Source organism: Amia ocellicauda, chromosome 23 (genome assembly GCF_036373705.1).
Source record: "Amia ocellicauda isolate fAmiCal2 chromosome 23, fAmiCal2.hap1, whole genome shotgun sequence".
Taxonomy (NCBI): domain Eukaryota; kingdom Metazoa; phylum Chordata; class Actinopteri; order Amiiformes; family Amiidae; genus Amia; species Amia ocellicauda.
The window spans coordinates 13,941,085-14,013,173 of record NC_089872.1 but is presented as its reverse complement, the minus strand read 5'-3'; positions in this window follow the sequence as shown (position 1 = coordinate 14,013,173).

Here is a 72,089-nt window from a genome sequence, read left to right as displayed (position 1 = left end):
ATGTCTGCCTGGGAGAGACCTTGCTGATGCAGTAGAACTACCTTGTGTCTTGTTGCTGGGCTAAGTCTTGCCATGGTGTTTGACTTTTGACAGTAAACTGTCTTCAGCAACCTCACCTTGTTAGCTAAGTTTGGCTGTTCCTCACCCAGTTGTATTCCTCCTACACAGCTGTTTCTGTTTCAGTTAATGATTGTGTTTCAACCTATATGTTGAATTGATGATCATTAGCGCCTGTTTGGTATAATTGTTTAATCATACACCTGACTATATGCCTACAAAATCCCTGACTTTGTGCAAGTGTACCTAGAAGAATTGATGCGGTTTTGAAGGCAAAGGGTGATCACACCAAATATTGATTTGATGTAGATTTTTCTTCTGTTCACTCACTTTGCATTTTCTTAATTGATAAATATAATCTATTAACATGTCTATTTTTGAAAGCATTCTTACTTTACAGCATTTTTTCATACCTGCCTAAAACTTTTGCATAGTACTGTATGTATATACCCCCGCCCCCCCCCACACATGCATGCACACACACACGTTGTATACAACATTCAATACACCAAACACTACAGATGGTTTTCTTTCTCTTCATTTTTTCTGCAAAGTTTACAAGCAAATAGGCAGAAAACATATTAGTGCAACATCACAAGCATTTGCACCTCATAGCTTATAGGGAGCATCAGGGGAGGTAAATAAAGGAATGTTAAATGCTATGGAAACCAACCTCTGGAGACTTAATATTCTGATCACCTCACCTCCGAACATCTGGCTCTTAAATGTTCAAGCACAAAAAAACAAGAGAACTAATGAAAGCAGTGCATTTTATCTTTCCCATCAATGTACCTCGCAAACACCTGCTAAAATTAAAACAAATTGAATCTTGATTGCTGATTAAGTACCCTTTCTTTAGTTAGATATTCTGTCTTTATTTGCCCTGGCACACAATGTGTAAATTGATGGAAAGCCAGTAGTGGGATGTTGTTGTGGCAGAGGTCGACATGAGGTGATTATCTAAGAGTAAATGATCATTGTGAATTGAAAAAGATTAACTTTGTACATTTCTGCAACAAAAAGGCTTATAGAAATACATTTCAATTTCTGTATGTCCCTGATACCAGGTTGCATTAGATAATTTTGAATCAAATTAGTATAAAATGTGACATATAATGCATTTAACATGAAATGATTCAATATGAGAAATAAAATAATCTGCAACAGCCAAGACTACAGCAGGCTAAATGGACATGTATATGATTTGACAAAGTGACCAGATATTCAAGCTATAAATGTATATTTTATTCACACATGGCAAAGCAAAGCTATGGTTCAGATATTTTTTTAAACGCTCTCCTAGTTTCTAAGACAATCACATTATATAGCACATAATGCAATAAAATGTATTGTCCTGAAGAAGCCGTTAATGTTAAATAGGTAACCTGCCAATCTATACCTTCTATTATTTGTAATTATTCCTTAGCTGATGCCCTTACTCACATTACTTGCAATCTAGAAATACATATGACTAATATTATATTTTGCAGTCAAAAGATTATATATATATATATATATATATATATACACACACACACACACACACACCGATCAGCCATAACATTATGACCACCTGCCTAATATTGTGTAGGTCCCCCTTTTGCCGCCAAAACAGCCCTGACCCGTCGAGGCATGGACTCCACTAGACCTCTGAAGGTGTGCTGTGGTATCTGGCACCAAGACGTTAGCAGCAGATCCTTTAAGTCCTGTAAGTTGCGAGGTGAGGCCTCCATGGATCGGACTTGTTTGTCCAGCACATCCCACAGATGCTCGATTGGATTGAGATCTGGGGATTTTGGAGGCCAAGTCAACACCTTGAACTCGTTGTTGTGTTCCTCAAACCATTCCTGGACCATTTTTGCTTTGTGGCAGGGCACATTATCCTGCTGAAAGAGGCCAATGCCATCAGGGAATACCGTGTCCATGAAAGGGTGTACATGGTCTGCAACACTGCTTAGGTAGGTGGTACGTGTCAAAGTAACATCCACATGAATGGCAGGACCCAAGGTTTCCCAGCAGAACATTGCCCAAAGCATCACACTGCCTCCGCCGGCTTGCCTTCTTCCCATAGTGCATCCTGGTGCCATGTGTTCTCCAGGTAAATGACGCACACGCACCTGGCCATCCATGTGATGTAAAAGAAAACGTGATTCATCAGACCAGGCCAGCTTCTTCCATTGCTCCGTGGTCCAGTTCTGATGCTCACGTGCCCATTGTAGGTGCTTTCGGCAGTGGACAGGGGTCAGCATGGGCACCATGACTGGTCTGTGCCTGACACCTTTCTATCAGAACCAGCATTAACTTTTTCAGCAATTTGAACTACAGTAGTTCGTCTGTTGGATCGGACCACACGGGCCAGCCTTCGCTCCCCACGTGCATCAATGAGCCTTGGCCGCCCATGATCCTGTCACCGGTTCACCGATTTTCCTTCCTTGGACACTTTTGATAGGTACTGACCACTGCAGACCGGGAACAACCCACAAGAGCTGCAGTTTTGGAGATGCTGTGACCCAGTTGTCTAGCCATCACAATTTGGCCCTGGTCAAAGTCGCTCAGATCCTTACACTGCCCATTTTACCAGCTTCTAACACATCAACATTGAGGACAAAATATTCACTTGCTGCCTAATATATCCCACCCATTGACAGGTGCCATGATAACGAGATTATCAGTGTTATTCACTTCACCTGTCAGTGGTCATAATGTTATGGCTGATCGGTATATATATACAGTACTGTGCAGAAGTTTTAGGCAGGTGTGAAAAAATGCTGTAAAGTTAGAATGCTTTCAAAAATACACATTAATAGATTATATTTATCAATTAACAAAATGCAAAGTGAGTGAACAGAAGACAAATCTACATCAAATCAATATTTGGTGTGACCACCCTTTGCCTTCAAAACAGCATCAATTCTTCTAGGTACACTTGCACAAAGTCAAGGATTTTGTAGGCATATAGTCAGGTGTATGATTAAACAATTATACCAAACAGGTGCTAATGATCATCAATTCAGCTGTACACGAATGAGTGTCTGCAGGCAACAGTGAAGCATGGTGGAGGTTCCTTGCAAGTTTTGGGGCTGCATTTCTGCAAATGAAGTTGGGGATTTGGTCAGAATTAATGGCCTCCTCAATGCTGAGAAGTACAGGCAGATACTTATCCATCATGCAATGCCATCAGGGTGGCATCTGATGGGCCCCAAATTTATTGTGCAGCATGACAACAACCCCAAACATACAGCAAAAGTCATTAAGAACTATCTTCAGCATAAGAAAGAACAAGGACTCCTGGAAGTGATGGTGTGGCCCCCACAGAGCCCTGATCTCAACATCATCGAGTCTGTCTGGGATTACATGAAGAGAGAGAAGCAACTGAGGCTGCCTAAATCCACAGAAGAACTGCGGTTAGTTCTCCAAGATGTTTGGAAAACATTCTTATTTTACAGCATTTTTTCACACCTGCCTAAAACTTTTGCACAGTACTGTATGTGTTTTTGATATTTTTCCAAACTCATTATTTCTTTAATTGTCTTTTTTAGAATGTGTATTTATATCATGTACAATGCATCCAGGGAGACTTATGAGAAAGGAGTTATTTTGTAACATTCATAAAAGATACGTGTATCACAGTGTAGTACCCTTAAAACCTTTTTTTGTTGAAAATGCACAAACACAGGCTTGACAGCTTTATTTACAAAAACATACAGTATTCCCTTAAGAGAACAGCTTACCACGACTTGTGCTTAAACAATGCTTGTGTTTTCATAGTGTGTGCAGGTTTGGCACTGTGGGCTTTGCTTCCCTCTGTCTTGCCTTTAAACAAGACAAATGCAGGTAACCTGGGCTCTTTCTGAGGCTACAAAGAGCTGACTAACTTATTGAGGTAACACAAACTGTGTGTGGATTGTATTTTGATGGTGGTTTACGATAAGCAGTATTTTGTGTCCACCTGTGTCTAAGCGACAAATAAAGCCTCCTTGATACAATTAATATTTCTTTAGAGAAGTCATAAATCCGACCAAAAACTGTGGGATAAACGTGCTCATAACTCATCAGTTAGTTAACTATTCTGACTCATCTTTCCTCTTTTTTGTTTTGTAGTATAAACACTGGGCTTCACTAAAGGTGTAGGATATTTCCATGCACTATTTTAATGTGGACAATGTTTATTTGCATTTCCATAATTCCATGGTACAGCAAAATTAATCTATTCACTTATATATAAGCATAATAACATGTACTGCATTGGTAAGCATTCTGGTAAAGCTGGTTCTTTATAGGTTTGAGAAATAACCACAATGATATTTTCTATTGTTCAAAATAATCAAGATAAAGTATATAATCTGAGGACCATACTACATTTGCTTGAAATTACACTAAACAGAAGGATCCTGATCAGTATTATTAATTTGTGTTAGCTTAGCCCTTGGCTTTTACTGCAAGCTATGCATTTGTGATTAAACTAATATTTAACAAACAAGATGGGGGAAAAGTATCTCTCCAAAGCTGTTAATACGCAATGGAAGCGACAGTGATAAAGAGTTCATCGTATTACAATTGGTAATTCCTGTTGCATTTCATTGCGGTATTAATTCCTCCCTGTTTACCTTGATGTTGTGGGATTACCCCTGCGTTACAACTCAAGCAAATGTTTCTTAATTGTGCCACTATGTAGTGTAAGTGTGTCAGAGGGGAGACATTTGCAAGTGATTAGGAAGGGACCCCTCTGCCACTATATGTATTAGATACATACCATTATAGAATATAATTGTGATCTTTTAATTTGCGGCTATTGACCCAGGCTTGTTATTATCTATTGTCATTTTTAATAATGTATCTCTTTACGATTAAATGATGATGCCCAGCAGAACAGTATGATTACCATTTCAGTTATTTATAGATTATGTCAGAGCAGTAATAAACATAAAACGTTGTTAATGTGTAGCTAATGAAATCTGGACATGAGCAAGTTTATGAATTGATATAATTCATTTGAGTGTTTTAACAGAGCTGCTGGTTCTAGTCATAATTCAAAAGCTTAGCAGGGTTCACCGATTAGGTGGTAGACTAATTTGCTACAAAAAGTCAATGGGTTTTCATCGTCTTGAGCTATCATACTCAGCATGGCTGATTGCATTAGAGCTATACAAAGCAGTGCTCATAAATATATTTATTAAGCTTAATATTCTTTGAGATGACGGGACAGATGTTATCTCCACAGCAAATGTAGATAATATTAATCTTTTTATATCTCTTGAATTTGTAAAAAATAAAGATAACAGATCTTTAGTGAGAAATACAGCACAGAAGTCAGAAAGGAGGAATTTTCGGCTTATTTTGGTGTAAAGTGACATACAGTATCATCTCAAATATATTGGATTGAGAGCTGAAATTGTGTAACCCTGTGAGAAATACTGTAAATAGTGTAACATATTCCTGTTTATTAATACGTTTTCATTAACTAATATTTCTGTAGTATCCGCTTGTGTTAAACATGTTGGTCAGGAAGCCCAGTAATCATGCTGCATCCATTCCAGAAAGCTTGTTCAGAATCCCAGCACACCCAGGTTTCATTTTGTCCTGCCTAATATATACTGCAATACATGTTTATCTGTTTTGTGATGTTGTTTTTTGAAGGGTGGTGACACAGCTATATTTCTCATGAAGCTCCTGTACAAACTGTATTTATATTTGTAAAGCTCGTGGAGATGTGACTCGTTATTGCTTTCTCAAGCTCTGGTGGCAAAATCCTCCTGATTCCTTCTAGTAAATCCCTGAGGCTACATTCCAATATAAAGCAGATGTTCTCAAGAAAGTCATATAAATGTTTAATAATTTCTGTTATTGATGCTTTTTTTTTTTCATTGAATGTGTTACAATGTTATACTTTTATAACGACAAGTATCCCTCCATCCACCCCTACTTCTATTACGTTATACCAATGGGCTGAGGCCGTTATGATCCTGAATCACGCATGACTATCGTTGTCAATATCCATCCATCCATTTTCAATAACCACTTAATCTGGTACTGTGTCACCGTGAAAATCAATATAATGTCTGTTACATACTATATATTTCATAGATATACTATACATGGTGCTATCTGTCGCCATATAACACGGTCAGGAACTTCTCAGGAAGGATTTGTAACTACCGCTCCTTGCACCACTGTTTCTGGCTCTCTGTGTGGCCTGTGCTTTTGAACGGCAGTTCACACTGTTTGGTTGAAGTCTGCAGATGCATGAACACTGATTTCATGTTTCTTTAATCATTTGGACTTGCTTCGGATCGTTTTCCTATGGAAAAGTCAATTTGCTAAAATAGATTTTTCGTCTTGTTGTTAATTAACCACAATTTTTATTTATTTAACACCCGTCTTCTTTAGTCTTCTCATATCACTTTGTAAACATCTCTATATACACTCACCTAAAGGATTATTAGGAACACCATACTAATACTGTGTTTGACCCCCTTTCGCCTTCAGAACTGCCTTAATTCTACGTGGCATTGATTCAACAAGGTGCTGAAAGCATTCTTTAGAAATGTTGGCCCATATTGATAGGATAGCATCTTGCAGTTGATGGAGATTTGTGGGATGCACATCCAGGGCACGAAGCTCCCGTTCCACCACATCCCAAAGATGTTCTATTGGGTTGAGATCTGGTGACTGTGGGGGCCAGTTTAGTACAGTGAACTCATTGTCATGTTCAAGAAACCAATTTGAAATGATTCGACCTTTGTGACATGGTGCATTATCCTGCTGGAAGTAGCCATCAGAGGATGGGTACATGGTGGTCATAAAGGGATGGACATGGTCAGAAACAATGCTCAGGTAGGCCGTGGCATTTAAACGATGCCCAATTGGCACTAAGGGGCTAAAGTGTGCCAAGAAAACATCCCCCACACCATTACACCACCACCACCAGCCTGCACAGTGGTAACAAGGCATGATGGATCCATGTTCTCATTCTGTTTACGCCAAATTCTGACTCTACCATCTGAATGTCTCAACAGAAATCGAGAATCATCAGACCAGGCAACATTTTTCCAGTCTTCATCTGTCCAATTTTGGTGAGCTTGTGCAAATTGTAGCCTCTTTTTCCTATTTGTAGTGGAGATGAGTGGTACCCGGTGGGGTCTTCTGCTGTTGTAGCCCATCCGCCTCAAGGTTGTACGTGTTGTGGCTTCACAAATGCTTTGCTGCATACCTCGGTTGTAACGAGTGGTTATTTCAGTCAAAGTTGCTCTTCTATCAGCTTGAATCAGTCGGCCCATTCTCCTCTGACCTCTAGCATCAACAAGGCATTTTCGCCCACAGGACTGCCGCATACTGGATGTTTTTCCCTTTTCACACCATTCTTTGTAAACCCTAGAAATGGTTGTGCGTGAAAATCCCAGTAACTGAGCAGATTGTGAAATACTCAGACCGGCCCGTCTGGCACCAACAACCATGCCACGCTCAAAATTGCTTAAATTACCTTTCTTTCCCATTCAGATATTCAGTTTGGAGTTCAGGAGATTGTCTTGACCAGGACCACACCCCTAAATGCATTGAAGCAACTGCCATGTGATTGGTTGGTTAGATAATTGCATTAATGAGAAATTGAACTGGTGTTCCTAATAATCCTTTAGGTGAGTGTAGTGTAGACAAATGCACTGAGTAAGTAAGGACATTTTCATAGGTTTCAGTTACACCTTTTTGAAGGGCAGTAGAACTGGGGCTATAAGTTTCGCAGTGCCCCTGCATTATCAGCCAGGGGGAAGCCAAACACGTGGCCACAGCTGCAGATTAAATATCTGCAGTTTTCTGATTAGTTAAATTACTTGTGACTTTCGAATTCACTTAAGATACTTAATAAAATCCCTGCTAAATCCAGTTGTGGTCATTTAAAATAAAATAAATTAAAAATGCTGAAGCAAATTTTCAATATAATGCTTTCTTTTAAAGTCAAAATTAAGCCTTTAACTGTCTTTTCTTGTTTATTACCCCCCACACATGCACAGGTTACGTTACCAAAATGAAACCTGTACAAGCTATCATTTCTAATGTGTGCTCAGAGAGTTCAGCATGAAGCTACATTATAAATCAAGAATGGTCCCCCCCCACCAAAAAAGAAAAAAGTCCCTGTCCATTATACTAATAGGCTTATCTGGATCAATACCACAATGCTTAATCCCCTAGTCTGAATATAAAGTGACTACTTCTTTGCTTCTTATTATTTAGAATTATTTCCAGTGGTTGTGAAAAATATCAGATTCTGGGAGCAGCTTTAACATTTTTTAATATTGGATTGATTTTATTACACGGGAAACAAGTAAGACTGCTCTTTCATTCTCAATAAATCACAGAAGAAGACCCTTTTCTAAATTAAATTTTTATTTAAATAAAACTGTTATGTTTGTATTTGAACTGACAGCTAAATCTGATAATTAGAGTGCATGAAGTTGGCTTTGATTGGCATTGTAATTGGATTGTCATTGGGCTGAAAACCTATTATCTTTGGATCATGCCCCATGAAATTTGTTGGAGAAACTTTGCTGCCAGTCATTAAAGTCGCCATCTTGGCTTGCAAATTAGGTTTCACTGAGAGAATTCTTACCACTGGGACCTTAATTTCAGTGAATCGCAAAATGCAATTCCATTCTTATTGATTAATAATATTAACATTGCAGGTATCTTTTACAGCGTGCTGTTTTATTGCCCATTCTGCTTGCTTTGTCCCCGTTTGAGAAAATGTGTGTGATTGTTCAATGCAATTGTCTCTGAAAAAGAGTGTTGTGAATGCTTTAAAAAAAAAAAAAATGTTTGTCTTAAACACCTACTTAAGACTATTGAGATCTTGGAAACACAGGGGTTTGCATAATTGATCTTGCTGTTTAACATGTTAAAGTGATACTCTGCTTGGTGCTTTCTATCCTTAATATACAAAATGTACCTTTTAATAACTTCACTCATTGTTGTGTTCTGCTTCGGAGAAAAGCACGAACCATAGCTAGGTTTTCAGGATAACTCTCAGTAAACATTTGTAATTTTAAGCTTGGTTTCTTTACTAAAGTACTTAATCTTATGTTTGCAAGTTACATTAAACAGATTTTGATTAAATCTATTTTAAGGAGCCTATAACCTTATTTTCATCCACTGTATCAATTATAACACAGTGTGCACTTAAACACATATTGATTATACTATACTACCAGATGCATTGTTGCAACAGGGGGCCTGTATCAAAAAGATTATTACTCACATTACCTCCATCAAGAGATGCTTTCAGGGGAACAAAGGTGGAATTAAGGTAAGCCTTCCCTGAAAACAAAACTATGCACATCATGAGCCAAAAACAGATCTATGTGACAGAACATAGATTCAACTTGTATTTTCTGTATCTAAATTAATGTTGCTCTCTTCATATATGTGACTTGAGAGTTATGTCAGTTTAGCCCATTTGCTAGCCTCACTGATGATAGTATGTAATTCACACATGCTTCTGGCAAATATCATCTCTTAGAATCGTCATGAGAATTTGATCACTTTACACTGTAAATCAACAAATTGAATTCCCAGGTGTTTTTTATGCTGTGATGGATGCTGTGTTGTCATTTAAGTCATTGTAAAATATAAATTTACACCAATAACTAGAACCCTCACAAGAAATACCCTGTGGATGATAGGTGATGAATTGACAGTGCCATCTAATAAGATGAAATAGAGTAAAAGATATCCCACAGTGAAAATTATTATTTTCATAAACTTATCAAATTGTTGCAGTCTGAAGCCATTTTTAAGTAACCTTAAAGAGGTCATTCAGGTGAGTTTGTTGCTGTGGTCCTGGCAATATATATATATATATATATATATATATATATATATATATATATATATATATATATATATATTTATTAAATTCATATTTGTTATGTGTAATTTATAGAAAGGGAGTGTAAAGGCCAATAAACCCTTACAATCAAATGTAATACTCATTATGCATTATAACAACACAAGCCAAATCTGGAGAATAGTGGCATTAATTACAGGGAGGGTAAAAAAAAAAAAACATCAGCACAGATGCCAAGTGGCTCAACATGTAAAGGTATTACAGCGAGGTGTCCGGGATTAGTCATTCAATGCGGAGCTAGCTTGTTACAAAATTTGATTGTGCCAAGTTGTAGATCCAGCAGAGCCACAAGTTGTACTAGTCTATATCAAATGTATTGCAGAAATGTTGGAATTCAACTTGCATGTGCCTCACAATGCAAGTGATCTAAGAATACATTATTCCTTATACTTAGTTCTTTTTTTGATCCTCCCATTCCATTGTGGAAAAAACATGTAAATATTTCAAAACTAAGGTAAAACTCTGAGGCACCCTGAAATAGCCATAAAGCTGTAGGGTACTACAGCAATACCCCTTCATGCATATTTATCCCCTAGTCTCTTTAAAGCACTTTGAAATAAATGTTCTTTTGATTTTTACAAATTAATAATAACTTGTTTATTATTATTATAAACATACGCAAAGCTATACACAAGACTGATGCAATGGAAAACTTTATTTTGGTGAACCAAATGACAGTAAGTAAAATTGAATTATTTTGATGATATGTTACTATTAATAAGCATATTTAGGTTTGTTTTAATCAATTCAGAAAAATGTGCTTAATGTCCTATTTGTGAATTCTGCATACTATAGTTAATTATGTATCTGTAGTATTTTGTATTAATTTATTTTCTCAGAGCGATTTGTTTGTCTACAGGAAGTCGCTGCATCCACACTTTCATGTGCTTTACAATAGCAAACATTCAGTATTGAAAACAATAATGCTGGTTGAAAGGGTTATGATTTACATGATAAAATAAAACAACTCCCTTTATACATGTACTAACTGTTTTAATGTTAATAAGTATAATATTGGAGTAAAAATGTTAACTTTTTCCTTTGCTATATAAAAAGCATTCTCTTGCAGTAGACTCAATGTATTATTTTTAAGCTCCACACAATTCAATTGAGTCTCAAACCTCTTATACAAGGACTGTTGATCACAGCATATGAACTGTCATCTTATTTGCATTCTCTGGATGCATCATTATTCACAACATTTGATGTCCATAAAACACATTAAAACTATTTCCTTGAGCAAAATATTATTGGCCTGGCATTGTATACATCATTTGTATACTCAAATTGTAAAATGTAAATTGATATATAAGAAAATGGCCCATTAACTTTTTCATTAATGGTAATAATGCATTTTGTGTGTCAGCTGTAGCAGGATCCTGTATTCATTTGGAGTCGAGTGGAAGGCTAAACAGAACCATCTAAGACCTCCTTGTAATGTGCTTTTATCAAAATAAAAAATAAATGAAAACAAAGATTCATCTCAGTTAAGTCACCAAATATGTTATTTATAATATGTTACATTTTTATCATTACAAAAAAACTAAAAATATAAATATAAAAGAGCTGCAATGGTCAAAGTGGAATAATCATGACAGTATATATTAGGCCCTGTTTGCGAATGGAAGCTTCTGGAATATGTTAAATTAAATATTCTATTTTTGGCATCTTCCTCTTTGGAAATACTGGCTCTGAAACTCTCCATGTTGCATTCTTAACTCGAGCATTACAGAAACGTAATGTTTCAATGGTTTAAAAAAGCCAACAAACAAACATAATTTTTATTTAACATTTAAAATGTGTAAAAACAAATATAAATATACAGGAATAACATTGACATCTTACCTATGCAAATGTATTTTCTCAGCATTATATAGCATTATTACTCCTTTTTCTATTCAGGTTATTTATTGTACAGTAAAGTTTGATTTATTTCTTCTTTTATTCACAACGTAAACTGCACATAGAAATAATAATAATAATGAGCTTTATAATATCAGTATTATAAGTTGCAATGCTTTTCCAACACTTTCTTTTCAAGGTGTGTGTGGCATTAAAATAAATTGAAAGCATCATTGCTTTTCTACCTGCTTTTGAAATCCTGCTACAGCCTCTCTTAAATTATACTTTTCAACAGAGCTTTGCATAACATTAATACCATTTGTGATGTTTCTTTTAATGTACTTAACAAAAGCCCTTAATATCGTAGCCCATGTAAATTTGGATCTAAAGTGGTGCTATTCCCAGTTTTCACTTTCAAACATTTGCTCGTATTCGCTCACGGACATGAAATTGCTATTCTTAGTCCCATACATATAACAATTAACACAGAGTGCAATGAGTGACATGCTGTAATCCTATTTGGCAGTGCTCTTTAGAAGTCACATGTGCTGAGTTTCAAGTGCTAATGCATAGTGTTATTTAAAGGTATGTTGGTTTGAATTAGAACATACATTACCTGCTAGATCCTGAAGTAAGGGTGATCACCCTAATTCTCCCTGCCGATGGGCTCTAATGTAACAGGATTAGTTGTTAATATTCCAATATAGTGGTCATCCTTTTATTGATATTAAATTGTCTGAGATTAAGTTTTTGTCAGTAAAGCATAGACATTTGCTATATACTTGATATATCCGATTCTGATCTAGATAAATTATGTTTTCCATCACAATTTCTTGACAATGATTGAATCTTTGGATTTGTACATCACCTCACACTTTTCATTAAATAGCAACTAAACTATTATAAATCATTAGAGATATTTGATTAATTCCAAGGTGATGTGGCATTTTTGTGCCGTATATTCTTTGTGGGGAGCGTTTTGTGTTTTTCTTTCAGTTGGGCCTCAAATTACAATGAAGGTTTTTAAAAAGTGAAATATATATAAGACTATATGAGAATGCGTTCCTTCATGACAGAGTGAAGTATTTGTTTATGAAAATGAACCCTGAATAATGAATCTATTAAATGGATGCATCATATTCTAGATGATTAATAAAAAAGAGCTAAATCTGATGAGTATCTGAGTAAATGACAAAAAGGCTTCCCTGAAGTAGAGCGGGTGAGAGAGCTACAGTACATTTGAATTACCGTTTGCTTAGCAATGGAGCTTTTTATTCATTCCAGTGGCGCTGTACAGTGATCGATTTACTTTAATTTTCTACTGGATCCTGAAAAAAATGGCTGTCTGTAACCTATCCTTTCATCCTGGCATGGCTATTCACTCTGTGTATTAAATTTACTGGTGAGGAGCAAGACATTAACAAAAAGTAACAGATAATGTGGACATTTCATGCATAATCTGTAATATGAGATATGTATTAATAGGGAAATTATGATGCATTCAATTATTTTGAAATGCCTTCCAGAGATGTTTTGATTTGGCTGCGCTCTGATAGTGCCAGCACAGCAGGGAGCATCTTGAGTGATGAATAACCTAATCTCCTAATCTCAAAATGGGCACCATTCACAGCTAGGATATGAGAGAGTGGCCAATAAAATTAAAGCGGCAGTATATATATATATATATATATATATAGAATGGAAGAGAAGGGAGGGTGGGGAGCAGACGGTTTTAAAAATACTATAATACCATTGAATTACTTTCACAGGAATTGAAAAACAAAATAATGCACATACAGGATATACCCTTTACATTTAAGTCATGTATTTTGCGAGATCCCATATAATTAAGATTTTAACACTAAACTGATAGAAATTATGAAGCTCCATGTAGCACATTTGTACCCGAGGTATCGGCTGATAAAATAATGCAAGTGTGTTGGCCAACAAGGTTTATTTTGTGTTGCTCGTGTGTTCTGTTCATCGAGCTTTAGCCTGAGCTGTTTTTCATGAAGCCGTGCTGCAGTTTCCAGGCAGCTGTAGTCTCTCCATCACCCAGGGAACAATAGGCTCGTTCCACAGAGAGGTCAAGCTGGATTTATTATATTGTGTGCATATTCAAAGAGGAAAAAAGAGAAAAAGGCTGTCAGACAGTGCCACCGCTTGTCTGTTCTCAGTGTGATGTGTTCTGGGTTGTTGTTAAAGAATGTGAAGAACACAGGAACAGGCAACCCTCTCCCAACTGTTGTCAACCTAACGTCTTACAAAACATCAGCTATGATGCATCTCATTCCTGCTCTTGCACAAATGATGGGTACATTAGTTGCCTTCTTCTCTAGACTGACTTAAATGCATTCAGTGTCTGCTTATGCAATAAACATTTATTTTCTTTACGGGGTCTCGTCAGAGTTTCATTTTCTGTAAGTTGTATTATTTTTCCATTCCCTGCTGTGCATGTTTTTTTTTTATTATTATTTAATTTTATGCAGAAAATCCATAACCTTATTTTACAATGAAGCTACAGAGACAGAAGCATATCTCCCTTTTTACTGGTATCACCGTACTTACTGTAATCAACACCATTATGTTTCTATCAATTAATAACTAATATGTTAATAGCTGTTATTTATCTCGAAAAAAATCTGTTTGTGTTTTTTTTAATGCAAAAGACAGACAGTTTGAGGATCTTGTCAGCAAGGCATTGACATGAACTGAAGTTAGAAATGAATCAGGGTACATCCGAACCATATTTCCACTACTTAAACAGGACCATGTATAATGGTAGACTCGGCCTTAACAGGATCAGTGACATAATGCAGCTGTTACCTGATTGAGACATCTGCAAGTACCAGATGGAGTTGAGAAAGAACAGTGTTTGATATGTACCAGTGACATTAAAGCAAAACGCTGCAGTTAGTTTAGCATGTGTATGGAAGAGAGTGGCTTTTACTGCTTTAGCCCCAAATTTGGCTTTCAGTAAGTACATACAGAGTTACATACAAATTGCTGTTTGACATATACATTCAATTGAAGTAAAAATGAATTACATTACTGCCTTTCAACAGCAATTTGGATGGTTGCAGGTCGCAGTGTTCTTGGGAGTAGGGCTTGTGCTTGCCTAAAAACATGTTTTTATTATAGTGGCTTATGTAATATCTTGGTGTCTCTAAACAGGTCAGTATATCCTGCATTTAGAAGTGCTGCTAGAGAAGGTGAACATCTGTTTCTTAATTTGCCTTAGTTGTGTTATGTGCCTCAGAATTTGCAAGATACTTAATTTAATGTCAAATGTAATTTGACTGATGATAATTAACTGAAATGTTAAAAAAGTCTAAACTTTTAATTCTGTGTTGAGAGCATAATATGCATTATTAGTATTACAGTATTGATTTAATTTCCAGAATATGACAAGAATTGGACATTGTTTTCTTGGATAGTGTAAGTATCCGCATTAATTAAAGGGAAAGTATTTGGTAAATGTGAAACTTGTGAGGTTATTTTCTTGCACATGCTATTTATTTATTCAAAATGAAGATATTTATCTATCTGGGATTTCCAAGATGTTAGGAGCTTAAGTAATTGTTTGAGGGGGAAAAAAAGGATGATATTACACCATCATTTAGTTCTCTGCAATACTGGTTGTCTGTAAACTTCTTGCAGTCTGTATTTTAGATATTTCAATATCTGTTTTATATGTCTCAGGAGAGTGTGATTGAAAGAAAACATCTGCCTTAACTTCACCAATTTAAGTGGTTTCTTATTACAACCCTGTATAAACTGTACAGTTTTTAATAAGGTATCTAATCCAATCCATTGCAAGTCAGTGAGTGTCTAAAACCGTTACAGTAAATCATCCATGCTTCTAGTGAGAGCAGTGTACTTCACAGTAAACAAACTCCTAAGGGGGTAGATACAGTTGGGGAGTTGGGAGGGAATCAAAGAGATAACAGCTTTTGGACTATGCAAAATACAAAAAGAGAAAATATTTACAGTATATACATAGTTTTATTTCTCATTTGATGTGATACAGTGCTTATAGCTTTCACTATAGCAGCAACCTTCATTATGAGGTGACACTTAAGAAGTTTTTTGGCTGAAAAAAAACAAAAAAAACACAAGTCTCATAAAGGTAGCATATTCATTAGGCCTTCCATCAGGACTTAGCTCAGCTAGCATCCTGTCGTGTACTGGTGTGTGTAGGAATGTCTTTTCTTGGCAACGGTAGCATATGCTGTTTGATTCTTTAATGTTTAGTTCAGCGTATATAAAACTTTCAGATGCACTGAGTTCTTGGCTTCCTCCTGCCTCACTACACTGGAAAGTGCAGTTGCACTGAAGATAAATAAAAGATCCGGCTAGATGCCGCTGAAGAACTGAGCAGCATGTTTCTGCCACAGCTCGAGTCTTATCTGATTTGGATTTGTGTATCCCATGGGGAACAGCAAAATATTGAAACAGACGGCTTGATATTTCCAAAGAATATAGTGGGCTTTATTAGCGCCAGTTGCGGTCCCTGACTGACGGCTCTTTCAATTTTTTATTTTTTTTCCCCTTTATCTTATTAATCCAAGCTACCGTATGTAAATGTTATTTTTCCCTGCATAAGGGAGGTAACCAATGATTTGTAATGAATGCTTATGAGTGCCTGAGGCAGCACTTAAACTTTAAAACATCTATTATTAAGTTGCAAAAAACATTGTAATGGCCAATGTTGACCTCACAGGAATTTTAAACTGTGGTTGTCTTTTTTTCTGCATTAAAAAACAAAAAAGAAATTGCCTCCAGTTAGAATTATGAGCAATGCTGTTGTAACCACAGTGTTTTTGGTTATTAAGATATGGTTCTCAACTGGCTTGCTTCTCTTTTATGGCTTTCTGTGAATACACATTTTAAAAGGCCATTAAATACCAACAGTCCCACCACACTGGGTGTCAATCCATGCATTGGGAAGTCAAATATCTTATTTTTTACATTAGGGAAAAAAAAAAAAAGAAGTTAGTCCTGTGAAGTCAGCATTTTAGGCAATTTTAATTACCCTCGTTCTGACCCTGGCACATTCTGTCCCTTAGTCACGTTTCTTATGTCCTTGTCTTAAACACCATATTCCAACCTATGCATATGGATATGAAAGGTGGAAGGCAAAGGTCTCCATTTTGGCAATACATTGAATAGTGGCAGTACAGTACGGTGTGAAAATGTGACCAATCTACATCCTCACAAGTGGTAGCCTGTATCTAATTATGACATTCATTACTAATGTACCTAAGTGATGAACACAGCGCTGCATTAAACCAGCGGTTGAATATTTAAAGACCTGTGAGACAGCACTGCCTTGCTCTATATCAATAAACAATGTTTTTACTTCTTAGAAAAGTCTTGTTTCTTTCTTAAAGGATGTGTCCACCAACCTTGTGTACTATTTCACCTTGGCAGCAAAAAAAAAAAAATGAAGTGATAGCTGCCTTAAAAAGGGGATATAGAACAGTACCTTGTGGACTTTACCAGCCGTTGTGACTGACATACTAGAAAGAAATAACATGTGGAAGAGAATGTAGGGACTTTCACATAGCAGATGGTGAGTGACTGATAAATATTGAATTACAAAATATTGCATTGAAAAGTATGAAAATTATTTCAACTGGTATTCTGAGAGCAGTGGAAAAAAATAGATTAGTTACAACTTCCTTTCTCCTTTGTAATCCCTCTGTGAGCTGTTTCTGTGACCCCCCCCCCCCCGGGAGTGGCAGCAGATTTTGAGAAAAGCTGAGCTAAACAAAAGCAACTCTGCTAAATAATACAATAAAACTTTGTGTATGCTGGTACTTTATAGACTGTATTTAAGAAATACACTTATCAAAACTAATACTAAGACAAAGGGATAGTATATTGTGTTCAGCAAAACCTAGTTTTGATGCTTGGCAATTATTTATTTCTTCATTTTTTTAGGTTTTGTAAATCGCTGTGTCATGCTAGCAGGAACTTGTTTGTTTTTCGTTTTCTATCACAATATTTTGTTCTAATTGATGGATTGTTATTTAAAACAAAAGCATTATAATGATGTTTTGATTGCTTGGTGGAAGAGAGAACATTTTTCTGTGTCACAACTGCATGTGTTTTAAGAGAAATATTTCCCAACTCTTGCGTAGTGTTTTGATAATGTTTTCTGAAATTACATATTCTTAGTCAACTTCTTTTTAGAACTGCTACAGTTAACTAAAATGTATTACATTTGGCATGGTAATTCCATTGACTAAGGGCCCAATTTAGTATTGTGGTGCCCACTTCGAAGTTGTCTAAAACAAGTGGAGCTGCGAGTGCGTTTGCAGGTTGTTTTCTTTCAGGTATTTTCTTACTCTACTACACCTCTAGAATGTGACCACTCCCATAGCATGGTTGTGCAAAACATGGTCAGCAGCTCATTTGGCACCACAAATCTCTTTAGATTTGATACCATGAAAGTTTAGCAGTGTGAAATCCATTTGCAAGCAATGCCGCTAATGCTCTTCGCGAACGATTCGCAGTGCAAACATTTTTTATTTAATCAGGCCTTAAGTCATAGTGTCTGTAGTAGGCCAGCCAGCCTAAAGTACAACTTTGATCTGTAATGTGAATACTTTAATGAAAAACTACAATTAGTCTTTGACAGGTTGTAGAACACAGATATAATTCTGTTATTTTTTTAGCATTTTCCTTGAGATGATAGCCTATGTTGGTGTTTATCATGATGAAAACATTTTCTCTAAAATGTGTCTGCCATTAGTTTGAGAGAGGAAATAGATTTTTTTGTTGTTGCTTTAGGCTACAATCTTAGCACAGAAGACCTTTTTTACAGATCATTTCAAGACTCTATCTTCAGGTGAATCACAGATATGTTAACTACTAAACAGGGTTAGTTTGTCCCTGATACATGTGTAATTGCTGGTGCACCTTGTGTCTAATAACTGATTGAAATAGCATTGGCATGTTCCTGACCATGGCTCTTCATTTATGCATTCCAATATTGAGAAATATGAACACAATATGTTAAAAAATTTTTTTTTAAAATAATATGAATGAAAACAACACTTTAGTTATTTTTACCAATACACAATGACATCTATCATAATAAATGTATACAAAAAGAAACTGTATATATAAATAATGAAAAGGATTGGGTTCAGAAAAAGACAGTCCAAAACAGAAGTGTGGGAAAAGACATGTATGTATTGGCTTGCTCTTTTGTAACTCAGTTTAGTTTTTCAGATAAGACTGTGAATGTTTTTTCCTTCACTCAATAGTTTGCTTGTCCCTTCTAAATACCTGCTTTATATTGTTTGTGCTAATGGAAGGCGATCAGAAGTTTATAGCCCTATAACTCTGTGTATTTATCCCCAGAGTAGAAAAGGAACAAGGAACATCAGGTGCTTTCCTCACTCCAGACCATGATTTCATCAAATCATTGTCATATCTTATATACAGATATAGATGTAGATATAGATTTATAGGTGTTCTTAACCAGAGTGGAAATAGTAATAAAAAAAATGACTTGACAGGTGTGCTTGTTGCCTCATAAACTGGCTTACGGTGCACACATTTTTATTTTTCTATCGTTTGTACCAATTTTGTTTGAAGAAGGCAATTTTATAGAACACATGGTTCTATAAAAAAACATTCATGGTTTAGGTCTTCAGACGTGTCTTCCTCCATGTACTGTTAAATAGAAAGGTCCCCTATAATCGAATGGTCACACATTCAAATTAACCTGCTCTGTAAATAAATAAAATACAAGGATTTGTAATGAAAAAGTTCCAAGCATGGTTGCAATAAGTATATTTAAAAATAAATCTTACTATTGATTAAGACTAACTGAGAAAAAGATCCATGTGATTGAGAAAATCAGAGCCATAATCACATTAAATGTGACGTGATTATGTGTTCATTCTCATGGCTTCCCTCACTAAAGTGAAAATACATATAAAACTATAGATTTAAGGTTATAGTTGATTGTGTGGCAGTAGGCAAAATTCATAATACAATTCCCCATAAAATCAAACTCTTTGTTGTATATGATATCATTAAATACACTTTATTGAAGATGCTAGAATGAGGTGACTGAAGTTTTTTTGTTTTGTTTTTTATCAGAGAACGCACCCATATAGCCTACAGATTTACATGGTTGCTGTTGTTATTATAGGCCGTTGCATATGAATGTTTGTTAAACTACTGCATTGACTGCATTTGATTGGAGATTCATATTCCAGGTTGAAGCCCATCCCATGCAACATGCAACAGCATACCATAAACATGTTTAGTGTACAGAAAATCCCTTTCGTTTCACTTTCATCTGATATTTTTCTAGTGCCACTAAATATACAAATTGTATGCTTTACTTTGTCTTCAATGCTTTTTTTTTTTTTTTTTTTTTTTTTTTTTTTTTTATAAATCTGCTCTTATGGTAGTTAACCATATTCTTCAATGGCTTAATAGACTTCATTTTAGCATGAAATACATTGGATGGGGTTTCTGTCTGTTTGGCCATGAAGGATTTAATTGTTTCACATATAGTTCGCATTTAATTAATTTAATTAATTTATCTCCCCCCTTGCAGGACCTAGCTTTTGCTTCCTTTGACAACAATGCATACATTGCATATGTGAGACCCTCACCTCTCTGCAGGTATGATCGTGAAATAGAAAGGGGTGGGGGGGGAATACCGGTAATGAGTGAAGCATGCTAATCATTTCTGTCACAAGGGAGTTACTGTTTGCCTGTTGGCTAATTATATCTGTCCCAATTTTCTTTTTTTTTTTTCTTTTCTTTTTTTTAATAAAATGTTTTATTTATATTTTTTAAAGAGAGATTTTCAAGCATGCCATCTTGTGATCAAGATGTAGAACTACTGCCAGGCAGAAGCTCCTAAAGCTCCATTATTTCTAAGAAAATATGCATCTTTTATGTACAAATCTGATGTGGAGAAATATATATATTATTTTAAATAGCTCTTAAAATAAAAAATCATCAAAAATCTGTAGTTATTAAAAACTGAAACTGACTCCACAGTGTAAATCTTTTTCAACAGAAATAAAGCTTGCTGATCTATGTCATTCTAATTGTCTTGTGCATTACATGTAGTGGTGCCTTTTTCCCCATTTATTGTACTTGCCTCAATGTATTTGTAAGGCTCTACTTGACCATGGAATCAGACCTATCTCTTCCTCCTTGGCTCTAATGAATAGCACACTGCTTCAGTATCTGCTACTGGAGTGTTGCCAATAGCATAATTATAAGTGATGAAACTATTGTACTTTGACTAAAATACTCTCACCAGGCTGTCTTTTAAACTGTGTGTCCTATATCTTGTTTGAGTAATTTTACATCATGCCTTTAAAGTACAGTAATGGCCCCTCACATTGACAGAAACCTCGTAAAAGCAGAAGACCGAGACCTTGCTCATGGAGAGCTATTGATTTTCCTGGTTCCTGCTAGAGTTGCCAAAGACTATGCTGTTGTCAGGCAGAGGAGATACTGTAGCCTTCAATATCGCAGAAGGGTTCCTGAGACATCAGTGATAAATTATGTATTTTGGTGATAACTATCTATATTATGTTAAGGTTTTGTATAACTGTACGTGTCCTCCTGCCAGATCGAGCACTTTCTTTGTTTGTCATTTAAAATGTGAAGGAAAAATGTTTTTCAATCGCTTCTTACATTTAAAGCTAGAATTCTTTAATGTTGTATGTCTATACGAATCAGCTGCTGTCTTACTGCTTGACCTACTAAAGTCATAAGCCATGGACACAGTGTTCAAATGTAATGTGGAGAAACACAGTATATCTGAAAAATACTTTATATTGATGTTGCCAAATACATCCGTTATAGTCTACTGTGTTGAAATTTTTCATTTGTTTGAGTGTTTCATTCTCTTTCCATGTTTTCCTTTACTAAAAGACACACACATTCTAATTGCCATACCCATTTATATACTCAAACAGCTTCAGCTCTTTAATATACTTCCTCTGCTGGAAATTAGTAGAGAAATTAGAATAACTATGCAACTTGAATAGATCCGTTATATCCACTAACTTGGCGACATCTGAGAATTCAGTATGCTTCATCCATTTAGAGAAAAAATACTCTGCTACCAATACTGAGATCTTTACTGAGTATTTTAAACTTTGTATTATTTTTATGTTTTATTGTAATGCATGGTTAAAACAAACCAAGACCTGACTCACTGTGTTGAGCTACAAGGCTGTAGGCTGAGCTATGAATACAACTGCACTGAGTGTTGAAACACCCAATGAAAGAGAAACAGTTATATGTTAAGTTTTGATTTTAAAAATGTTGCTCTATGATCAAACTGTCCTGTCGACACACATCTAAGTTATAGTTATAATTGAGTATGACATTAGTTCATTGTCTGTAAAGGTACTGCTGCATAAAGATGTGTTTTGGAATTACATAGTTTTATTAATGTCTTGTAGCTTATGAAATTGATTTAAAAGTAGAAAATCCCTTTTTATGTCACGGCATTGAAAGCAATTGAGAGAATTCTGACCATGTGACTGATCTGCATTTTATTACTTACATACCAGCATTGCTCTATGTATACCCAGTATATATTAACACCCTTGTACCTGCAAAGAGGCACATTTTATTCAGTAATGGATGATATTATTTAGATTAAAAGGATTGCATATATGCTTCTGCAGTGGCACATATATAAAGATACTACAAGAATAGACAGGCTTGCATTTCTCTGATATATTTTCTGTGGATAGGGGATGGTGGTAGTGGTTGTGGCATTTGTATTTATGTGCACATTTGGTACAGGGTACATTAGTCTTATAAGTGTTTAGAGGTTTTCAGAGGATTAGACTGGCCTTAAGCTCTGTGCCCTTTCATCAACCTCAGCTACCGAATGTTTAGTTTAATACAATACAAATTCGTTATCTAGGCCACTAACACATTTTAGTCACTGTATCGCTATCTGATATTGCTTTCAGTTCTTTCTCGCTATTTCACTAATTAAGCTTCAAGTACAGCCCCAAGTTCTTCTATAAGCTATCATCATTTTAAATTTATTTTGATTGATTTGTGTCAGCTTTAACTATGCTTTCTGCGAGATCAATAAATAAAGATCAATACTTTAATGTTTTCTTCAGGACCTTTATTAAAAAATAGATTGGTTATAAACAGTAGTGAATTACTGATAGTTCTGCCTACTTCCAATGCATGTCAACTTGAATCTAATTGAACAACATTGAACCATTTCAGATTAGTTGTGGGAGCAGTGCCCAGGAGCAGGGTAAGTGGCGAATTTTTGCTCTTACTTAGCCAGGGAAAAAAGAAAAAGAAGAATGGCTTTGCAGTTTCAGCTGTTTTTTTTATTTATTTTTTAAACATGGGTAATGCAGTGAAAATCGTACTCCTTTGGTGCCGGAGAATAGTATGTATTTTTTATTTATGTTTCGACAATTCATGTATAAGTTGCTAAATGTTTTTATATCTTTTTAAGTTGCATAAGAAAAAATGCTCTAAAGCATTAGAAAAAACATTATAAAACAAGTATTTTCTTCATAATAACATGCTATTGTTACTTTGTGCACCACATTGGCTGTTTGTTTTCAAGTCATGGATGAAGTTATATTTTGATTGTTTTTGTCTTAACATTGATAGTTATGTTGTCATGTTAAGCATTACTAATAATTTTAATGTTATTAACAATTTATTGTAACTGCCATCAATAATTTATACAACAAAAAGTAACAACATAAACGACATTCATGGTGAATCTTGTTGCTTTATGTTTTATAAGTCTTTAAAGTACGCTTAGGTAGGTGTGATTATACTTCAATATTTATGTATTTCTACTGTCACTCACTGACAAAATAAATTGGAGAAAGGCTTAAGGAAAACCACAACATTTAACTACCTTTCCAGTGGGAACAGATCCCTCATTGGTTTGCCATATAAATCAATGAACCCAATTTGTCCTGACACAGTTGATGCGGGACTGATCATTTTCTGTGATGATCTTGCGTGTGATCTGCAGGAACATCCAAGCCAAGCCACCATCATGGACTCGGTGGTCAGTGAAGTCATCACAAAACACGGTATTCAATATGTTAAACCTCAAAATCAACAACAAAAACATCAACACATTGATTTCCTGCCTCTTTAGCCATTGTTAATGTGCTACAGTGCTCCTTCACGCAGGGCTAGTAATAAGATTTTATTGAAATAAACCAACCCGGGAATTTGAGTTTCATACACAATATTATTATTTTTATACCTCATATAGATGAATGAACATAATTGACAGAACAAAGTTGTACTACACTGCACAGCTACTGGTTTTAGCCAAACCATGGCAGACCAGCAGGAGCATCACAAACCTTGGCTAGAGTTACTAAACGCAAGGTTCACACCACCACAGCTGTAGAGCAGTGGCAGAAACATCTGTGCTTCTTATCCCCAGTCAGAGCCCATGGGCATCATTAGGTGAATACTTCAGAGGCCTGAGTCCTGCATCTTCTTTTAATAGCCTCTGTTTGACCCCACAAAGCCACAGACAACTTTAATGTCTGCCAAGTGATTAATTGCATAGAATTACAAAAGTTTGAATGCAATTGCCATTAGTGTAGCTGAACTGCATTGGGCTTTAAGGAAGAAGAAAACTCAATCCACACACAATACTATGTAAATCAGGCTTTCTATTAGTGTATGAGATTTCCCTTTTCAATTGACAAAGTCAAAAGTGTGCATCTCCACATAGTCATACATAAACTGTAACATGATACATCTCTTTGTGGCGATGTCTTTGACACTTGCAGCATTTCTCAGGACTCCCTTTTAGTTGTACATCACATCCAGTGGATAATCTGTGCATTTGCCACTAGCTTTGCCTGAAGGGCAGATGGATGCTGCATTCTTAAATAAATGCATCTAAATCACCTAAATACATCATTGCATCATCATAGGGACATATAAAAACTTGATTTGTCATACTTCTCTATTGTGTTTCTGCACTTAAAACACAGACAAACACACACATACAGTACTTTGCAAAAGTGTAAAATGCTGTAAATTGGTCATTTATTTTGTGTCAGGGTCCAAATTTCTTGATCAAGGTACACAGATCAGCCATAACATTATGACCACTGACAGGTGAAGTGAATAACACTGATAATCTCGTTATCATGGCACCTGTCAGTAGGTGGGATATATTAGGCAGCAAGTGAACATTTTGTCCTCAAAGTTGATGTGTTAGAAGCAGGAAAAATGGGCAGCGTAAGGATCTGTGCGACTTTGACAAGGGCCAAATTGTGATGGCTAGATGACTGGGTCAGAGCAAATCCAAAACTGCAGCTTTTGTGGGGTGTTCCCGGGCTGCAGTGGTCAGTACCTATCAAAAGTGGTCCAAGGAAGGAAAAGCGGTGAACCGGCGACAGGGTCATGGGCGGCCAAGGCTCACTGATGCACGTGGGGAGCGAAGGCTGGCTCGTGTGGTGCGATCCAACAGACGAGCTACTGTAGCTCAAATTGCTGAAAAGTTAATGCTGGTTCTGATAGAAAGGTGTCAGAACGCACAGTGCATCGCAGTTTGTTGCGTATGGGGCTGCGTGGCCACAGACCAGTCAGGGTGACAATGCTGACCCCTGTCCACTGCATAAAGCACCTACAATGAGCATCAGAACTGGACCACAGAGCAATGGAAGAAGGTGGCCTGGTTTGATGAATCACGATTCCCAAATCTCAATCCAATCGAGCATCTGTGGGATGTGCTGGACAAACAAGTCCGATCCACGGAGGCCTCACCTCGCAACTTACAGGACTTAAAGGATCTGCTGCTAACGTCTTGGTGCCAGATACCACAGCAAACCTTCAGAGGTCTAGTGGAGTCCATGCCTCGACGGGTCAGGGCTGTTTTGGCGGCAAAAGGGGGACCTACACAATATTAGGCAGGTGGTCATAATGTTATGGCTGATCGGTGTATTGTCAAGGTCCAGACATGGGAGGGGGTGGTTGGGGGTCACACCTTCAAATGCCCCTATCCAACACACACTCACAATTCTGTGAATTAATAATATGCCTAGTTGCTTTAGTACATTAATTTGACAAAGTACACAAATAAAACGTTTAAATAAATTTAAATATTAGTATTAAAACTTTAAGACCACTTTTAATTTTAATTTGTTAAAGATTATTGTAGGCATATAGATACACATAATAGACACTTTCAAGCATTTTGTGTCTTATTAGATTAAAGTCTTTAGCATTTTCCCCTTTGTCCCACTGTGCACTGCACATTAATGTTGAAAAATGAGGGCAAAGATGTCATTCAGGGCAGGGGGTCTGGGGGTCCTCCCCCAGAAGATTTTGGAGACCTGAAATGCGTGATTCTGAATCATTTCAAAGTAAAAAAACATAGCTCAAAATCTCCATGAAATCAGGCAGATTTTGACTCAAACATAGCTTTACTTCACAACCACATATTACCAGCGAAAAATCACACATCAACCGATATTGTGCAGCAAACTAGACGCGGTTTCTGGTGCTTGTCAATCACTGATCTATGTCTAGGTCTCTGTAATTGAAACTGGTGAGGATGCACAATTCTCGATTTGTGCACCCGCTAGAAATATGCATCTTCACTGGAAATCAGCTGTTTCTGCCACTGATGTAGAAGTTTCTAGGTGAATACAAGCTATGGCACCATGCCCCAAGGTTGTGTGTACGCACTTTTACATTTTCGAGGCGAGGTTGAAATATGTCCACAAGACAAACGATCCGCAGTTTAGCCGTTTATTTATAGAAATCGGGAAAATAAACCAAATACCTGTTCTTTGACGAGTACAAAGTGACACTCTTGCCCCAGTCCAGACCATGTATAGACGCCCGAACCGGGAATCTGCGAGCAATTAACTAATTGGATCTATAGGACATCCCATATTAATATGTCACATCCTATTGGCTAATAACCAGGAAGGGCTGCTACTAGGTTCCACACAATAACAAGTACTGAGTGCAACAAACTTCTGTAACAATACATAAATTAATAAAATCATGATAATAAGTTAATTAAAATTATTCTCGCGGTCCAGTCATAAGCGTCTGGTGGTCCGGATTTGGCCCGTAGTCCACCTATTCTAGGTACACTTGCACACAGTTTCTGAAGGAACTCGGCAGGTAGGTTGGCTCAAACATCTTGGAGAACTAACCACAGTTCTTCTGTGGATTTAGGCAGCCTCAGTTGTTTCTCTCTCTTCATGTAATCCCAGACAGACTCGATGATGTTGAGATCAGGGCTCTGTGGGGGCCACACCATCACTTCCAGGACTCCTTGTTCTTCTTTACACTGAAGATAGTTCTTAATGACTTTGCTGTATGTTTGGGGTCGTTGTCATGCTGCAGAATGAATTTGGGGCCAATCAGATGCCTCCCTGATGGTATTGCATGATGGATAAGTATCTACCTGTACTTCTCAGCATTGAGGAGACCATTAATTCTGACCAAATCCCCAGCTCCATTTGCAGAAATGCAGCCCCAAACTTGCAAGGAACCTCCACCATGCTTCACTGTTGCCTGCAGACACTCATTCGTGTACTGCTCTCCAGCCCTTCGGCGAACAGACTGCCTTCTGCTATAGCCAAATATTTCAAATTGTGACTCATCAGTCCAGAACACCTGCTGCCATTTTTCTGCACCCCAGTTCCTTTGTTTTCGTGCATAGTTGAGTCGCTTGACCTTGTTGTCACGTCATAGGTATGGCTTTTTGGATGTAAGTCTTCCATGAAAGCCACTTCTGACCAGAATTCTCCAGACAGTAGATGGGTCTACCAGGGTTCCACTGTTTTCTGCCAATTCTGAGCTGATGGCACTGCTAGACATCTTCTGATTGCGAAGGGAAGTAAGCATGACGTGTCTTTCATCTGCTGCAGTAAGTTTCCTAGGCCGACCACTACATCTACAGTCCTCAACGTTGCCCATTTCTTTGTGCTTCTTCAAAAGAGCTTGGAAACCCCTGTCACCCAGGCTTATTCCTCCTGCACAGCTGTTTCTGTTTCAGTTAATGATTGTGTTTCAACTACATATTGAATTGATGATCATTAGCACCTGTTTGGTATAATTGTTTAATCATACACCTGACTATATGCCTATAAAATCCCTGACTTTGTGCAAGTGTACCTAGAAGAATTGATGCTGTTTTGAAGGCAAATAGTGGTCACACCAAATATGGATTTGGTTTAGATTTTTCTTCTGTTCACTCACTTTGCATTTAGTTAATTGATCAATATAATCTATTAACATGTCTAGTTTTGAGAGCATTCTTAGTTTACAGCATTTTTTCACACCTGACTAAAACTTTTGCTCAGTACTGTATATATGTATATATAGTAATGCTTTCTAGGGCATCATATTCAATTAATCCTATATAAAGCAACAGATGTCAATTTGTGTAATCAATGCTAAACTGCATTCAGCACTGTTTTTAAGAGCTTGATTACAATGGATGTGACTGATGAAGAAAATAGAAATGTTAGTGTAATTTTAATACATTCACAGAAAATATACGAGAATCATACATTTGGGCTCTAGTGAGTTATTTTAACTCTAATTAAGACTCTACATAGGCACAGGGGTAGATCAATAAAAACAAAGAAACCTATAAAAACACCCCCACCCCCCTATACAACCATACATATAACTTGTAAAGATACAACTCAGCCACCTTTAGGATCCTTGCTCAGCATTGGATAATACTCAGGATGAAGTCAAATAAAATACTTAAGGCAAGGTCACTATTTGATCTAAAAACATATTGTTACTCCTAATATTTTAAATGTTTTCTTAGTGAAAGTTTCCTTCAACCTCCAAGTCACATTATTGTTTTACTTCCTAAAAAAAAAAAAAAAAAAATCAATGTCTGTGAATTCATCAGAGTATAAACCCTCCTCAAGATTTAGTGAGAAGCAGATAGATATTTTCTCTCTTCTCTACAACTAAATAAATCAGATGCCTTTTTAGCTTAGGCCTCGGGCAGTAGTCAGGTCTGTTTTTTATGTTAAAAGCTTGACTTTTGGGATAAAATGCAAAGCAACCCCTTCTTTGTCCAAGCGAGATATAAAAGCACAATTTCTGGAAACACTTCTCCTTTGCTACACATGAATACGGTATCTCTGCCAGATTCTGCAGAAAATATATTATAATATATTATTAAAATGTTTACATATAAAACAGCTTTGTAAATCGATAGACGTATCAAACAGGCTATTATTTACCCTTGCATGCTTATGCGCAATACATGGCACTTGCATAAAACCAAAGTGATGTGCGATGTATAGTCATTTTGTGGAGAACCAACCTTGGCTTCCACTATCACGCCATTTTTACTCAGTGTCGAAGAATGTTTTTCATAATGTTCAAAACCATGGAAATGTTATTGAGGGAAATTGAATTGCATGCTTTTCCTTTCTATTTTAAAATTCCAAGCCCCCATCACCTTCCCTGGTAATGTTAAAGTTTATTTAATAGTGAAGACCAGTAGGGACAGATATTGCTTGTGTGAGAAGTTCTACACAGAAGCTTCTTTTGAGAACATGCAAGGTCAGGTATATTTTGATTCAGTGGTTTGTTAAAAATGCTACACTATTGTTCTCAATATTCATCATAAACTAACCTTGATGGAACTACTTATCTTGCTTTGGATAACTAGATTCTTAGTAAGTGTTCATGTAAAACAAAATATAGGCCAATAATATGTAAATTGTTTATAATAAGTACAGGGACTGCTTTAATTGTTTTATTCAGCTATTTGTGTGCTTATTTGCTAAAGGTAGTGTCCATTACAAACACACTTTTGCATCTCAAACAGCTGTTATTAACAGGTTAAGCTGGTGAGATGTTAGAAGACACACTGCCCAGCTTTAGTGCATTTTGTTGTAATCATCTCCCAGATGTCTTGTCAGAAATCAATTCAAGTTCAGAACTGGCTAGAATGGGGAGGTCAAGGCTTCTGCAACCTAAATATTTTATCTGTTGTACATGTCTGTAGCTTTTAAAGATGTGTATTGGCCTGTTTTCCCATTTCCCTCCTGGACAGACTTGATTGGCTGTGTCTTTTTGCCCAGGTCAGGGCTAGGTTAAAATCAATTATAATCAATTATTAAGAGTCTTGTGTGTCTCTTGGAAGCTAAAAAGGCAGTCAGTAAGTGAAGCTGTGGTATAAGATAAGTCTGTTTTTTGGCAGAATGGAAACATCCTTAACCTGCACAAACTTTATGTTATATTACCTTTACTGCATAAATAGACTCAAACATCAATATTATGGTTGTTTTCTCTTCCCATTTTGTGGCATTTAAAATGGAACCTTCTTTGAGTATCATTAATGCTGAGGATATTCAAGGTTTATCTTTATTGCAAGGTTGCAGAGGATATGAATTGATTTTGTAATTATTCATATTCATATCAAAGAGTAAGGGTAATTACTCAGGGGAGATGTTTTATTTGTGATGTAAAGAACCCCAGAGAAGGAGAACAGCACCATATATAGTTCAGTGTGAGTAAAGCAGCTAGTGCTTTTATTTCAAGGGATTTGGGGCACCAACGGTGAGTTGATGCAGTCAAAGTGTAAGGGGCTGGGATTGGTGCTTTTCCCTGGTGGTAGCCCTCAGAATTATTATGCATTGCCTGTGTCTAGCTGAGTCTGTCCCTATTTCACAAGGCAATGAAAGTCAGTCTTCCTTTCCTGCATGGCAATGAACAGATAGCAAAGAAAGCTGACCTGGTTTTCTTTTTCTGTCTGAATACAGTTACAGTTCCCTGCTACAGAGAGGAGTGCACTAAAACAATCAGATTAAGCAATGACACTCCGCAACCCCAAAGGATAAATTATTTTCTAGTTTTACTAAAGTACTTCAGGGAGTACAGTTAACTGATTTAATTAAAAACACAAACTCAGCACAATATTTCCCATGAGAGATTTGCTGTGTTCGTCAAATACTGTATCCCCTATTAGAAGTGCAACTGGGGTTCTGCGGCTACAACATTGAAATAACAGCCATATGCTTATGGACTCAGTGTAATGCCATGCCATGACTTTGTATCATTTCCATTAATTTAGAGCTCCGTTATGTTTTGGGAGAAAATATTTTTTTAAATGACTTTTTTGGACTTGTTGTTCCAGTCTTTATTTAAAAAGGTTTGGTAGGGTTGACTAGTCCTTTTCTGCTTCCGTGTTCATTAGAATTTATTTCAATCTGCATTTTTTTGGTTAGATTTTTTCTACACAGGGAATGTGAATTATCAAATTGGGGGATACATAACACTGATTTGATTTTAAGCTGACTTAATTGGTAATTTATTTACTAAAATATATGCATCTTTGTTTCCCGAATGCTTTAGTTTGGATAAGCCCTAGAAAAAACCCTTGGTTGTTTTTCTGGTGCTCTTTGATATCAAATCAATGGTCAAGTCTAAAATGTGATCACAGGCAAGTGCCGTCCTCACCTTCCACTTTAACAAAACAGTGGTCGATGTCCCAGCAGACAGGCTGAAATACGTATATGAGAACCATGCATGATGTTCCACACTGATGAGCAATCTGGTAAATCAAAAGCCTTTTTCTAAATCAATAACTTTCATCATCAGAGATTTCCTTAACTGTATTGACTTTTTGGTCATCTGATATAACAAGAAGATTTGCTTAATGCATGCTTGGCTGGACCTAAATCCTTGACATCTCCTCCACTGTGCACTTGGTTGAGACAGAAGAGGAGATTGTCATTATGTAGTTGTAGAGGTGAAAACAGCAAACAAATAAAACATGAAACTCCACCAATAGATCACCATCCTTTGGAGATCAGTGTGCAGTACTGTCAGTTCACAAACAAGATTCTTACTTTGCGGCACCATTATTGTTTTATTTGAATCTGTTTTCTAATGTTAGTGTTACTGCAGGTCCTCTGCGTAGTGTGGTGTTCAGATAATTATTCTGAAAAGGTGTTCAAAGCCTGCGCAGTGGCTATTAACATTTTACACGGGGGACAAGCCTGTGCTGTTAATCTTTGCACCACCAGATGACAACGTATTCCTCCATATCCTCACCAGCTTAGTCAGTTATTAGCATAGTAGTTCTTTCTCCCTTTCTTATTGTCTGTCTTGGTTATCATGCTTTAGTATAGCCTTTTATCTTGGAGCACTGCACATTTGCACGGCCTATATTGCTTCTGAGGATTTTCAGTGATGTGTCAGAATCTGTAGCAATGCATGCCAGTGGTCTAGCATTTCAGCACAGGTATTAACCACGAGGTTGGTGCATTAATCAGATGTTTTCCAGAATAGTAGCATTCTCTAAATTAGTCATTTATAACTGCATGCAAGTATGTTTTAATTCTGATTAAATCTCACCTTCCTATTAAGTTGGCAGGTTGATATTTTAATTGGTATAACAAACCCAGTGACTACTGAGTGAATTTTAAAGAACATCTACTGCCCATCTCTAATCATGGCATTAAAACCTCTGTTTTAATCTCACACCTTCCTGTATGTTTTAAAGTGATAACTCTTTTATATATTCTTTTTAATGAACTGCAAAGGTTGTTCACACTGTTGTTGCAGTAGAAAGCATAAATTCCCTGGGCTTTCAAGCCATCATTTTTAGAACATTAATTCTTTTTGAAAATCAAGAACATTTTACGGTGTGTAAGGAAATAATGTTTTCGGTTTAGCTCCCAACATAGATCATGTGTGCAAGTATCCTCTTTCTCATTAAAACCACAACAAATGCTGTATGTCAAAGAAAAACAAATTTGTTGCCAATAAAGCAGGTAAAATGACATCCTTGCACTGTGGAAAGTACATGACTTTGCACTGTAACATAATGAAGATGCCTTGTGTGGTCTATTCAATGCATATGACTGTTTAGGGGATTATTTGGTCTTCAGAAATAAGGGGATAACAGTGAATTAATATGAAATCTCATAGTCTAAATTAAGCCCCGGAGATTGTTTAATTAACCTAAAAAAATATTAATAGAACCATTTCCAAAGGTAAATTTAATTTACTTGTCAACATTGTATATCAATAGGAAAGTGAAGCAGGAAAAGGGTTTCTTGATTTTAATTTCCTTGCTTGAAACAAACAAACAAAAAAAATCACCTGCATCTTCATTTTCTGGTAATTCTGTTCTTACAGTCTGAAAATGTGATACAAAAATGTACATTTCAAGATTGTGTTTTTCTTGAAGTTACATGACAATAACAGTCATTTGTATATATCATGACATCTACCATGTGCTAGACATATCCTCTCCTCTCTGCCTGTTGTATTAAAGCACATGCTTATAAATGACTAAACAAAAACCTTTCTTGAGTTCATTGAATAGCTAGCTAGTGTAACTACATTCTTAAAATATCACCAATTCTTTCCTTTTTACAAGCTATGGTGTAATAGAAGAAACAAAAACACTAATAATCTGAGCCGAGGATTTCAATATATATGCAAAGGATTATAGTATCAGTTATGTGAATTCCATTCTTTCTGTATCTTTTATCTCCATAAACAGTGGGGATAATTTTAATAAATTAGATTGTTACCTTTAGAGATGTTTAAACTAATGCAGTTCATATGGAATAATCATAAAAACTTACTGCCAGGAACTTTTCCCTATCGTTTACAATGATGTTCTACAAGAGCCATTAAACGGCTCTCATTAATGCCCTGTAAATGACTGTGTAATGACCCACAATCATTTGTAAGTGAATAACTATTAAAAGCATTGCCAGCGCCTAGGATGCTTTTAAGTTGAATTAAAATACATGGGAGGTAGTCTCTCCTCTTGTTATTATAAAAACTCCTCATCATTTAAGAACCAAGATGTATTATTATCAAGGAAGGATTAAAAAGGTCTCGGTGAATAAGAATTACTGCGTTTGTTTTCTCACAATGCAGTTCAATAGGGTTTTATTTTCTGTGTGATGAGAGCTGTGGGTTTGTAGCTGGTCTGCATGTGTAAGAATGCAGCTGTGATTCTCTGTCAAAGGACTTGGCCAGATAAACAGTTAAATCTCATTGCTATGTGGTCACGATGCATGAAGAAGTCTGCTGGTAGGCTTTACATTTCTCAGATTAGAGGTTCGCTTTATCAGTACATTCTCAAGTAATCAGATGGTTTCCAAACTATTGTGATATGCAGGGCTTGCATGTGATTCACTTACAGATGTTTGATATTACAAGTGTCTAGTTTAATGATGGCAATGACTGTGGTTTAAAATGTGCCATCAGACATGCAAATGCAGTACATATATCTCCTCATGACATCATTATTTAATACAATAAAATGGCTAGTACATAACTGAAATTTAATTTGAGTCATTTAGATTCTCAAAAAAGACTGCTTTCATCTCTTACACCTGAAGTTGTTTCATCATGTACAACACACTGTTGCATGTGTATATTCGTGTACACATAAAGTGCCTCTCGTGTGATGCATCAGATGCAAATTAATATAAATAATAAACGCACTGGGACATCTGAGTAACACATCCACTCCCACGGCATAACACAAATGTTATTTTAAGATGTATCATCAATTTAATTAGCCACACCTGAGTTTAATTACTTATATCCTAGAGATTGATGCAATATATACTAATTAAGCTCACCATTCAACTTACTATGGCACAAATCTCCAATCTAAAGTAACTCTTTCATTTAACTTGGCGCTTTTTTTTTATATAGTTTTTTAACAAGATTTTATTGTGGTTTCACACAGAAGTATTTCAAATTTAAGGCCAGTTCTGTGGGTTACAAAATGTGCATGTTTGTTTTATCTTTCTTTTTTTATATAAACTTGATGTGCTAATAATTTAGAATGCCATAATGATATTTAAATGGACATTTATTTCTGTAGTTGTATTAAAGAATCCATTCTAATTCCCTAAACTTACTATAATAATACATAATTCTGATGCACTTAAAAAAGCCATCAGTTTGACAAGCCCATAATTGAAAGTGGCCAAACTGTGTTACTGACAGATCATTCAAATTTGTATGGGAAAATTTGTTACTGTGTACTCTGTTCCTAAACCCATATGTCATTATAGTTTTAATCCTTCTCTTACCCGATTAATGTTTTTAATGATATCTAACTTTAAACGTCAACAGTATTTTTGTTTCTGTACATTTGTGTAGGCAGTTTGTCACACATATGGTGTGTTTGTAGAACACACACTTTGATTAAGTTGGTTATTTAAATTGAAGTGCTTAAGTGTAGCAGGCTCATGCTGCACAGCGAGGATAATTTTAATATAACAGTATGAATAAATAAATAAATAAATAATACCATAGAGACCACAGATTTGTCACCTGTTCCCTCAGATCATGCTGAAGTGAAGATGAGCATCTTCATGTCAGCTGCAGTGTAAGACAATTACATTTCAGTATCTTTAATGCTTTTGAGCTAGTATGGTCCCAAGTGGTAAAGATATAGGACCATATCAAGAAATAGAGAGTGCAGTACACTTAATTTATAATGTAAACCAGCCTTTATTGTTATTTTAAGCATAAGAGAGAAATAAGCACAAATGTTAGCTTTCTGAGCCAAATATGTCCCTCTCTTCGTATTATATTGAAAACATTACCAAATAGTGCTTATACATGATAGATGTCAATATGTATATATTGCATTCTTCTTATGCCTTGCTTCACTACTGCAGTTGTTAGTTAGCACAGTTAGGACTGTCTGCTTCACATGGTATCCTGACCGCTGCTTTGGTCAGTCAAGCTGACGTGGATTGAGGACCGTTTATTTAATGGGGGTTTGTTAGCCATAACTCACCATGTTAGCCAGACAGTCAGCTTCACTCTAAGTAGCCATACATCCACCTGATATCAATTAATATAAGCAATACCATGTATGGTGGATGTATGTCTACTTAGAGTGAAGTGGAGGATTGTTTCAGCTGAGATGGGGCCTTTTGATATTAATTGATATCAATCAACATATAATCATAGCATGTAAGGTAAATGTTGTGGTGTATGTATTATATATATATAGTATTACACCTACTCTGCCATGGTTGATTTACCTAGCCGTCATAAGTTTAAATTTCACGTGTAACAATTTCAAATCTCCACACCTGTTCTCTATAACTACAGAGAGAGAAAGGATGTCTATTTAAACTAACATAGCCTAGAGCTTGTCTTTTCATTGAGCTGTTGTATGCAAGATGACCTATGGCTAGTTACTTTGAAATAATTTTTAACACTTCAGAATAACATTATCAATGGCTTTTCCAGTTTAAAGATATGAAATAAGAAAAATTGCCCCAAAGATTTAATCGTAATTCTGCAGCTGTCTGCAACAGTATGGTACTAATATAAATTAGCAATGGACAAGCCTCTTCCCAGAAATTAATAAATGCAATTTATAAGGAATGTTAACTAACAATTTAATGCTTTGTGGGCAGCAGCCAAACTGATTAAATAATAATTAGAGCAGATTTCTAGGGAAAGGGGGATTGAGGCTGTGATAGAATATAAAGCAAGCAATTTAAAATGGTCCACTGTTACACTATTACATAAAAATATGTTATTCTATCTTGACATAAGCTTGTTCTTGTTCTGATGTCATAGCATGCCTGATTAAGAATGGTCTCGAACAATGAAATGCCAGTCGCGGTGTTGCACTAACGTACAGCAGTTAGACAAAGGAAGCAAGAAGACAAACCACATACTGTACATATACCTTTTGAAATCATATTATTTCCCTTTGAATGGAAGCTGAAAAGATACAACTCATTTGCCTTTGAAGCTTACAGTATTAAGCCTTTGTTTGTAGTCTGCAAGATAGAAAACTATTCATGCAAAAGAAAACAAAAATCATATGCGCTTGTACTCTACTTCAAGTACACATCTACTAGAAGGGGAAACACTTATTTCATGAGGGGAGCTTTTTTCACCATATACACAATAGTAAGTGGCATGTTATACAATCTAAAAAATGTTTCACATTCAGCTGCAATATTGTCTAATCAATATATTTTTTATTAGCAACAGTTTAACCAACCTAGAGAAGGTCATGTTGCCAATTATCTCTCTAATACAAATATGTGGAAAGACTATTAAGTACATTGAATTTTCTGGTTGTGTGCCATTGAGATAATCAAAATAGCAAATATTAATACAGAATACATCCTCTCCTGGTTTCTGAAATGTGCTAAAATAGTTAAATGCTATCTTGAAATGAGAAACAAATTGGTCCAATAAGTGCAAAAAAGTTTTTTCAAGGATAGTTGTTTAGCAGATGCTTCAAGCTATTGCAATCAAATAGGAAAAAGCAGATTGACCTTCCTCTTGTGCCATTTAGTTGTGCTATTTATATTATCCATGTCTAATGCTGCATATATCCTGCTTGATAATAGTTCAGTATTATAAACTTCATTAGAGTAACGTATGGTTGACCAATCATTGAGATTCTCCTTAGTACTTCCTAAACTGGAAACTGTTTGAGGGCTGGTACTGATGCCTTTGGTTTCATACTTGACTTGTACAGTCTGCAGTTAAATGAAAACTGGGTATTGTTTCACAAACTGTTTTACCTTTTTTCCGAGGTGCCATGTAAAACATGTCAAGAAATATAAACCAAAAAGGTAGTTGCTGTTGGTGGCTTTATTACATTTCATCCAAAGCCTGTGACCCTAACCAGGGAAGCCCATTGTAAATAGAGTCAGATTGTTTTACGGTAATTTCAAAATCAATTAAAATACATATTGTAAAAACTATTGTCTTTTACTTACATTGATTTTGGTGTCACAAAATAATATGTAGACCTAATTTGTGTCAAATGAAGCAGATCAACAGCCATCTTAGCACATCAAGGGGTGCAAAATTTCCTATATACTATAATTAAGCATTTCTGAAATTGTTTAATAGAAAATGTGAATGCAATATGTGTTACCACTAGTATAAGATGTGATTAACAGTACACTGTGTGAGAGTAAGGTACAACCTTTTAATCAGGTGACAGATATTCCACTTGTAATGTCATTATTTTTGGAGGTTCACCAACTGATCATTTCTTGGCCCGAAGCGTGGCAAATGTTTCACATGTAGCACCAGTAATTCAGAGCGAGCGTCTATACAAAGGGGCTGAGTGTGTCCAAGAAACAAGGGGTCCTGATCTCTGCCAGTTTCACATCATTTTCAAATCGAATCAGGATTTCCCTTTGAAGCTTTGATAGACTGTATCCTATGTCCTGAAATGTGTAACTGGGAGAGAAAAAATAAAAGAAAGGATGAAGAAGAAGAAGAAAAAGAAAAATGCAGAATGAAAAGTTCCTCTTTGCCTCCTTCACTACCGCCTGCGTGGCTTTCATATGTCCCCCTGGAAAAGAAGTCATTGCATATGAAGAAATATAAGGCTGATATGAGCCTCGGAAGCCAGTGACAACCCAGAGCTGATCTCTCTTCATGTTGATTTTAATCGAATTCTAATAGAAATTCATATTTTGTCTTCTTGCTCCGAAAACATAACTTTTTTTTTTTTTTTTTTTTTTTTTTAGTTTAGCTGTCTTACGCTTCACGACATCTTGCTTTTCCTCAAGGGAACTTGCTCTTAAGGTGATATTCATCCTTAAGGTTTTGTGGAAGCAAAATCTGAAACTATTGATAACTCATATACTGGTAATATAATGCCTTTCAAGAATCTGAGAAAACTCATAGAGTTTTCAAACATAATCTGAACTGTAACAGATATGTTATGGATTTTAAACAACACATTTGGTACCATATAATTACACCTTCTCCACGCCAATGTATAGAATAATGTAGACATTCAAATGGCAGTCAAGGGTTAAGATCTATGGATATTGTACCAGGTTTGACAGATTATTATCCAAACTACATGTAATTAGAGCTCATTTTAGTTAATCAAAAGTATCGAGACATGCCCAAAAAGAAGCATAAAACTAATACATAAATAATGGAGCAGATGTATTTATTGTGGGAATGCTAAAAATCTCATAAAGCATTTCAAGGGGCCTAAAAGGACATTGCGGTTTTAGATTATGGAATCACTGATTTAATGTGATTGTCGGATTTATACCTCTTGATGTGATTGCACACTTTTTTTCCCCGTCCCTTTTTCACTTTCTTAAATGGTGTTGTAGTTATTCACATCAGCAGTCTATCTATCATATTAGCCACATTTTTAATTATTCGGATACAGCCGGAATCAGCACATTGTTAAAAATCTGGCTCCAATCCTGTTCTCCTCATTAAGGTCACAGGATACACAATTTCCATTGGAAACAGCATGGGTATAATTTTTATGGTAATGATACTATGGGCAGCCGTTAAATGATGCTGAACAAAGTAGGGTAACTCTATTACAAAAAAGGTGTTTTTTTTGTAGAAGCAAAATCTGTATGGTTCTGTGAAATCCCTCTTAAAGGCATAATAGTCAGAGCTCTATGAAAGCATCCTCTCTGTTTTGATTTTTGATTAATGGTAAATAGAGGAAGCAATACATTTTGTTTTACTGTATAACGATGCCACCTAAGTCTCTCTGTCTTAGTCCTGTAACTGACTGGACTATTCAACTGGACTGAGTTATTATTGTAAGCTACTAGTCAATTCCTTATTTTATGAATATTGAATAACACTGTTAAGTAGTAGTATTATTGATTATGATTATTTTTAATGATGATGATGCAACACGTTTGTTCTCAATGTGTAATATTTGTGAGTATGAATATGTATCATAAATAGAACATTTTCATCCGTTTTTTTTTTTTTTTACAAACAATTAAAAATCTATTTGATTTAAAAATATTATGTTTGATTGACTAGAATAAAAAATTAAAAAAAAAAACGCCAATACGTCAGAACTCTGACTGATCGTATAGAAAAGCAAAATATTCTATGTGGCAACCAATAAAAATAAGGTTCTCTCTCTAGTACAGATATACATAACATTGACCTTCTTTCACATTTAGGAGGCCATGCTGTGAATTCTATCTAACCATAAAAAAACTGAAAATTGTAATGCAAATGAATATGTCTGATAACAGAGGGGAGAATATCTGAAGCCTAGTGATGTCCGAGTGTGTGCATATCTGCCATTTCAGGAGATGTCACACGCCTCCAGTATTTGGTCTTGGTTACAGACTTGTCAAGTTTCTTTTGCATTCGTTTTTTCGAGTATATGTGGAAAACAAAAAGTCAGACTTCATAATTAAATAAGCTCACAAATATTCTGCCTTAAAGTACAACTACTGTATGTATATATGTGTTTGTGTGTGTGTGTGTATCTTTTTTTTTCCTTCAATTCCATATTTTCATTTTCATACCATAAATCTCCTTCTGGATCGAGGCCTGGAGATTGTGATGGCTCTCAAAAACACTGGTTTGCTGCCATTTTTTCGTGGACTTGGGTTTGTGTTCCAGATCGTTATCGTACTGTACAGTTCATTTGCGACCAACCTTGAGCTTCTTGACAGAGGGCACCACGTTTACTGGCTTAAATGTATATTTTGGAGTCCATCTGTTTTGCAGTTCAGATGGGTGCTTCGCTCATCGAATGGTCATGATTATGGATTGAGGCCGTTAGATATTGCCTGGCTATCGCCTGATTGTGAGAAAAGCTCAGAACTAAACTTGGGGGGCAGCCTTGCCCTACATCTGCTGATAATATTTTCATTTCTAATAGACCCTCTCTATGTGGCCAATCCATCACTAACCTGGACACAATTATGGTTGCATTGATTAATGATGTACTAAGAAACTGCAGCTCATCTTTATAAAGTGAAGAATGTTCTGTATAACAAGTTCATTACAGAGGACACTAATCCCCATTAGGACTTACAGTATATGCATTACTGCTACCCGCCCTATATAAGGTGATTTTTTTCAGAGTGTTGATGGGAAACGTGCATTGCAGTTCAAAGCCTTATATTAGTCTTATATTAGTCATATCATGTAACCAGCAATAACAGATTTCAAAATATATTTTGCTTAACAAATACACTTCACTGAAATGTCATTTCCTTAAACAATTTTTCATTAATGGTTATTTTATCTTGTGGCACATTAAACAAAACCAGTTTGTTCACTGGGTGTTAATTATGACTGACAAACAGCATTAAGAGTCGTCTAAGATTATTGCTTCATACCAGTGCTGCTTATTAGTAACACTGGGGCACCAGCAGTGAATCAGCAAAAGAGGAAAAAAAAAAAAAAAAAAAACTTTATATTTTTACTAGTGCATGAACTCTGATAGATACCCCCAGTCAAACATTTATAGCCCAATGGATACAGACTTCAGCATTACTGCCTAATAAAAACCCACATACTGTGTGATTAAATAACAGGGAAAGCAGTAAAAAGAGAAGACATAATGATGGTAACATGCAGGTCAGTTACAATTTAATTGTCATTGCACTTCATTGCTAACATATCAATTCTCTGCTGCTTAGCTGAGCAGAAAACAATGGTTTAACATGTACAGTGGGCCTACTGACTACTTGTCAAAATCCCCACCTCCTGGGCCTGCTTTTGACTACTTCCTTAACAACCACATGAAGTCTTCCTGCTGTAATAGTCTAACGCTGTTGAAAGCTCCTGCTGATTGTTTCCTCCCTGTGCTCAATGCACCAGTGATCAGTAAATTTACCTCAATCACCACGCAGATGCTAAAATTAGATTGTTTGCACTGCAACTTGTGGTCCTTCAGCAAGAAGAAACACCTGCCGGGGAATGCATATTTTGTTTTGTTCAACAGATAAGGGCTTTACAGAGACTACCCATGATTTTGTTGTTGTTGTTGTTATTGTTATTTTTATTAATGTTGTCATTGTCGTCGCTGTGGTTGTTGTTACCATGGAGAATTCCAATATTCATGTTCACACCTAATTGTTCTCCTTTGTGTTGCATTGTGTCAGGAGGGCTCAGTGTGTTTCGACACTTCAATCACATTTTTTTAAATAGGTTATTTTCTTCTCATAATATGTGTACCAACTGCATCTAATTAAAACAGTACAGCTGAAGAACAAAAAAAGAAGAACTGTAAAGGAATTATTTTAATGACTTTGAAATAGATTAAAAGCTTTTTTCTTCCACAGTAAGAGTAACACATGTTCAGGTGCCGCTGATGTGGACCGATTACTGCTGTGCAAACTTTTCTTTTTTAAACAGTCATTGTTTTTCTTTTTAATTAACTTTCATGAAACTGCCCTTGTATGGTATTGGAATTAATTTTATTATTGTATTGAGTGTTGTGTTAAAAGAACAGACTGCAATAATACACTTAAAGTTTTGGTTATTGTCAACCAAAGTCCTTGCTTCTAGTTAAGCTGAAATCATATGCATTGGGAAGCCTTTTCTTGGCCTACATGGTGGTTGACAAAGACCATGTGTCGTCATATTGGTGATGGGGTTTTCCCAACTCTGTGAGGAAGGCTGCTGTGACACAATGTTAACTCGCCCGACTCTGTTCAGCTTATACTATAAGGCTGGGAATATCCAATAAAAAGCAGACTGGACCTTAATTGTGTTCTTCATACAAAATACCACACTTATAATAGATTGACATTACTTGCCATATGGCAGAATTACCCAGCTGTTTAAAAGCTGGCAGATATCACTGTCTATCCACCACCAGTACCTGGATGGTATTCTTACTGGGCAGATACTGTAAGAGCTTATGCCAGGCCCTTGATTTTTCATTCTTTTTGCCTGCATTCAATTCCCATTCAGATACTAAACAATTAGGCTACATTAAAACTGTTGATATGAATGTGACACTAGAAATGAGTTTTTTTTTTCTTTCAGGAACTTCATCTGAAACAATACAATTTTTTGTTTTTTTGTTTTTTTCCCTTTCTGCCATACTGGAGAAGATGGTGCTGCCTTTCAAATCTGTATACTGTACTAATACAGGAGATGTTCCTCAAATCTTTCATTATTGTGGTTTGAGCAACTGAAGATACAAGTTTGTGTGTTTGTTTGTTTTCATCACATGTAGTTCTCTGACAAGTCATCTGGAATGTGACTGTATCCAATGCTTAAAATATCTGCAAAACACCACAAATCGATTAAAAAATATATACAGATGTTGTGTACTAGATCTTCTCCTACAAAGTTGAAGGGCTTTTAATTAACAGTCAATATACAAACTGCTAATCTGCAGTATTTGGGTCAAGTGTAATTTACTGAGCTACCCACACCTTTTCCCTTCCATATTTAAGTTCCCTTTCAAAATGTATTACAAGAAAAGATGATGACTTAATCCCTTATTAATTAGAATAACAGTTTTACAGCTGAGCTGGAAATTGTATATGAATTTTAAGCCATGCATTTAAATTGCTGTGCATCCAATTCTGCAGAATAAGGTATTGAGTCCAATAAGGAGGCCAGACAATTACTTTGAAAGTGTGTGTTCTATTGGACACCTCCAATGAAAGCTCAATTGTAGGTGGCTTGTTAGACCTGTGATTGATGACTCTAACCAGCAAATTAGTTGCTATCCAGTGACATTCATGCTGTTGTTTTAAATATCACAATGTATTGTTTCAAAATATTGATTTGGGTATTTTTTTCTTGAACACACATAAGTCTCCCAAGCCTGTTTCCTCTCTTCAGTTTACCCTGTAATGCAGGTCAATATGTATGATTTAATATATATATATATATATATATATATTTTAATATACTTTTTATGTATTAGTGTTAGTGTAGGTCCAAGCAAAAAGAAGAAGAAAAAATCTTGTGGTTCATAATTCATATACTCAGACAAATATAATTAGGGAGAAAAGAGATAGACAAATATACTTTAAAGTTGTCTTATATTTAATGCACTCAAAACCACAGTTGACAAATTACAATTTATTACAGTTTTAGAGTTGTGGAGATTGTCCTTATCACTGGGAGCTTCATCCTTGGACAAAAAGCACTGTGTGCAGCATCCAATAATATACCTTGCCCTTTCACTGAACTGCTGTAATATCAATCGTATAACAAGGCTACTTTTAAAAAAGCTCATTATTGGCCTCATTAAATATGTTACTTGCATCAGCTGTTGTAGTCAGTCAGATAATAGTAAAAAGGTTATCATAGCGTATATATTTTTATGCATTATGTGGCATAAAGCAGGAAGTAGCCAGAAGGTTTATAGCACTATAATTGGTAGTTAGTGTGAAATTTGTAAGACAAATAGACCATACCCCGAATAACTCCTGTAATCCCCTTCTCTCTGTTCTTTACAGCCACCAAAGGGCCTCATTACAGCAGCAGTCAGCACCTCAGCAAAGAGATGCAGTGCTTATGGTGCCCAAATGTGACAGGAAGTTTGCATTTTGTAAATCTGACACCTTTGATAGATTATACTGGATGACTCCAACATTTAAAAAGGACCGGAGTAACTGGAATAACTCTTCCTTCTCAGTGATCTTCATTAGATATTTTAGATAGCACCAGTATGTTTGTGTTAGTGGAGGATGTTTATGATAATGATGATGATAATAATAATAATAATAATAATAATAATAATAATAATAATAATAATTTGCTGTTTTGAAGTCCACTGGAAGCTGTACGATACAGTGATGCAATTGTATATCAATTTATCTCGTAGGTGAAACATTGAAGAACAAAATGATTTTTGTTAAGTAAGCTCCAAAGTGACAAAACTAAATCGTAATCAATTTCAAACTTTTAAACTGGAATGCACATCTATTTATTTTTCTTTTTTCCCTTATTTATTAATAGGGCCACTGATCCACCACAGTGGGAAAGCGTCGTCTGGATTAATATGCAATTTAAATTGGTGGTATTTACATCTGCTGCTGTTTAAATAGACCTTAACTTGTTGTAATGAAATGGGCTGTCAAGTGTGCTACTAACGGCTATGGAATAGATTTGATCCCTTAGCTATAGAGTAGAAATCCAGAGAGAGGGAGAGAAAGTTTCAGTATTTAGGAGATAAATATAATTTGCTGTTTGTGCAAATGCTGTATAAACACTGATTTAATTCCAATTCTTAACAATTCCTTTCATCCAGAATTACCTTGTCATTTAAAAGGAAACAAGTTTCAATTTGACACAGATCAAAGTTTGTATTAATATATAATCTATGTGTAAAAATAATATTTTTATAATAAAGTTTACGTATTTATGCATTCTTTGATTTTAAGTTTGAAAAATGAATGCACTGCAATATGCAACATAAACGCTGGAAACTGTCGAATATCAGCTTTATGAAACAATATAACAAAAGGAAAAAACACTACTACATTGCCTTAAAACTAATATTTGTCGGTTTCCAGTGTTTCTGTTGCAGATTGCAGTGCATTTTCTTACAGTTTCATACAGTCTTCCACAACTTCAAACATAAAATCAAAGAATATGTAAATATTCTTATTCCAGTATAAGAATATATTTTTTACACATAAAAAAAGATTTCCACATATATTATTAAAAACTTTGATCCATGTCAAATTTAAGCTTGTTAAATTGAAAATCTCCACATAAATTGGCTGAATAATTAGATAAAAATGGGAACAGCATTTGTCAGACACTTGACTACCTAAATGGTACAAACAATTCGAATAGGGATGCTAATTTTAGAAGAAAAAACTAAAATCTGTTGATTTGCTTTTACACTGCCCTATCAGATTTTTAATGCTTAAAATTTGTTTTTTTTTTCTGTCTTTTAATTATACCAGTATTATAAAACGATGCAAAATAGACTGCTAGTCTGTGACCATATTTAACTCATTATATCAACTGACAGACTGATGTCAGTAGTACCATAAAATCAGCAGGAGTTGATCTTTTACTTGTCACAAGTACGGAGGGGGGGGTGGGGGATTGGGGGGTCACACAATATTAAAGCTCCATCTGTATTTTAATGATTATAATGGCTATCATTAAAATGCACTTTGCAAATGCCGTAATTTCCCTTTTCTCTTTATTTTATCTATCTATCTATCTGTTTATGTATTTATTTATTTATTTTTTACCGGTATCAAAATGAATCGCTGCAGCTGACCACTTCAGGCCCGAGGGCAAACAGTGAGACAGAGCTCCCTTTGCCAAACAGCAGCGCCTTCCCTGCAGAGTTATAAATGGTGGAGCGGTGGGCCCTCCTGGATAGATTTCCTGTATCGGCTCCTCAGTCACGTTAATAAAGACCAGCGTTTTTGTCACTAATCTTGATGTCTTCGTGCTGAATGCCAAGCTGCGTTACTGTGGCGCTTCACCCTCAGGGTTAGTAGGAGCACTTAAAAATATTCTTGTGCTCCACATGATCAGGTTTTCTGTTTTTAAATTTGTGTGTGTATATATGTGTGTGTGTGTGTATATATACAAGAAGATGTCTCTGTAGAATTTTTTATAATACTGTGCATATTATCTTCATTTGTTTTTGGTTTGGGGTTTCCTTCTAAAGTAATGAAAAATGAATGCAGTACTTTTGCAATAACACCTTCTTGTTTGTTTGTGTTTGCTTTTTGAGTGCATATCTTAGCTGCTTTAGAAATACCCTATTTGTTGCATCGCAACTTGCCTCTGCATTATAAAAAAGTACATATTTGTGTGCTTGATAGTTGCCGTTATGTTCACCAGTGTTTGAGGGGTTCTACAGTTGAGTAGGTTGAACTAGTATTTAATTTTATTTAAAATTAATTATATTAATTAATTACAAAAGGTCTACTGGCATGACATTAATGCTGACATAAAACTTTCAATATGTTTTGCAATGTCAAATACAACGGATCACTATGTATCATGCTCAAAGCTCTTATTCTCATAAACATGTCATTTCAGTATGTCAGCACTATTTTTATTACAACTTTCACATTCATTTTCTTAATTAATGGAATTGATGGGACACGTAGTTCATTTTATTTGCTATTTTGTATCTTTCTTTGTTTTGTTTACCATAAAAAACATACTGCCACTTAATGCTTGCTTGGATAACATTTAACTGGATAACTTGACAGAAAACAATTTTCAAACTGAGATCCTAAGCAAGTGAAAAGGTTTGAACTTAAAAAAAAAAAAGTGGATACCTCAAAGGACAGCGCAATGCTGCTCCGAACAGAGTTTAAATGCACAAGGAGAAAACAAACATTCTTCCATTCTTTGTGCAATTAGCACCCAATCGAATTAAAGGGGAGCGATGGGAGAGGACAATGGGCCCTTTAAAAAGCGTAAATAAAAGAAAGGAAATAAATAATAGTTATTTTGACAGTGATGTTCCACCTCTGGCCCCCTGTGCACACAGAAAAAGAAATCATTCAGATGTCTCTTCTTTCCTGACAAAAATATTCATTAAAAACATTTCACTGTGCTGCCTTTTAATATAGCACAAGCATTCAACCTGTGCAGGAAGCTTCCTGGAACAGCACAAATACTGTGTAATTATCTAGCGGCTCCCCGCTGGTTTCTGCATATTCCAGGCGCAAAGAGAGACACACATTTCCAGCCTGACTTCTGTCTTCATTGTCCCTGCTTAGAATATGAAGCTGCACTTCATTATAGAAGACCTGATCAAACTTGAAAGATTTAGCCATTATTCTTGTCTGTGTCAACTTTCTGCCGATTTTTTTTCTCTTCTCCTCTGTTTTTTGAGCTCTTTTATTTTGCCACCCAGGGAATGCTTCTTATCCCAAGACTGTCATTTTTTAAACAAAACAAGCTACCGTGAGCAAATAATGTCCACGGCACACCATGTGATGCCTAGGAAAATAAGACCAGCAATTCTTTCCAAATAGCCTCTCCCTCTGTCTAACCGACCCTCTTTTTATTATGTGTTACAAGATTTATGTATTTTCGCCCCTTAATGATTGAAAAATGTATATTCTAGTTTTTCTGTATGTTTATATTGACTGTAAAACTATAACACTATAAATTAAAAATTATTTTATGAAACATCTGTATACTGTAGTATACAAGAAGGATGTTACAGTGCATTTAAAGTATTACAGATATATATAAAATAAATGTAACATCTTTATCATAGAAATTTGCTTTAACATTACATTAACCACTAATTTCAGTGTATTTAACCACTACAACAAATGGAAAAATACCTCACTTTTGCTTTGACTTTTTTTCTGATCCATTCTGTTTATCCATATTAATAGTCCAATAGAGGAAACCTAGTGGTTACTGTGTACATTTACTGCTCTAAATTCGTACAGGCTGGTAGGGTAGTGGTAGAGGACTCTGTTTTGAAAAGTTGCATTTCATATGCAATGGACAAAAAAACCTCTTAATTGTGAAATGCAAATTGTAGGGAAGGGACACAAAGAATAAAGGAAAGATTTTTAAAGGCAATCACAGTGATCGTTTAATTCATTATGTGCGTATCCACTTGGCATAGGATAATTAGAGTGCCACACTGCTGTAAAGACAGAAAGCTTAGGGTGCCACTCTGACTCACCCAGATGATAATACATGATTAGAAGTCACTAACAGATCACAACTGCTAAATGACCCGCCAAGGTCATTATCAAGGGCAAACTGCATAATTAGTATGCACTTCACTGGCAGAAGAGTACAGTGCCATTGTTCTGGCACAATCAAATTAGCCTAGCCAATAAGGGCTGTGCTCTGTGACCTTACAGAGAGGATATCTTTCTTGTGGTAGAATAGCAATGACACAAAAGAATATGTATGCTGTGTTCTTAAGGGACATAAATAACCGTATAAATTTATTTTTTTTAGGGGGGGAGAGTGGAATTACATTTTTTTTTACCCGTGTTCTTTTATTTGGATCTTCTCGGAAGGCACACAAAGGCAAAAGGGAGAAGGGGGAAATGATAGAAGCAGGAACTGCACAGCCCCCAAGGCATGTGATGACAATAAGACAAACACTGTTCACCTGTAGTTCTGCCCTCTCTCTCTTTGACGCAAACCAGTCCTGTGTCACAGAACAATCTGAGTTCTTTATGGACGTCTTCCTCATTCTAACTGGACTGGAACAGATTTATATTGAGTGGGATGCAATGAAGGGCTGTAATTGCAAAACAGCAATAAAAAGGGACAGACAAATATGCAGATACCTCATCTCTTGATTTCAAAGGAGCCGCTACAATAGATGCAGGAGAACAATTTGCTTCTGTTCTGACAGAGAAGATGCATTTTTTTTTTTTTTTTTTACGACTGGCAGGTGGCTCAAAATATCCCTAGCGCTGCTCTGAATTGTGATGTCACAGCACTGTTATTGTAAAAGACGGGTGCATTCAGGGGTACTTAAGAGAATCAGGCTAATTCAGTGGATTTACACAAACCTGGCAAATAGAGGAAATCCGAGTTTTAAGCTCATATGCTGCCCATTGTTTAGGTTAAGCTGCCTGTGCTTGCTGTAAAAGCTCCTCGGACTTCTTTAACGCAGTGTACTTTACTGCGATATGAAGAATCAACTGCATAAATTGGTAGTAGGCAGCCAAGGGGCTATTGTCTCATCTTCCACTTTATCCACAAGAGAGAGATTTCTCCTGTTAGCCAGAAGAACACTTGAAATTAGGGGAAAAGATCCTACGCTTGTGAGTTTCTGATGACTTTATTGACATGTTTCCCCTACGAATATGACATGATACATCGCTATATAATTTATAGGTGATGATATTTTCTAAAAATAGGTATTCTTTGAGATACTGCTGGGATTGTATGCGTTTAATTCCAATTCATTCAAGTCACATTTTGTGATCAAATAAATAAATTACACTAATATGAAAAAGTAAAATGCATACATTTTGGGTCCTAAACTCCTTTTTCATCGTCACATTTCCCACAACATGAAACTCCCCCAACACACTGTATTAAAACGTGTTCTTTTCAGGCATACCAGTCATTAATTCCTTTCTTTTCATGGAGCTACATTTGTCTGATTTAACAAGATAAGATTTGAGTGCTGATGCAGCCCAATGTTAATGCAGCACCCAGATCCACAATAGCATCGACACTCTGCATCAGAGGAATGCATAAATCAGGTATTCAAAAAAATTAGATATGCAGCACACCAATTTTACAGTCCCAGCCTCAGAAATTGAAATAGCCCAGATTAATGTATCATATCTTATACACTGTCCAAGTGAATCAACTTTAATATATTGAGCAGATTTGCAGAACAAGACTTTATCTAAGAAGTACTCAAAAGGCGGAATTGACCCAAGGATTTGATTTGGTTTAGGTAGTTCATGTTGTACAGAACCACTTGAATAGTTTTTAGAAAAAAAAAAAAAAAAAATCGTGTTAGAAATATTCCTACATTACTCCACATTTGTTTATCTCTGCTTGCTCGAGCATATATATTACACAGGAATAATGTCCAGATGCCTCCTATCCTCTTGCCCACAGCAATCCAAAATTATGAAAGCCAATCCACTATTTTAATTCTATTGTTGTATGTTTTGATCCATTGTGCTTTGTTTAATATTGTTGAAGTGCTCAAAGTAGGAACCATTTTAGTCACCATGGCGACCATTTTTATGTTTGGGCGACTATAACGATTATTTTAGTTGCCTACAGACGACCATGTTGTGTTATTAGTCATGTCACGCAATCTTGTTCTTTTGCATTATTATTATTATTATTATTATTATTATTATTATTATTATTATTATTATTATTATTCCGTTCCAACAATCATTAAATCCCGCAGTATTTGCGCTAAACATTACAAAATTCATACAGTGATTCTACTTGTTATCTAGTAGGTTTCTTGTGCTTTTTTTATTAAATTTTTTAATAAAATAACGGTCATATACAGTTCTTCAGTCCATTCCCTGTAAGTAATGCTTATCCTCACCTCAGTGTTGTACATAATTACATTTTTAAATTTACAAGAAGAATAACTGAGACATAGTAAACATATTTACAATAACAATACTAGGAAGTACTTTCTTTAACAAATGAAGTTTATCATCATTACATCAACTCAAGTAAAATAATAAAAAAACAGAACATTTGGACAGATGAAGTGAGAGAGAGAATACAAACTAAAGAAACGGTCAATGTCTATAGGTGTTTTCCCATTGCTTTTTTTATACAGCAAGGTATGTAAAGTAACTCAAGGGTACTCCTTTTACTATCCAATAAAAATAAAAATGTATGTCTTACTGTCAAAACCATAGTATACCATCTACGCTGTATGTCAGTGTTTCAGTGCTACATGCCACATCACATCCATTAGCACTTTATTTACTTAATTTTGAAGGGGATTGTGTAAAATATACAGGAAAAAGTTTTGTATGAACTGTGATGACAGGTCAGTCTGTCAGGCAGTCTATTCCAGTGGTGGGGGCTCCCGTTCTCTCTCTCTGAATGGGCATGGCTTTACACCCTGTGCCGATCTTCCATGAAACACAGCTGGAGAAGAAATGTAATTATTATGCCAGTAACACAATAATTTCAGATCAAGTAAATAAATACAGAAAAACAGTGCCACTAAGTTTGTTTTCTGTTACATCTACACAGGTTCACACGTGTGAGAGAGAAGCAGTTGTTTGGCAGCCTCAGTTCCATGCATTAATGTTGACTTTTGTGCTGTGTCTTGCCATTTCTTTAGAGCTCTCCGGGTTTTTTCCCTATGATGGAGAGATTCGTTAAGAAACCTGAACCAGGAGACCACCACCAGCACCTGCATTTCAATCTGCCTTCGGCTCAGCCTCTCCCAGACCTAGGGACTGCTGTCTGCGATGGCACCACAGAACAGGACTGTGCCTCCACAGCTTGACCCAAAGGTATGATGTTTACCATTTATCTATACATGGCTTACTCCGGTGACACTAATTCACTACTCACAGCATCTCATCAACCTAAATGTTAACACTTTCATGCCTAAATATCTTTGTATAGTTGTATAATTGTGACCAGAATACTCCACGAGAAATACTTGCTTTGAACAAAACTGTCTGTGTATTATAATAATGAGATTCATTTTTGCCATTTTTTTTTCTAATATATTGGCATATGATTAATCTCAATTAAGGTTTATCCAATAGTCAGTTGGCAGCTGTTATTCTTTTTCTGGTTAACTTAAGAAAGGGTTTGAAGTCGGAAGGGATGAAAAAAATTGTATTGGGAATAACAACATATATGGACTGTAAACAATTCAAATCACTGTAGTCCCTGAAACCCTAGTTTAAATGGCTCTTTTTTGCCTTGTCATTGTCCTGTAATTACTCAACATATCTATCATTTGACTCTATAGTGGCATTTTTTCCTTTTCCTTTTTTTTGATAATTACCAGGAAATGTTCATTACACATTCTAAACAAATACAAATATTAAAACATCAGTTTAAGAATGACTCCAGGAAATGTGTGTCACTTTAAATAAACATACCCACACTATAAACATAACATTTTGCTCTCTTAGTGTATAGTTTCTGTTTACTGTAATATTAAGACGGAGGTGTTTTATTAATTGAAAATTGGATTATCATATCAGAATAGAAAATGTATCATACCTTAGAAATATTTCCAGAAGAAAAGTACACAGGGAATTAGGCTATAGAGTTTCAAGTGGCTTTTATTAAATATTCTATTTTCAAGAATGGTTATTATACACTCACCTAAAGGATTATTAGGAACACCATACTAATACTGTGTTTGACCCCCTTTCGCCTTCAGAACTGCCTTAATTCTACATGGCATTGATTCAACAAGGTGCTGAAAGCATTCTTTAGAAATGTTGGCCCATATTGATAGGATAGCATCTTGCAGTTGATTGAGATTTGTGGGATGCACATCCAGGGCACGAAGCTCCCGTTCCACCACATCCCAAAGATGCTCTATTGGGTTGAGATCTGGTGACTGTGGGGGCCAGTTTAGTACAGTGAACTCATTGTCATGTTCAAGAAACCAATTTGAAATGATTCGACCTTTGTGACATGGTGCATTATCCTGCTGGAAGTAGCCATCAGAGGATGGGTACATGGTGGTCATAAAGGGATGGACATGGTCAGAAACAATGCTCAGGTAGGCCATGGCATTTAAACGATGCCCAATTGGCACTAAGGGGCTAAAGTGTGCCAAGAAAACATCCCCCACACCATTACACCACCACCACCAGCCTGCACAGTGGTAACAAGGCATGATGGATCCATGTTCTCATTCTGTTTACGCCAAATTCTGACTCTACCATCTGAATGTCTCAACAGAAATCGAGACTCATCAGACCAGGCAACATTTTTCCAGTCTTCAACTGTCCAATTTTGGTGAGCTTGTGCAAATTGTAGCCTCTTTTTCCTATTTGTAGGGAGATGAGTGGTACCCGGTGGGGTCTTCTGCTGTTGTAGCCCATCCGCCTCAAGGTTGTACGTGTTGTGGCTTCACAAATGCTTTGCTGCATACCTCGGTTGTAACGAGTGGTTATTTCAGTCAAAGTTGCTCTTCTATCAGCTTGAATCAGTCGGCCCATTCTCCTCTGACCTCTAGCATCAACAAGGCATTTTCGCCCACAGGACTGCCGCATACTGGATGTTTTTCCCTTTTCACACCATTCTTTGTAAACCCTAGAAATGGTTGTGCGTGAAAATCCCAGTAACTGAGCAGATTGTGAAATACTCAGACCGGCCCGTCTGGCACCAACAACCATGCCACGCTCAAAATTGCTTAAATCACCTTTCTTTCCCATTCAGACATTCAGTTTGGAGTTCAGGAGATTGTCTTGACCAGGACCACACCCCTAAATGCATTGAAGCAACTGCCATGTGATTGGTTGGTTAGATAATTGCATTAATGAGAAATTGAACAGGTGTTCCTAATAATCCTTTAGGTGAGTGTAGAGTTATTAATTGAAGTCTTCATATGGCCATACACAATGCTCCATAAAACAAAAAACAATGTATAGAAATAATTCTTCCCTTTGTTGTACTGAATGTTAAAGAGAAAAACAAAACACTTTTTATATATGTATGTACACGTATAATGCACATACAGAAGCTGAGATTATAGGATAAAGCCATTTCATTTCACAAGGCAAAACTCTGCTGAGGTTTGGAATAGAAATCTGTTCATTTTATTATTGTATAACCCTATCATTTTAACACTGCCTGCACACCTCGTGCCTTTCACAGAGAAAGCTGGTTTCCTTCATTCCTTGGAGCTTTCTTGCATTAGTAAAACAGCATGAAACAGTTGATTTTCATTTTATGTTGCAAGGCATTACCATGATGTCCTAACACTTGTAAATGAATACTCCTCTTTCCTAATCTGTCATTTTAATGCACTATAGATTTTATTTCACTCGGTGTAGTATCACATTCTCAATAATAATAATCAACTGCGCTGTTGTTCTCCTGCAGAAATTAAATTTCTGCACTGAGTGCACAACTAATAAAAGATGTTGCTTGAGGAAATAAAAAAATAAATATGATGAATCATAAGGGCTGGGATTTGTATTCAGATGTGAAAGACAATTACAGAACGAGTTCAAATTTATCAGGCACTCATATTCTCAACAGCTTAATAATATGTCTGCTTGAGGCCTGTATGGGTCTGTGCACAAATGTGGCTGGTGGTCACAACTTTGCATTCAGATGGTGACTGATACCAGCCTTCTTACCATAGAAAACATAATTTAAACATTCAATGACACAGGCAGGGGCTGGATTCATTAAACATTAGTATGCAGATATATGTATTGCAATACAATGTGCCTAAAATTACCATCATGATGCTTTATGAATATGACCCTGGCAGTCTCAGAATGTAAAAAAAAATAGTTACACCATACACAGTTCTGTGCAGCAGTAGTGTTAAAATATGTTAATACTGTACTACCCAAATCCTTTAAAGGAAGCACACCGGCAGCAGGCAAAGCAAGTGCAATTTGTGTTATTCCTTTTTTAAACATCTATAAATACAGGAATATGCAACATAGATGCTGTTGTTGTTGTTGTTGCTCTTGTACTTTACTGCGTCCCATAAATTCTCACAATCCTCTGTTGAGTGCATTCCCATCTTGGTTACTCAAATATTTCAAAGCTTTTTGCTCAGGGGCAACATTTGCCCCAAATTTTTTAACTCATAATACTTTCTATGTACTTTTCAAAAAATTGAATTGAAAAAATGAATGTAATGACTTTGCCTGCACTGCTTGTTTATTTGCAACCCAAGACGTTTACATTATCTTTTATAAGAAAAAGCCAACAAATTATACTCTGAAAAAGTAGTGCTTTGAAAATCACAGAGTTAGTCTATAAAAATGTGATTTAATCTGCGGATTTGTATTGTAGGCTTGTGAATTATATGCTTTAATGAAAAATGTAACCAAACTATTACAAAACAAATAATCATTTTATTAAAAAGTACTGTAGTAGTGTAATTTTGGTAACACTATAGATTGTGTAAATTTTCTGTGTGTACATACTGAGTAATTCCTAATGTACAATGTATTTACAGCGCTGTAATGCATACGTACAGACGTGGCCAAAAGTATTGGTACCCTTCCACTTCTCTGAACTAAGTAGAAATTGACAAAAGTATTTGGTATCACATTCAATAGAACAGATTTATGACGTAACATATTACTTTAAATTATAAAACAAATGAAAATGGCACGGACCTAATATTTCGTTGCAAAGCCTTTGGAGACAATAGTCAATCAAGCGCTGTCTGTAGCTCTGAAAGAGATTTCTACACTTATCTACTGGTAGATGGCCCACTCTTCTTGAGCAAACCGCTCTAGTTCTCTCAGCTGTGAGTTTCAGCTTTTCCCACAGATGTTCGATGGGATTAAGATGCAATGTTTTCTTCTCATCCATTCTTGGGTGCTTTTTGAGGTATGTTTCGGGTCATTAATCTGCTGGAGGACCCATGACCTGCGGCTGAGACAGAGCTTTCTGACACTGGGCTGTACGTTTCGCTCCAAAATGCCTTGATAGTCTTCTGATTTCGTCGTGCCCTGCACAGATTCAAGGCACCCAGTGCCAGAGGCAGCAAAGCAACCCCAAAACATCACTGAGCCTCCTCCGTGTTTCATGGTCGGGATGGTGTTTTTTTTCTTTGAAAGCTTAATTTTTTTTCCTGTAAACATGGAGTTGTTGTGATCTACCAAAAAGCTCTACTTTTGTTTCATCTGTCCAACGGACATTCTTCCAGAAGGACTGTGGCTTGCCCTTGTCCATGTTGGCTACAGTCCCATGGGCCTTAAACTTCTTAATAATATTGGCAACAGTGCTCACAGGAACATCAGTCTATTTAGAGATGGTCTTGTAGAGTGAGTACTTTTCTCCATTTAAACTGGCTGAATGATTGATAATGCGATTGAAGACACCTGTGATACTGATTAAAAGAGAATGGTCTGCTTGAGGTACTACAATACAATTAATTCATGTAACTTCTAAAGGGTATCAATAGTATTGTCCAGGCCATTGTAGAATGTCTTTATAGAATAAGCAAGAATTCAGTTCTTTTCACAGCTTTTTTTGTTTTGTTCCACTGCAAACCAAAGACATACATGTATGGATGACAAAAGATCTTTTACTTTCAACACTTTTCAGGGCGAATGGTGCATTATTAAAATAAAATGCAAGAGTACCAATACTTTCGGCCACGTCTGTATTTATTCTGCTGTGTAATAAACAAGCAGATGTGTAAACATTTAAAGACATAAGTGTGTATTCAGACAGCTTGTTTAAATGCATCTTACTAAAACATCATATGTTAGATTTGTGGAGATAATTATGTATGCACAAATAAATACAAAAAAGAGATGTGTTTAGGATCCACATCTTGTAATAAACAAAAGTGTTACATTAAAATACCTAGAAGTATTATGTGGCACATTTCTTTTACAGATTCATCTTCAGAATTATGTTTTCTTTGTTTGATTGTTGTTGTTCTCTGTTTGTTTGTTTTTCTTTCACCAGAAGGTGACAGTACTTATAATAGAATATTATATACAACTAGTTGTGTCATAGAATATATGTAAAGATTTGGTCTTTCAAATTAACTTCACTGAGACATTAGTAATAAAGCTGTCAGTATTTAATCAGCTTTTTTGTTGCATTTTCTTTTTAACAAGTTATGATTCCTGGTGATGTGCTACACATTCAAACTGTCTAGCTAGCCACTTTGGCACCTTTTATTGATGGCAAGACAAAAATTATTCATTCAAGAATGTTTGAGGAAAATAATGAATGCAGGATAGTACAAATAGATTAATTATGCCCAGTCTTTTTTGATTGAGGAGAGATGCAAGTCCTCACCAAAGATGCCTGGAAATAAATAGCACTTTGTTTATATCATTGGCGCCTATATTTCTACTCATCCAACCATATTTTGTACAATGAATGGAAAATGACACAACATCCTATAGAAATCCCAGTGTTTATGAACATTCTCCTTATTGCCATTCTTTACAGTCTTTGTTTTGTTCTTAGCATACCTTTAATAATATAATTTACATCTACTTCATGGTGCCTGTCGCATTTTTTTTACTCATAAAATATAAGCCTGTGGATCTCGACCTTTTTGAAGCTGAAACCCACTTGATGCCAATTGTATGTTATGATATGTGTGGGCTGTTATGAAGTGTCCCTGGTGCAGGCATGTCACAACATTCAATTAACTGAATAATACAGTTTATTTGTATGCATAAACAGATTTCTTGACAAACATTTTATAGAAGGACAAGAAAAAAAAGTTTCTTATGGTTTTCATTATAAAAACTAAAATCATAATAAGCAATACATCAGAGTTGATGTATTAATCATGTATGTGTTTTGTGCATTGACCTCTGTGTTTTCCATGACTGTGATGATTTGACCATAACCTATACTGTACCACCATGATACCACTATATACTGCTGTAATTTTCATTTTGTGTTAAATTAACCATTTTACTTTATGTGCAAAATCACCTTGTAATAATTTAGACACGTCTTCTACCTGTTATACAAAATTCAGAGTGAAAATCTGATTATTTGAAGGCCATTCAGTATTTAATATCTGAGCTGCACATGATTAAACAGCTGCAGTGGTTTGTCTCTGTTGACATGCAAATAATACTATATTATAGCAGTAATGCATCAGTCTACATTATAGGGGAAACAAACATAAGAACATAACAACGTTTACAATCGAGAGGAGGCCATTTGACCCATCATGCTCATTTGGTATCCATTAATAACTGAGTGATCCAAGGATCCTATCCAGTCTGTTTTTTAATGTTCCCAAATTTCATCCACATCGCTGTGGAGTTTGTTCAGATTGTGACAACTCTCAGTGTGAAGAAGTGTCTCCTGTTTTCCATCTTGAATGCCTTGAAGCCCAATTTCCATTTGTGTCCCTGGAAAAGCTCCTCTGGTTTGATGTGGTCGACGCCTTTCATGATTTTGAAGACTTGAATCAAGTCCCCACATAGTCTCCTCTGTTCCAGGGTGAAAAGGTTCAGTTCCTCAGTCTCTCAGTAGGACTTTCCCTTCAGACCTGGAATAAGTCTGGTTGCTCTCCTCTGAACTGCCTCTAGAGCAGCGATATCTTTCTGGAAGTGTGGAGCCCAGAACTGTCCACAGTATCCAGATGAGCTCTAACTATTGCATTGTACAGTCTGAACATCACTGCCCTTGTTCTCAATTCTACACTTTTGACAATATACCCTAGCATCCTGTTTGCCTTTTTTATTGCTTCCCCACATTGTCTGGATGGGGAGAGTGAGGAGTTCATCTAGATATGTTCTCTCTACCTGTTCTCTGGTCAGCTTTCATTGACAAATAATACTTAAACAGCATGTCATGAATATCATTGCAACAAAGTGCTGATGTTTTATCAGGCAGGATTAGTAGTTTTAAAGAAAAAAGCAACATAAAGCAAACAAGCGCAGTCAGGGTGACTGGAGGACTGCTCTGCAGGACATCGCCGCAATCAGTGCCGACTGTACAGAAACAATCTTCAATGAGCGCTTGGGCAAATGGGTCCCAAAGCTGCTCACATTTGACCAACAACTTCCCTGGGTCTTAATATGTCAGTGCTTCTTTTGCTGCTACCAGACGGATTCCTTCTTTGCATCTTGACAGCTGGTGAAACCCAGGTTCAGCGTTTTACCCCCGAGAACGAATGCTTCAGAATGCAGCAGCAGACTGTTCACCAGTCAAAAATCTGAAGAGGCAGCCTTCTGTGGGGAAATGTGATGGCCATGGTCCTTTGGTTAGGCCATGTGAGAAGCAGTCTTTGTGCTCTTGAGTGACCCCCTCAAACTCCTCTGAACATGAAAACATGGTAATTCTCTTTTTTATGGAAGCTCCATATTCCTTCACAAGAATACTGAAGTGATTGCATCTGAATTTCAGGTTGAAGGAACATTTGCTGCATTTACTGAGGTTGAGAACATACTTTTGTATTTGCACGTAGCAATGGCACTTTAAACAGTGAAGATCATCCTTGTACAGTACTGGGCATGGTAATGTCTACGGGTCTAGCATTTTCCTTGACAATCTTCTTTTATTATCCTAACGAGGCCCAACTGTGCTTGGAGTCTAAGATCTGATGTAATCCACCACATCAAACATAAAAATACCGCATCTGCATCCAATTAACAGCTTATTATCATTCTGCACATGTAATTCTCAGAAATTCATTGCTGTAAATAACCAGGGATATTTCTCATTAATTTTCAATTTATATTTATCAAATGTGTCTATATGAATGACATACTGCAAGAAGCACTGGATAAAATAAAAAGTGAACTCGTGTAGCTTGATGTGGACAGTGATAGAGATGTTAGAGAAACGTTTTCTTTGTGAATACTGTCTGCTAATTATTGCTTTATTTCCTATGGAGAACAGTGGCAGTGGAGATAATTTGTGTATTTATTATCATATACAGCACTGTGAATATGCATATAATGTTATGCATCAATCAGGTCATATCTATAGAGCTTGCTTTACCCATAATACGCCTTCATATCATCACTTTTCACTGATTTACTTCTTACTTTAATTGTTTTCTAATATTCTCTATCCCAGTTTTTCTATTAAAACAACAAAAAAAATCCTTTCACTTGGTTACTCATTTGTTTTGAACTCTTGTTACAACTAAATTAAAATTATGTAAGCTAAACACAGGCAGTGTGCCAACCCTGCCCACTTAATTGAAGGCAGCAACTACAATGATAAAGCCCTGAAAAAGAACAGAAATACTGTGTGTTCTCAAAACTGAAACCTTTCAATCCAGAGCCCTTCAATGTAAAGCCTGGTTTTATACTGCATGACACACACAAGTGGGATTTGTAATCCTAAAGTTAAATGCACCTGCGGAAACATCCTGTGGGAAACACTTCACCATGAAAATAGGGAATGAAGCAAGTCTAGTATCAAACTCAACAACCAGCTAAAGTCTGACCCCTCGGTATGCTTACATTTGAAAAAATCATGTGTTATTTAGTTTATACTAATTATGACTGAAAGTAAGCACCTGAAAAAATGAACGCCTTATTTGATATAATTGATTAATAGAAACTGAAATGGAAAATAAATATCTCACTATATCACCTTCACACAGGTGGTGGGATCTTGGGGAGGCCTTTGTCCCAGTGGCCACAATAGCTCTGTTTAAAAGTCTCTCTTTTAAAAAATAATCAATTCAATTGTAAGTGAATTCTGAATGTTAATTGAAATATCAAGAGAACCTGCATCTCTTAAACAGTGAGGCACAGAACTCTACCATTGAGGGGAATGATGACAGAAGGCACCTTTTCCCTCTTATTGAAGATTAACCAATAGGGATCTCATAACATGTCAGGGGGATTGTTTATATTAGCATTGCAATATGGTTTAGCATGTAAAATGGAAGTATGGGAAGGCTTATGGGTGGTTAAATGTAAATTTAAACTGCAGATCTCAGATTCTTTTAACATTTTAATTTCTGTTTAGTTTTGTTTTTCCGATAGTTATAAAACAAATAGTTTTGCAAATGCATCCCCATTTCAATAAATTACTAAACTGCTTTAAATATTTGCATTGACAGTCTGTAATCCAAGGCTTATTCAAATTTAATTGATTTATTTAGAAAGTGTGTGTGTGTGTGTGTGCGTGTGTATATATATATATATATATATATATACACACACACCCTGTTACAAATTCAACTTACCAAAGATTACAACAAATCCCAGAACACTCTGAAGTACATTTTTTGTTTCTAGCTTTTCACTTTATGTTTGGTATTTTGATTTCTTTATATCATAAATTGGCCTATTTAAAGCACTAGCATCTGAGATATTTGGTGTCAGATAATGTACACTGAAAAGTCACAGAAGAAGCTGATTAAAGGCAGCCATAGATAATTATGTCAAACTCTGCAGTTGTCCTGAGCCTCCTTTAGTTAAAAGAGATTTTCTATAAAAGAATAAAGAGTAAAGAGTGAGGTTTGAAGTGGATTCTCCACATTACAGATCTGGCCTTCTGTGACCTCCCAATTTAGGCAAACGATACCTCTACTTTGTGACATTTTGTATAAGATTGGTTTCACAGAATAAGCTCCATGAAAAGCAGGGGGAAAAAAGAACAATTATTTAAGCATGAAACATCCATTGTGTGCACATGATTCCTGATAGTTAATGCATATAGCTAACATTTAAAGATAAATTAAAGAAGTGCAATTCTATTATACAGTAACATATTTAATAATTGCCGTGAAACCTTCTTACCCCTCTTAGGAACGCCCTCATTTTATTACCTCAATTTCATGTGTCAAGATCTTCATGAATACACTACTTAATCAAGCTTGTCCTGAATTTATTCGCAGTGTATTACAAAGGTAGAAGAGATATCAATTAATATAGGCAAAGAGGACCCATAATTTATAATTAACAAGCAAGTGGTTTGTAATAAACAGCAACACTGAGTGTAATAGCCAGCAGAAAAATAACTAGTGTTGATTTGTCCCTCGGCAAATTAATAGAGTGCTTATCAATGACAGGGTTACATAAAACAGCTAAATGAATAATCATCGGTGAGTTAGAGTGAAGCAGATCTCTAACAAGCTCAATTTGAACCTCGTGACATCCGCAGACTGTAAAAGATTGAGGAATGATGAACATGGAAAAAGCCAATGAACCATTGTCAAGAGCATGCTCGGTATTTGTATAATAGAATTGAAGTTAGCTTTATTCTAAACCCAGGCATAATGGTAAAAAAATCTTCAATTTTACTTTTATGTTTTCTGTTTTCATCTTAAATTTTAAACAGATTTTACAGATGTGTACCACATTATGCTTGAAAGTTTTTTTTTTTTTTTTTTTTTTTGTGTGGTGAGAACATAATCTGATGTGTCTTTCATAATGCTTGGTGAAAGCTTATATATGCACATCAATCCATCCACTACTGTGTCTTTTCATGCATTATTACAGTAGCTCTGCACCCCTGGGCACCTCAAAACAAAGGTTGCAAGGTATATTGAGCACCTCTTAAATAAAACAATAAACCATAAATGGAAAATTAGCAGAGAAGAACTGTTGAGGTTTTAAACACAGCTGAAGCTAAACTTGGCAAAAATCCTGAGTAAGAAATTGATAGAATAATTAAGGTGTAAAACAACACGCAGTGACCATGCAGGTAGAAATAGCTGTGAAGCTGATATTTTTTTAGTGGCAATACTGTTAGCTGGTTCTTATTACTAATTAAAAGTGTGGCAATTGCATGTATCCACAGACCTTAAAAATAAACTTAAATGAAGTGACTTTTTGATACATGTGTCAGATACATCCTTTTGTTGGATGTCATTGCATGCTTTGTAAGTTAGAGGGCACAGTTTTAAAACACACAATAATTACAGCTAAAATCCAGGAGTTATGCAATAGCAAAAATAATAATTAGAAAAATACAACAAAAGTTAAAACTAGTTAGGCCTACTCTGAGCCCTTTCACATTTTTCAGGAATCTTGAGTAAGGTCCTTCAAATTTGAAATAATAAAGGACACTGAATATTTTTCTAATAAATACTTAGTTGAAAGGTACAAAACAATTACACAAGACATTATAGATGGGGTAACCTGTTACAGTAAAACCTGATAAGAAGAGAGCAATGAGAGCTTTTATTTCCCACCTGGTAAGTACCATGTGGAGCACAAGTGTTATTTAGGTGAATGTTAATGCTACGTTATGTTATGTTAATGTAACTGGTATATTAAGTGTGACATTTTATCTTTTATTAAATGTGTTTTTAAATTACCCTTTTTGTTTGACTATTTTAGACTTACTTTAATTGTATCACTGATAAAATTATATTCTATAAACAAAAAATAAAGTAGTACAAAGGAAGGAATATCCACATACGCAAAGGTCTAGACCAGATCAAAACTATGACCTACCTGCGAATCACAAAGTACAAACCTGTACCTCTATAGCTTTTTAATTTATTGTTAGAAGACAAGTTATACTATTTATTAATTAAAATAGGATAGGGTACAACTTTGTAATTTGCAATTCATGGTTGGGTCAAAGTATGAATTGGGTCTAGCCCAGAGTCTCCTTGAATAAATCATCAATAAGTCCCAATCAGTGAAACATTGAATCTGTAAGCACTACCTGTCTAATACTTGGTTTTACTGGATGTAGCTATTTAAGGTACTCTATCCCATTATGCTGCATTGTATTAGTTATGCATTGTGCTGTATTTGTAATTTTAAGTTTCATCTGAGTAACTGTGGATAATAGCTTAAATCAAACACAAAATTAAATTGGCATAATATATTCTTGTGCTGCACATTCAGGTACAAAATGCTTGCCTTTATGTACAAAGCCTCGATATATATGACATACCAGTGCAATTTTCCATAGACCCCTAGTATATTTACATACACTTATATCAGTCTCTTTTCTCTTCTTTGACACACAGAGCAAGAGTTAAAACTAATAATTTTGTTTTAAATTAATAAAAAGTCAGTTTCAGAAAGGAGGGTGCCTTTTAAATATGATTGTAAATTTGCTATTCTGTATTCATTCCCCTTTTTTATGAGCAATGCCCAACATAAAAGAAAAACAACAAGCATGTTTACTTTATGGAAATCTCTAGACAACATTGGTGGCATTCTTTGTCTTTTTTGTCATTTTGTTATGGACGTCAGTGAACTGTTCTTTGAAAATATCAGAGCATAGCACTTCTGATTCATTAGTTGTGCGTTAGTGGTTCTTTTTTTAAAGTCACTTTTTTGTTCTCAAGATTCTGTTGACATTTTGATTATTACCTGTTTTTACATGATGTAAAATCCTCTTTGAGCATGGGACTAATTCTTTTTTTATAATCCTAGCAATGCTGTGAATACAATACAATGAGATTTTTTTTTTAAATAACTTTTTAAAGAAACCTTCATGTGGTCTTTTCCTTCGACTGATATATTTATGTGATTTGTTCTGTGTTTGTAACAGGCCTTTTAATGTTGTATACAATAACACAAGTATTCAATTAGAACAACCTTGACTGAGCTCAAAATACTTCAGACATTTTATACCACTTAAAGCATATTGATGCCTAATGTTGAAATATTAACAAATGTTCCAGTTATTTAAGAAACATTACTATATAATTATAAGAAAATAGACTTATAAAAACTGTTTGAAACAATATAAATTCTTAATGTGAAACCTTCATATTAAAAATAAATCAAATATATAATAGCAATAAAACAAACCCTTTTTAATCTTGCTTTGCCTCTGAACGGAATCAAGACATTTTAATTAAATAATGCATGATACAATAAAAATGTGGGATGTGTGATTATTTGGGTAGTGAATATTGTTACTTTCATTTTTATGTAAGCAGTGCATCACAGATTGTACACTAAGTATTAAAATATTGATACAATTACACCTAAGCTACACAACTAATAAAAAACAAAAGGCGACATGACACGAAGCTGTTGATACAAGGACACTTTGAAATCCTTGTTAAATTTTAATATTCTTATGTGCTGGGTTATGCTAATTCTTGTAATGAATAATGTCTCCCCTATCCACGGCCCTGTCATTTTATCTCTATGGTACTATATGTACATGTCCAACTGTGCTCAGCATGGCTAACAAGTAGTGCTCTGAGACCCGTTACATTCTTCCTTGTTCTAATGAAACCGTGCCTGCGCTCTTTATGGAACTGAGCACCAGAAACCCAGTGTTTTATCACATATTAAAATAAAGAACATTATCTCACACCAAGCAGCCAATTACGTAAATGAAAATTGGTTGCAAATTAAACCAGAAACCAGAAGGTTTTTTCACTTCTTCACAATGTGTGCATCTAAAATTAACCTTTATTTATTTATATATATTTATATGTATATCATCATCACCATCATTACCTTATATCGATCCACTTCTGGATGAAAGCCTCCCCAAAATGTTTCCACATGCTTCGATCGATCGCTTCTCTTTTCCATGTCATGCCTGCAAAGTATATTCCGTCATCTTCCCATCTTTTATATGGTCTTCTAGTTTTTATTTTTTTAGGTTTTATTTTTTATCCATTCGATAGCTTCCTAAATTATTCTGGCAATGTGTCTGGCCTATTGCCATTTTAACATTTTCACTCTTTCAATATATCCATACATGACTGTTATAATTGCAAAATTAAGTAAATGACAAAGGAAACAAACAGTATAATATTCAATTGTGTTTCTCATTAGTTTCAAATGACAAATTTCTTGACATAAAGTGTCCAGTGCCATATCAATACCGGACTGGGGGACAGACCAACCGATAACTGATTTTAGCTTCAATAACAACTGATGTGATTGGCTCGCAGTGACTTTCTCATCACCTGCCCATTTCAGAAACCACACTGGAAAAGCGTATTGCCTCCTGGTTCGCAGCTCTGGATATTTCAGATTTAGTACAGCCAGAAGTAGCACTACGATATTGAGAACTGTGACTCTTTCGCAACATGTTGCGTTAGTAGCATCCAAGCATTGTTTTTTATTTAATCGGGCCCCAGGTTTACAGCCATAAGGGAGCACTTGTAGTATGCATTGATCAAATACTTTTCTCTTCAGGCAAATGGGGAGATTTCCTTTCAACATAGTGCTGTTTCTTCCAAATGCACTCCATCCCATTTTCACTTTTCTTTTGATTTCTTCCATCTATATGTGTATGTACACACAAACACCATTTTACCAAATGTAATGAGACAACAAGGAATTTGAATCATTGCTTTTATCCTTGACTCTTGAACAGTGTTACACTTCCAGCTTTGTGACAGAATGCAAGTTTGGGTTATTAGATGCACAGGCTTTTACTCTGTATGTTTTGAATTGGCACAGATAATAAAAAACTAACAAACAATTGCAGGCATTGGATGAGCCAAATACAGAAGACTTTGTGGAGGAATCTTTGGTAGACTGAATGCAGCAATGGATTGTAAAAGGCTAAAGATTATGGTGTTGATGATATGTAAATGCATCCTTAAGCATATGGTATTATACAGAAATAGCATATACCCTTCAGTTAGGAAACTTCATCATTCATCTCACAGTTTTAATGCATTAAGATATTTTTACGTTCATTAAATATATTGAGGATTTCCACATTTAAAAATGTCTTTCCTTGACAATATGATCCAGTGGATCATACCATTTTTCATAGTAGCTGTAAAATAATCCAAAGAAATCCAAGAAAGTAAGAACTAACAACAATATTTTCAGCCTTACTTAAAAGTCTCAATAAGTGAAATTCTATAGGAAATACAAAATGGCATATTAGGTAATATGGCAAAGATTGATTGATATGAACACATTCCAATGGGCAGCATGTTAACAAAACAGTCTTTTATTATTTAAAGTGTAATGTGCACTGAATAAATGGTAATAATGTTAAAACTGTGTTCTTTATCTGTATTTTGCTTGATTATATTATTCCATAAATATTATTGTTTTATCATTATTATTGGGCACATAGACTGGAATATTTCTACATGATTGTATTTTTTCTACATGTATATCTTTGTCATTGAGAATGTGTAATAGGGTGCATGAAACTTTAGAAGCATGTAAAAGCATGGTGTTAGCAAATAGTATGTATAAACAGCTCTGGGTGGCTGACAATAAGGGTATATTATTATATTTCAAATCTTCATTGATGTCACCTACAGATACCAATATGACTATAAACTAAGTCTATATGAAAATGTAAATGCTTCATAAATCAGGTCATATATCTTATGTGAGATAATATTGCAATTGTATTTAGATTATCACTATGAAAAATACTTTAATCATAAAAGTAAAGTCTACATATTTCCATCATCATAATACCAGATTAAAATATTTGAAGTTGTTCCACAAGGAGGATAAACAGGGAATAGAAGAGTAGTAAAACAACAGGGCCAACATATTCTTCGTTGAACTTTGAATGCACAGTGGATCCGTTTATAAAAAGCAGATGGGAACTAGTCTTTGGTAGCCAGAGCTGTTAAAGCCGAGATATACAGTTTTACCACATTATACATAACTTTGAAAAATTGTGGCTGAATAATGATTTCTTAGTCAGAAAGTTTTTGCGAGTAAGTTAGTATTTTTCAGATTTGGTCTCGTCAAATAAATACTTAATTGTATTTACCTATGTATTTATATATTTCCTGCTCACTCAAAAGGTCCTTAACCATTCCTTTACAAAATATGATATGCTTCTGAAACCAAAGATGCAATATACAAACCACATGTTTTATTTTATTTCAGTAATTGTCCTGTATGACGAACGATAAAAATCCCTCTGGTGCCATTTTCATTATCATTCTGTTTGGACCTGACAAGGAAATCATGTCCTGCATTATAGGCTCCCATTTTGAAATCAGTGGACAGACCTGCTTTTCCTTAAGTTTATAGACTGTGTCATTCATTAAAATGCATCCCTTAATCTACTGACGGATTCAATCTAGTGGTTGAAAGTTAAAGCTCCTTGCATGATGTCTTGGGCCTCTTTGTCTAAGTGGTTAATTATTGTTATTCATGCAGTCTTAGTGAATTACCACAGATATACTGTTTATTTGCCCACCCTTTTGCAGATTCCAAAGCTGTTATGATATGATCAGTCGCTGTGAACTTGTGTTGGCACCAGATTACGTTGTGATTTCTATGCTCAAATTTGGGTCCAAAATGTCGACACCTACATCTCGCATTGTAATTCTGTGAGTCAAGCACTTGCCCAATGATAATATAGGAGGTGAACAGGAAGTATGTTACATATGGAGATGTTGTGTTGTGTTGTGTTGTACAAAGTCTCCTATTCTTTTGATTTGTGTCACAAGAGGGACCCTAAGGAATAAAAACATGCGCCATACCTAGACTTAGGTGTGTTAGTATTTCAGCGCAGATGAAAAATGTATATGGGTTTACATCCAAATTATAAAACCAAAATATGTACATTGTGATATACATAGCTCAGCTTGAATATGAAATTATAACAAAAAATATATATTTAATACAATAGAAACATTAAAGAATTTGTATGCTGGGAACATACCTAAGATTTATACCATATTTTTGCATTTCACACACACACACGTTGTTGTTGTTGTTGTTGTTATTATTATTATTATTATTATTATTATTATTATTATTATTATTATTATTATTATTGTTGCATTACACATCTTTTAATTTAAAAGATCTTGATTAACATTAGTAGCTGAACTGTAAATATATTCATAATTGCATAACTATCTCATAATTACAAAAATAATCGTACTGGTAGTAATTTGTTTCTTCTGTTGAATTAGCATGTATTGTGAGCATGTAATGTTATCCTCTCTCTCCTGTCTATTTCAAATTCATGTATAATATGCTGCTTATGACAAACAAAACCAACCTTCGCTCTCAATCTGGTTACATATTAATGCAAAAGTGTAAGCTTGTGAATTTTTATTTTTATTCTTTGTTAAATTAGAAAACAAGTATACACGGCATTAACAGCTTTCTTTGCTGCTCAGATTCCTTTTGTGTAAATAAGAAAGAAGGTTGTGAAGCTGTGAGCTTTCCAGTTTCTTACAATGACTTCTTTTATTCCTGATGAAACATTGTAATGTGCTTTACAGGTATTCTGTTGAAAACTGCGTCTGAAAAATAAAACCTTCAAATTCGACTAAAAATAAGCCTTCAGACAGACAAACAAATACGTAAATAATCCCATTTTGTTCTAATGACACCACATTTGTATTCTGGGGTTATGGATCAAGGGCAGCCCGGCCTGTGGTTGGACTTAGCCATCTTTTATGAAAGGATAATGCAAGTCCATCACATGATCCTAATCTGTCAAAGGAAGTCTATTAAGTTAAAGCCCTCAAGCTTTCTAAGTCACATCACTGATACCAAAGTTGCAGCCGTTTTCTATGGTGACCATTCATTTTGGTCAGATGATGGAATTGCTGTTGTGGTTTTGATGGCTTCAGGGGTAAAATCCATGAATGTCAAAGATCTTTTAGCCTCTATACCCTCTCAGAAATATCATGAAGAATGTCAGCCTTCATGTTGAAGTATTTCTACATGTGTTTGAATTGGTTTTGACAGTCCTAAATCTATCAAAGCTATTGCACGACGTGTTATATAAATCTTATCTTAAATAATAATAGCAGTAGTAGGTAAATGATATCCAATTTTTTTTGTCTTTTTGTTTCTTACTATGAAATCTTTGTAAATGGCAAGCTCCTATTGACTACTAATTTGCTGTGACAAGTGTTGTGCATTTTAAATGCTTTCAAAGGAAATTATTTTTAGAACGTCAATCCACCTTTCAGAAGATGCATGAGAGTCAAACTGACTTGCCAACTCATTCCTCCGATTGTTAACCTGTGAGAGACTGGTGCAGTCACTGCAACAGGTTTTATTGAAATGAGGCATTGTAGGGGTCACTCTATCAGCCTGCCGAGGTCTCGATGAAAAAAGCTGTTTGGAAAAACATGACTGGATTAAGTATGAAAACGTCTTAAGCCTTTATTATCTGCTTTGCATGTCACAAAGACAGTAAACCTTTGATTTAACAACATTAAGCTTGTGTTTGCAATGAATTGATAGTCCCTAAGCTTAAAATACATATAACTACATAGCTTAGAGATGCAAATCATTCAGGTTAATTTGTACCAAACAATACAGATATGTTTTGTATTATTGTTCTAGCTTAAATGGCTATGGTTAACTTATTTGAACACTTAACCAAGAGTATTATTTTCTACAAGGAAGATAAGGACATTATAATCCTAGACCATAGACATATATTTGGTATGATGTTGAACGTTATAGTACATTAGGAATGTAGACTATTTTGCTATTGGCCACTGATCTTTTGCATTAACATTTGAACAGTTTTGTTTTTCTAACGTTAATGGGTTAAAAAAGAAAACTAGTTTGGAATTCTTCTATTTTCACTTCCCACTGTTTTCTCTATTACTGTGTGCTGTCCTGTTAATTCAAGAATGGAGAAGATAGATTAATGTCATGTGGCTGTATATTATATTTGTTTTTTTGTTATCCACTAGAACCTCAGAAATTATTTCATTTCAAACAACAGTAAAGCTTTGTTTTGTTTATTTTTTTGATGTACCTTTTTATTAACAGAACCAAACTGGTTAATTCTGTTACCCTCTTAAAATAAGTGTTTTCAGAACCTCTTTGCAAATAACAGGCTGCACAAATATGCAGAAGCATCTTCTGATTTTCTCTCTACAGCTTACAATTTCCCAGTCTTGGTAAACTCCCTATGAAAGCAATTTGCCCTATGCACAGGAAAGGTAATGACCAGATGGTACCATCATAAACAATGATACGCTCATAATAAAGAGTTGATAAATACAGAATTATTACTGGTGTTGTGCAGACAGAAAGGTACATTTATATTTCTAAATACACATTTGCAACATTAAGTCCAAGGCAATTTTTTTAGGTGTGCCATAATGTGACGACTATTGGTGTAGGATTTTGAGCACTAGTATGTATACTAGTAAGTAACTGTTTTGTACATATCTAAAATGCAGATAGACCCTCACAGATTAGATTATTTGATGTTGTGGAAAACTAATATAAAATACTCTGCATAAGCCCCCATGGAGTAGTTATTGTGGCCTACTGGTATGTTATTAAGTTACTTTAAAGGCTTTCATAAGGATGCCCAGGTTTGAATATTTGTCAAAGAACGATTGTTTTTCCCTTTTGAACAGAAGGTTTATGTAAGCATAACAGCATGAATTTATTTCTAATGTGGCCTCTTGCTTGAGAAAATGATATAAAAACAATTTGAACTTCATCCTGAGTCTTGGCTTGTTCAACTCTTTCCCTCTTGGAATTTGTTAAAGAAGGAAAGCAATACACTTCTCCTAAATACCATTATGTGGGTTTGAAAATCCTTTGTAATTCTACTCATACTGCCAAGTCAAGTTTTTTTTGTTTTTGTTTTTTCTGTCCCCAAAAAATTTCTGACTAAAGCTGTCTGGTAAAGCATTTGGAAATGTATAACAAACTAGTAAATCTCACTTTGAAAAGGGATGTAAACAAAGGAAAGTAAATTACTTAAAGAGAATATTTACATCCAACTAGAGATGTCATTCAGCTATTAGAAAAACATCTGCTTGAGGGACATTATTTTTTTTTGTTTTTGGATTTCAACGGCCAAAGCTTGAATGTAATTGCCAAAGTTTCCCCAGATTTTGCAGTTCACTGATTAGATGGAAGCAAGGTAAAGATATATTGTTGCAGTTGATATTTCTCAGCAGCGTGGGTTCTTACTACAACTTCAAAAGTCATGCAGTTAGCTTTGCAGACCTGTTTTTCAGTATGTAAAGGTAAAAGTTGCAGATACAGCATATTAATATGAGCTTTTGTTTAAAATAGATTTTATTTATTTTTTTCCCCCACATGTAAAGAGCTACATTTCCTGCACCATAGAGTAAATGAAGTGAGTTCAAGAAAAGCCCAAAAGGAGCGAAACATCCCCTATATACAGTACAATGGATTCCTTTGATCATTGTTCATTTTGTAAGAAAAAAAAACTAGGGCTCCCAATGCTTGCAGCGTTTAATATTGAGTAAGAAGTGTGCTGCCAAAATCTAGTGGGAATATGAGTCCAACAAGTCTCTTTCTTCACATCTATTAGCCAAAAATATTATCGTTTTATTCACCATGTACGATCTGTAATTCTGACTTCTAACTTCTAATCGTTTTTTTTTCCCTCTTCTTCATTAAAACTGTTTTATTCTCGTTATATTCATACACATTTGGGGGAGCCAAAAGCAAAAAAGGAGAGTTAAGAGAAATTTAAATATATTCCTTCCAGTTTTTAAATACAGCCCACTCCTGTCCTTGATGACTGACGATTAATTAAAAACAAA